The sequence below is a fragment of the Lethenteron reissneri genome, chromosome 37 (genome assembly GCF_015708825.2).
Source record: "Lethenteron reissneri isolate LAM-NWPU_2019-01 chromosome 37, ASM1570882v1, whole genome shotgun sequence".
NCBI lineage: Eukaryota > Metazoa > Chordata > Hyperoartia > Petromyzontiformes > Petromyzontidae > Lethenteron > Lethenteron reissneri.
In genome coordinates this window covers 13,006,820-13,069,008 of record NC_083815.1, presented here as the reverse complement: position 1 = coordinate 13,069,008, position 62,189 = coordinate 13,006,820, and the positions used below count along the sequence as shown (strand labels likewise).

Sequence of the window (62,189 nt, the reverse complement as noted above, 5' to 3'; positions counted from 1 at the left end):
GGGTAGTACAGCTAGTATTTTTTTATAACAGTGATTGTTAAAACGATCATGCAAAATAGTCATTAAAAACCTTTTTACCCTGGGCTGTTTTGTCATGTGGTCGTACGTCCTCTCATCAAAGTTAAATTTTAATACCATGATGTTTTCATATGCGGTAGTTTTCATTCTGATTGTTTTCATTCTGCAAATGCCAAGACTAATTTTTTATTTTAAAAAATATCTCAGATGCTCAGTGTTGCCGGTTTGCTGCAATGGGCACAGATAAAACAGCAGGGTCCCCATTTATGGGCTTCCCGGTTCGTGCCACTTCTTATCATCCCAAGCCATCAAGCCTGTTTTGTTTTCCAACTTTGTGCTCATCGTTTTGTTGCCCTTCTGGTTTTTCAACTCGCAGAACACAATGAACACACATATGTTGACAAGTAACTATGACATTCAAAATACACTTGCATTTAAAAATAAAATTAGAAAAGGCAAATACACAACAACCGATCCTGGGCCTCCCTAGGTCGACTCAGCCTCAAATGAGTACCTGGTGAAATGTGTAAACATCGATTTACTGTACAATATTTATGACGATATTACATGCAAATGTGCTATATTTCTTCTTATTTATTAGTTTAACAATGCTTCAATTATTTGTTGAACCGTAAAACAATGTATAACACTGACCTATGTGCATTTAAATACAGAATATTATTGTGTTCCGACTTACGAACGACCCCCAGGAACTGAACTTTTCCGTAAGTCAAGGACTACCGTGTAAGGCAGCGTTCATTAAAGTGTTTTGCTTTTTGCCCTGTCGGAATATATGTCACATAATATACACAAGCTGTATCATACACTTATATAAATACTACATATGCTGTTGAATGTGAAGGATTTAATTAAGTGTGTTAACGTTGCAAATTTTTACATAGCCCCTTTTATTTGTGTTTGTTTTCAGTTCGCTCCCAATTACAATGACAAATTTAAATTAATGCTATGTAGTCGTAAATCAAGGCTTTAATTTTAAAAAAATGACCACATCTGTTTGCTGTGTTGACATTGTACGTATATCGGGTGGACTGCGCGTGAAGCATTTATCTCGAGCTTTCACCCGCACGACCTTTTTCAGGAATTGAAATACGCAAAAATACGCAATCTCGCCTTGGATTCATACTTCCTGTTTGGTCTCGCGATCTTTATCACCATTCAAATGAACACATTTCTACTCTATTGATCTCCGATTGGAGATCCTGAGATGCCGACAACTTGGCCTTCATCCAGCAGTGGATGTTTATGTTTAGATTGTTGCACCTTCGCCCGTACCTCCGATTGGCACGGTTGGCTATGTGCGGTGCAAAAGAAGTTCACCGTACATACAACATGGATAATGGTTTTAACAATTGTCTGTACGTCCATAATTATGGATTTGTAGATGCTATTGCCGCAGCCACATCTATGTATTACCGTATGTTGTACTTCTTTCGCACCGTACGTAGCCAAACGTGCTCATCGGAGTTCTCTGGTTTTGGCCGAGTGCGCGTTCAACCTTAATTCCACAGGCCCCTATTTGGGCAAGGGCATCACCAAAGTAAATATGTACGTGTTGTAACAAACGTCCCACGTTGGTTTCTGCATACAGCAGCCCGACTACGACGTTCTACCCCGATAGCGCGTCAAACCAGTTTTTACTGTTTCCTCTACGAGGAATTTCACAATCTCTCCCTCCCCACCCCCACGAGAGTGTCTCTTTACACTTTAAACATTCCGAACCCGCGAATAAGCATTGCTCAACTTGCACCCGGGCAACAACTTCCGTCTCGAGAGGAAACACAATGTCACTATGAAGCGATTTGCGTAAAGAAAACGCACGTATCACTGATGAATGAACGATGCTTATGTAATTTGTTTAAATATTCATAACCGTAACACTAGCCCAAGGTGCACGAGGCGGAGACGCAACGTATCGCGGCACGCAGGGGTCCAGGTAACGCACCTGAACACCCCTTGCTCTGGGCAGCAACGGCACGGCTCACACACGCCTCTGCCTGCTGCTGCTGCTGCTCCGCGCGAGTCTACACGCGGATCGAGTGTCGCGCCAGGACTTGTGAGTCTAAAAGTCGAGTCCTTTGTCTCTCTGCTGTGGGTCCGGTCGTGAGTTTAGAGACGAGTCGGCGCTGTGAGTCTAGAGCTGAGTTCCTGTCTCTGCTGTGAGCATATAACCTCCGGCAGATTCCCTATGCTGTGTGGGTATAGTCCAGGGGTCGGCAACCTACGGCTCCGGAGCCGCATGCGGCTCTTTACGGGCTGCTTCTTGACGATATGTACAGTATGTACTCAGATGCATTGCGGCTCTTGAAATACTGAATTTTGTACCGAATTGGAAAGAAATGGCTCTTCTTGTTATTTTGGTTGCCGACCCCTGGTATAGTCGATAGCTCTGTCACTGATGTGTGATCCTACAGCCGTGTCGTCTAATTTGTTCATTTATAGTCGAGAGCCGAGTTCATTGTCTAGCTGTGCTTTGTGCGTCTAGGAGTCTCGAGTCTGCAGTCGACAGCTGAGTCTCTGTCTCTCTGTAGCTCTCGCCACTACTCGAAGGATCACGGCGAATCTCGGCTGGCATGGCTCGCCTTCACGTGCGCCTATTGCTCAGCGTGGGACTGACCCTGCTGGTGCTCGTGCTCATGAAAGAGATCATCCGACTGGAGCTCACCCCCTCCAGGTGACTGGGCACACACCCGTGTGTGGTCACACAGGAGTACCACTCAAGTGACGCATGCACATGAGAGTCATTTCAAACAAGGCCGTAACCACGGAGTCAACATTGGGGGGGGACCAAATCTTCCAGGGTGTCTGGGGGTCCCAACCCAGAAAAAATCTAAATTTGAAAACTAATTTCCTGCCTAAAATATTTAAAAAATCATTAACACATGGGATGGACTTTTTCTTTATTTTTTACAATAATATCTAATAGTGTATTGTATTACATTGCTCTGTTTTTACTTTTTTTTACCATTTTTTGTTTCATTGTATGTAATGGCAGAGATTATGGATTAATAAAGTATAACCATAACCACAATCATATAAACAGAAATCTATGCATTGATTTATATGAAGACAAGTCCAGATATTGTGGCCAAGGTTTAGCAAATTGTTGTTTTTATTTACATAGCATAGCAAATTTTTTATAGCAATATATTGGGGAGGGGGGACATTTTGAGTCCCCCCCCCCCAATATATATTATAATTACGGCATTGATTTCAAAGATCCATTTATAGTTAGCGCTGCGTGTCGGTAGCAGGTGGTCACTTTATCTCTCGTAGAGATAATCCAAGATAAATATACAACTTGAGTACAAAGTTGCGTTCCGTTAGAGACTTGCCCTATAGATACCGGCAAAGTGTTTCAAAAGATTGGCTAACACGCAGTGATAAATGTCAACTTCAGCGATAATTCATACCACATCTCTCTTACTTATTCCGTCTTGTTCATTTGAGGACATCTCTCTTCTACCACCTCTCCCTTATATCTCATCTGAATGTATCTTCTGTCACCTGTCTACGTCTTAACACATTTCCATGATATCTCTGTTAGCTCATGTGAATGCATCTCCTACCTGATATTGTATCCGAATATTTCTATCATCACGTTATCTTACTATATTTTATCACTAAAATTATATCGTATTCATCTCTCTTCTATAATCGCCCTTGTCGACATCTCTCTCATTTCACGACATTGCTGTCTCATCTGTATCTTTTTATACCTCGCTAACATTTATATTCTTTGTTTATACCTTTAATCTCACTATATCAATATGTCAGTGTACATTTCCCCTTCCATTATTACAGTGCTATCCCTTGTCTATAACTCTTCTGCCAACTGATTACGAGGTCATTCAATGAACATGGGGCTGACAGCAGCACTGGACATATGAGTCTGATGTGGACTCGGCACAGCTGACTCGTCTTCGCTGAAGTCTAAAACTAATTGTATTTTTCTTACAAAAGAGTGATCGTATTCAAGGTGGATCTAAAAAAGTTACAAGTCTTTGTAGAAGCGATTTCATTCACAGCAGTAGACAAGATGGCATTGTCGTACCTACCAGAATTATTTTGTTGATTCATTAAGGAAATACAGCGACCAGCCCAAATGAAACCGTGAAACTGATGCTTAGCTTCGAGTAACGACTTCAATGACTGCCGAATAAGGATCAATCCTTCGACGTCCTTTACAATTGAGAGGGATGCATGGAGTTCAGAAAGTGACACAGAGGTGGTAGAGATAGAATTAGATGGATCGTCACCATGCATGTGGAAAGCAGTAGAGGCCTAAGCTTGTGTTAACATCATAAAAGTCAGGCACACACTTTTGAGTTTGGTTTTGGTGGGGAGCGTAGGCAACAGCGTTGAGAGAGCAGTGGGGGGTTAATGGAGAGCTGCTCAGAAGAGGTCACATTTTTGTGGAGTTTATGGTAGAAAATGTAAAGTCAGGTTAAAGAGATGACGGAAATTCCTGCAGCCTGCCTGCAGAGCGAGCTCCATGCTTGTAGAGGTGGTTGCCAGCGGGGACAGCCACAGCTCAGGGTGCATGCCAAGTCTTAGAAAGCATGTTGAAATCGTGTTTCTCATGATAAACATGCAAGGATAAAAAAATACATATTTATTTACTATTGATTTTAATCTATTAAGTAGTTTAACACATAGGCTTTCGCGACCAATGGCATCCATAATGTTTTTTTGGGTTAGATTGTGTAAATATAAATGTGTTGTTAAACCCGCCGCTGCCCGACACAGCCAATTAGTAAGGTTTGTCACGTAAACAGAACATGTCAATTCGTTACTAGTACAGTACACCGCTGTGTTGAAGAGTAAATCCACAAATGTAAATTGTAAATGTTGTGGATTTGCTCACCAACACACCAGTGTGTTGTACTAGTAACGAATTGGCATGTTATGTTTACGTGACAAACCTTACTAATTAGCTGTGTCAGGTGGTTGCGGGTTTAATGACACATTCACGAAAGAAGAATGATACTTAATACGTGATTTAAACCACTGCGAATTTTTGCCTAAAGTAGCTATGAGAGATATTATCCATTGCACAATTATAGGCAGTGGATGGGGGTAAGTCAAAGGAAGTAGTCCATGGGCTAGAGCAAATAATCAGCACCACCTGAGGTTGCAAAACCTTAGTTACAACGATGTGTTTAATCGGCGAATACGAGTGAATTGTGTGATGACCCCATTCACTTTACCAGGTTATCACGTGATTTACTGTTGTGGGCCACATAGAGAAGTTGTAACCCCTCATGTAATTCCACCTCAGGTGGTACTGACATGTCTGGACCCATGGAATTAAAAGCGGATAATGAAATATGGCGGGTAAAAGAGAATCGTCAGAGTGAGGAGGGGGATTCCGATAATGGGATGCTACTGTGTTTGTCAAGTTGACTGGAGACACATTTTCAGGGAAGGCTGATTTCTCAACTAAATTCAGCTTAGTGTCCTTGCTGGCCAGGGCACAAGTAGTGCATGTGTTTGTCAAGTTGACTGGAGACACATTTTCAGGGAAGGCTGATTTCTCAACTAAATTCAGCTTAGTGTCCTTGCTGGCCAGGGCACAAGTAGTGCATGGTAGTGAGCGATAAAAGTGGTGAGGCTCCGTTCATACCGCAGGCTGCCATGTAGCTATCCGAGATGGAGAAGATGGGCACTCTACATCAGCAACACAAACCGAGAGAGGTCTCTTTTTGTTTTTTTGCTCTATTTCCCCCCGTTTTACTCTGATTGTACTTCATCATGTCATGCAATGAAATGTCCATTCACATTTCTTACAGAGCAGTGAAACCCTTTGTATTACAATAGCAGCCCAAGGTAGCACAAAATACAGAACTAACTACCTTTTTGAGACCTCTTCAAGGTGACCTGGTCCACACAGTATGGGACAGCATTTTACGACACACTCCGCCACTGAGGTTAAAGTTATTCGATTAACAACCTTACATAATTTAACTCTCACACCTGGAATTTGGCCAAACTAAGTGCAGAAATAAATTTAATATTGATTTTGTTTTTCGTATGCGGTCATTGGTTACTGGGCTGAGATCATCAACTCACTACATTTTAAAACACAGTTCATAGTAGTCATGTAGAGTTTATGACACGCATAGCAAGAGTTCATTCTCAGGGAAGAGAATGATTTCGAGGTGCAGGAAACTTCAAACAATGCGGGAAGGCAGTCCTAACCAGCACCAACAATTACTCAAGCTGCGTGGCCTTAAATCTGGATGTTTAACATAACTCAGAAGTCACAGGTGGCTTCCTGCATTCAAACTCAGGGGACATCAGTCAGCAGTGCCAGGTCACCGCTCCGACAACCAAACCACTCGGCCACCTCACCGAGACAACTTGTGCTGTCACGCTTTGGATTTTTAGCAGGAAAGGGTGGAGCTTTCCTATTATTTTCATAGCTATCGGCTGTGATAGCCATGTCTCTTGTGCAGAGCAGTGTTTTTTGTTATTAATGCCCAAACCCACGTGTTAACATTTTGGTGATTGGCAGCTTTTAAGGATTTCTGAGGATACCAGCACGGGAAAGCTCACGCCACTCTGGCTGACTGGTGTTTGCGAACATCATCCTATTTTAGTTGTACGTATGGACTTTTAACTTCTTTCACACCGAACGTGGCCAACCGTGCTAATCGGAGGTGACTGCGTTGAAACATGGGAGAATCCGGAGGCCCTATTAACCGTGCTGAGGTGGCAGATACCCTTCACGAATGAGCAGATCCATTGAAAAGAGGAGTTCTCTCGTCCTATTATCGTCGAGAAGTATTATTCTTACTCACTCTTATCCACAACATGGTAGTATTAAGTTAACATGCAACGCCACCCATTTGTGAACATTCACAGATAATGGGATTGATTCTATGCACAAAGGCAGCCATGTCTGCGTGTCTTTTCCACAAAATCTTGCACATGAAAGGATTAGGCAAAAGAGCTTCATTGTGGTGGTTGTGTAGTGTGGTGTGTCATGTAGTGCGATGGCATAGTGGGGTGGTGGTGTGTGGTGTGCCATGTAGTGTGGTGGAAAAGTGTGGTGGGGTAGTGTGATATTTTTCTTTCGCATGGCTGATGTAGATGCACAGCAACAACTACAATTTCACATCCAGGTGGTCAAGTCAGATAACCGCGTCAGGAGCAGCGGAGTGTATCGCTGTGATAGTCTTCTTCGTATTTATGGATCGGGCATTGCATCATTATATGTTGTATAGTCTGTTCTGGATGACCAAAGTTGCACACCACAGAGTTTTCCATTTGTGCATCAAGTATCCGCATCTGCCATGGTTTGTGCGGATGCGGTTAAGGGGGGACCATGCGCTTTGTGGAAGATCAAACCCTTCTGCGTGGGGTCTTTCACAAGATGTTTGTTTGTGAGTTATTTTGAACTCCATTCAACTCTCCAGGCTTCATTGCAGTTGAACTCGCATTGTTGAAGGTTAAGCGCATGGGTCCTAAAGGTTTTGAGTGACTTCAAACGATGACGAGGGACGTTATTGAGGTCTTGATGAACGGGAACGCAACTGTTTTCCTCGATTCGCAGGACTTCCTGGATGGTTGCAGCATTGCGGCGGATGGTTAGGGAAGAGATTTGTAGTGTGGTGGCATAGTGGGTTGGTGTATGGTGGACTGGTGATGTAGTGTGATGGCATAGTGCGGTGGTGTAGTGTTGTGTGCCATGTAATGCATTTATGTAGTGTGGTTGTGTCGTAGGATTGTGTATTATGGTGTGCCGTGCAGTGTCCTTGTGTAGTATGGTGGTGTAGTATGGTCGTGTAGTGAAGTGGTGTAGTGTGGTGTGCCATGTCGCGTGCCGTGTCGTGCCATGGCACAGCGTGGTGGGGTAGTACAGGACACCCTTGAATCTCGCGGGTTTATCGTTCGTTCATTTAAGGCTGAGGCGACCTAGGGGAGGCCCAGGACCTATTCAGATAATCGCCACTGATGTTGGGCATGAGTAGGAATCTAACTCGGGTCACCGAGTTCGTAGCGCAGCGTGCTAATCTTAGCACTACCGCCCCCACTCGCAGACAAACACACACACACCCCTGCTTTGAATAATCATCATCATTGATAGGTACAGTATTTATTCAGTCTTTATATTTCTATTTATTGTCTAGGAATGTTTTCGTATCCGGTTTTTACATGTTTATTTCAAAAAATGTTGTGTTTTTTTGCATACAGTACAGTACTTATATGCTGTCTGTTTTGGTTGTCGTGTACCCAACCCCATTAGTTAGGTAAGACGTACGTAATGAATATTGCGCGTTTGGCTTTCACGGCATTTTCAAGAACCACGTAACCCCCACGATATTCATGGGTCTCCTGTATTCTATGCCATGATTGCAGCAGTTATGCCATGATTGCAGCAGCAGAAAAAATTACACCATCATCTACATGACCATCTTATGATCATCAATCTTCATTTAAAAAATATTTTCATGATTCGCCAATATTTATCGACTGCTGGAAAATGACCTCCCCACGCTGTCAACATCCCACATAACTCTGCAATGCCAAAATCAATAGTCAGGGCCGTCCATAGCTGTGGTTGCGCGGCCCGGGACAAATACCACCATGCCCCCCGAAGCCTTAAAACTAAACCGGTAGTATTACATCTGACACCGTAACATCAAAATGAGCCCCCCCCCAAACGTGGGGCCCGGGGCAATCACCCTGATTCACCGTACCCTTGGGACGGCTCCGTCAGTGTCTTTCACGTGTGAAATGAGACAATTGGTCCCTCTCCAGTGGCCATCCCCTCGGGTGTATTCTCTTCTTTGGCTGCCATCCATCACTGTAGTCTGATCCGCACGTACACTGCAGCGCCAGCGAGCGTTGGCGGATGACATCCCCCTGCCAAACCCAATGGGAGGGAGATGGTAGTGTTCAGCAAGTGTGTACGTGAACTTATCTGTGTGGACCTTTTAGTGTCACGGCCTCGTATGCATGAGTTTGTTCCAAGTATTCCCATGTACAACATTTTCCTCAAGCATTCACTTGTCAAGCATTCCAAATTAGTACTTTCCTGACAAAGTGTCTTGAGACTCTGGATAAATCACATCATCAGCAGCATCAGCCACAGCAGCATACTAATAATGATGATCTCAATACTTGTTGGCATCATACGCATATTTTATTCATGGCAATTGCAGTTAGCTGAATGAAGTTAGAGAAGTGGTTCTTAACCTTTACTGCAGCCTGCACCCCTTTGGTTCTCATAAAGGGCGTCTCATACCCCCAGGAGGTGCATGCACGCCAGGTTAATAACCACTGATTTAGAGGATACTACGTACAACCACTGCTAGGTGGAAATTCTTATCTACGGAAATGTTGTGACTAATTGTACAACTCTAGCCACATATCACAGGAGTTTTGGAGTTTCAATTCGTCCTGCAGATAAAATAATTTGTGGATGGGAAGTCACAGGTAACAGCTCCTCCGAAAACCAACAAATGTGTGACTCTTGGTGGAATGTAAATGGGAAGAGAATTGAATGTGATTGTGGTGCTGTCAGAAGCAAAATACAATCTAGATGGGTAAATTATGACTGTTCTTCATGTGAATCTCATGCTGTACAGTAATTATAAACACATCAGTATAGTCCTGTGCAATGCATTTATTGTAAATAGTTCATTTCATGACTACTTTCCCACTCACTCCACCGACACACACTGACCAGCGCAGTAAAGTGCAGTCGAACAAGCCCCATGACCGATACAGCATGGAAATAATTTGGATTGAAGCAGTGGATTGAAGCAGTGGATAAAGTATTACTGTGGTTGCTAATGGCCTGAAACAGCTGTTCTGTAATTCGCAAATGTATGCTGCCCTCTTCTTTTTTAATAGGCACATGAAATCGCACGATATGAATATTTCAACACTCAAATTATTCTCCAACCATACATCGGAAACCCAAAACGTGGCAACGGAGAACCGACCACCAAGGAGGCACATGAGACCGAGACACAGGTGAGCTGAGCATGTTCGTACTGCGAGCACAGAAGGAAAGGTTAAACCTCATCTGTTCATTTCCATCCTAGCAACGTTGACTGAGCTTATGCCACACAACCGGAGCCCACACCCATGATCTTTTTATGAATATTATCGACATCACAACAATGCTTTACAAGTGCTGTTTTGTAGCATTTTATATTTTATGGACATTGAGAATGTTGCTCTCCATGTTAAACCCGTGTCACTGGGAAGAAGTTTTCGATTTGTTTTACAGATGTCATCCAAGCACATACACACAGAGCCATGGGAATGTCTAGCTCGGTACAGAATTTAAGGCCAGATAATCCATCTGCTAGAGAACAATTACGATGTGAATCAGGCTCCAGTGCATTTCGAAGAAATTAGTGGCAGACCTCTCCACTGTCAATGATGTCCACCCACCACTGCTAACAACATACAAGCCTAAGGCACATCATGAACATTGTTAAGCAATTGCTTTATCTTTCCCGGATTTTTTTTTTAAACCTCGGTCTTTAAAAATGTAAAGAATTGTATTCTTACTTAACTGGATAAATCTCAATAAAAGTTAATTTATGTATTCCCAGCTCTTTTCTATGAGTTGCCCGATGGTAATAATGTCACCGTTGCAACACCTGCCCTATACTGGTGTTCCCTCAAGATACATTCTGAAAAGCTACAATTGCATGGAATGTTCAGCAAAAGCAGCCCTCCAAATGTAGACGTTTAATTTCTATTCCAATTCCACAGCCGTGGCTGCTGTTCTCTACCAAATGCAGTCCTCTCCTTCATATTTCTATTGGCCATATTTAACGTCTCTTTTGCTGCTTTTGTATATTTGTACTTTGGTTCTTTTTTTCTTTCTCTGGTATTCTGCAACTCAAGAAAATTACTTTTCGCCCTATGGGTTGATGTTTTCTCAATGACTCCACCGAGTCTCGTGGTTAAACCAGTTGTGTCAGATGTCATGCACTGAACGTATGTGCCACTGCAATTCTTAACTGGTTATAAACCAGTTTTCTTAGAATTCCTCTTGCCACTATCTCTCACAAATAAGAGGACAATGCTATGCTCTAGCTCCCTATTTCTATCAGCAACTTATTTTAATCTGTTTGTGTTTGACACTGTCTCTAACACCTTTTAATGTGATTAATTTCAGCTTAGCCTGCATCCTCTTCTAATTTTTATTCTCAGCTATTGTTTGATTCAATTTCTGACCTTAACTATGGCTTTCTTTTTTTTTAACACTGACCGATGTGTCTCTTTGGCTCCTTTCACAGGGAAATGAAGGCCATCATCCGCTTGTAAAATGTCATGATGTTAAATGACTAGAGTCGTCCATCTATTTGCCTTTTAACTATCCCAAGGGCAATAATAGGTGACAAAGCCTTTGCCGTTGCAGCAGCAACGTTTTGGAAAGACTTTGTTTCCTCCCTTAACCATCGTACATTTTCAAAAAAATATCCTGAAGCAGAAAATTAATGCTGGATACAACTGCATTTGCCAATGTCATTTGTAACTTTCATCCTTACCCATGTATCGATCGTTCAATTTTTATTTGCAATTTTATTGAGGGACTGTGTGTTGTCTTGGTGTGATTTGGATCTGTTTTTTCGGTTGTTTTGCTGCCTGGCCCAAGCTTCGGAATTGGTTTCCTTATACAATTTGTACTTATATACTTTATTTAATGTATTTATTTTTAGTGATGTTTACCCTTCCTATACTTTGACCTCCTGTCGTTTTTTATTGATTGCTGTTGTAACATTCTAATCCGCCCCTACTGGACATCTGTGAAAATAGCTCATTGGATTTCTCCAGAGTCGGCTTGGTTTTGTACATTGACAGCTTCGAATGAAAACTCATAGGTGTGGGACTTTTTTACGAGCTATGAAACTTTAAAATAGCTAACATTTATTTATTATTTAAATAAACAATATTTATTTTAATATTCATTAATTTTGATATTCATGAGCCAAGAACAACAGTCCTAATGAGCGTTTGACCGTAACGCCTCCTCAGGTCGGACTTCAACACTTTGCAAGCTAACAGGAAGATAAGCCTTCGGAATTATAGTAGATTTGATAAAGCACATGCATGTAATATGGTTCAAGACAGTTTTTATAAAACATACCACTACATATTATTTTCTTTGTTATGTGTATACCTGCAATACACAATAATAATCTACATGTTTATTTTGCCTTAAAATTAAAGCATGTAATCAAGTAGCTTGCGTTTTTATCAATGGCTCTCTTCACAGCACATAGTGAGGTCAGAGGAATACAGCTGTGAAGAGGGGCCATTGCCAGAAACGTTGCCTATTAGAAACATTGAGGCAGTGTTATTAAGGAATGTGTTGAGTGTTTTGTCTTATTTGTGCTTGTGCACTGCTGCCAATGCAGCATTACCAAGACATGTTTTATCTTGGCTTGCTGTTTGAAAAATGGTGCTTTTGTTTCTTTCAGTGCGAGACGAGTCAAAAAGATCGTCCACGTGCAATCTGTGACTTCGTGTACAAGACCCGAGTTCATTCTAAAACCCATAGCGCTCCCTATAAGGTGCCACGCATAAGCACATCACATGACCCTCACTTCCTGCTGCACCTCCAAAGCAGGCCCTCAGAATCAACCTCCGCAACAGTGGATGTGATTACACACAGGCAGAGATGTTTCTTCACAGTTTATATTAAGGCAAAGGCCTTCTTGAAGTAGGTGACCTGCAATGCTGGGATACATGTGTGTTCACACGAAAATAGCATCCTCACATGTTTAGATAAAGTAGCTTTTGGCTAGCCATCGAACAAAGATGGTCACTGCATCACTTGCTTTCGGATGCGCTTCTTTGAAACTGCTTTTTGTGTTTAGTTTGTTGTCCTTCCCCCGCACCTCTGATTGGCACGTTGGCTATTTACGGTGTAAAAAAAGTTCACCATACATACAACATGGATAATGGATTTTAACAATTGTTTGTACGTCCAGAATTATGGATTTGTAGTTGCAACATACGTTCGGCTACGTATGGTGCAAAATAAGTTCAACGTACATACATATAAGAAGTGAAAAAGTTTCTGAGGACTTGAATCCAAGTGATAGGCAAAATCCTCCTCAAGACTGATGTTTGCACATGTTTAGCCAACTATAACAGGGATAGGGTACTGTAATGTGCAAACCATTCATGACACAGTTCTACATGAACCTAATTTAGTGGTAATATATAAGATCATGATTTGCAGGGAGACACGTCTAAGTTTGATGTAGTGGATTGAATCCTTTTTTTTTCTGACAAAAATTATTCAACTATCCTGCTGAAGTGTTTCAGTATAAAGAGGCAAGTTATACACAGTACACATTTCCAACAGAATATGCCACATAGGCTTACAAAGATATGAAATGACCAGAACCACAAGTATATCACCACAGTCTATACACCTGACAAAGCACTGACAATTCAGCAATAGAGACAATTGCATGAGCCGGTTGCCTTTTTTGACTTTGTACAGAAATATGTTAGAATTGAATTAAATGTATTACTATTAACTGGGTCACCCTATTACATGCAATACACTGGTGATTGAGCTTAAAATGTGAAAAATGTTACTGACAAAATGTGAACATAGTCACCTGAGCGTTTCACTTTGCATGAAGTTGATAGGATGAAATAATAAAATCCCTATTTTAAATTACGATAATAGCATTCTTCAGGTGGCACGCTGGTATAGTGGTTCATGGGGAGGAATTCATCCCATGGGTTGACAAAAGGTTGTACACACGATTAATATTAATATGTTTTATACCGGAATATCATTTAGTACATCAAATGGAATTTGGCACGCGTGAAAATGTGTAGACTAACTTGTAAACTTGTGAAACAACTTGTGAACCTCCTTTGTAACCTTTCTGAAATGATGTGTGAACTTGTGGTCTATCTTGTAAAATGTGTGAACTAATTTGTCAAGGTTCTATTCGTGCACGTGGCAATATGTTCAGGAGCTAAATGCCAATGTCAAGGTTTTCTAGCCACGAGAGGGCTTCAGGGGATAGTCTGTGTAGTTTTGCCATTCCTTTGTTGAAGGAATGCAGCCTATAGTTATTTCGACATGGTCCACAGCTTTGGTTGCATGGCCGGAGTTACACTGAGGCCTGTCTTTAATTTGGCACGTATGAAGATGCGTGCAGTCGCCTGTTGATGCCCGTTTATGTTGTGATGATGGTGCTCTGATGCAGTGCATTGTGGACAGTGCCTCGTGAATTAACTTGTGAACATGTGAACCAACCTGCACCCACGCCCCGTTGGATGTGTGTTAGTTCTCGGGATAACTCCCTACTTAAGGAAGCGATCAGTGTGAACAAAAACAAGTGGAAGGCCAATGCGTCTAAAAAAGAAGCCTACAGGTCAGTGTGTGTGTTGAATTACATTACACGCACGATTGTAGTTGCTAAAATGTATGGTATTCATTTTTTATTTATTCTCCATGCCAAATTTGGTAGATATCACATGTTCCCAAACATATTGCATATCCAGTACCTGTACTGTATGTAGTTATATAATAACAACGTTGAATGCTTCATCCTTAACATTTTAATGTAATAGAACTGAATATGATTCATATTTTTGGGGGGGGTTGAATCCCTTCCACTCCATCAGTGTTGCCAACTCTGACAATTTCTCACGAGGTCTGGCGACTTTTTGGAATTCCACAATGAAAATATATTTTTTGTTAAAGCGGCGAAGAACAAATCTAACGAGGACATTATGCAGATGTAGGAGCAATTTCAGGTGTGTATTAGGGATATTCCATGAGTTTGCTAATGTGCAATACCTGGTAAATTGTCTCGAGACATATTTGATGACTGTACAACGACTATCTAGCAACATGTCGTGACTTTTTGAGATCCGTTTGGCGACATTACTCCACGTAATAACCTCTGACCTCAAGCCCTATTACCACGTGTGGCCTCTGGCACTGCTGTGTGCAGGATCTACATGAAGTGCTTCACGGATGGATCGTCAAACATTGTGGTGACGCAGAATAACTCTCCGCTCGGCTCCAACATATCCTACCTCATTGGAAACGCACAGCTCACAGTTGGAACTGAATTAACCAACATCATTCCAATGGTAACTGTTCAAGAAGACAAATATCCATAGTGCAGTAAATCCAATGTGCACGTGAAAATTAAGCCCACCATCATGCAATTGGAATACAACACCAGCAACATTTTATGTGTGTGGCATCTCAATGCAACCGCATCTCACAACGCATTATATAAGTGAGGGGCAACATTCGCGACGAAGGTGAAATGGGAAGTGGGATGAGCACAGGGATGCATTGGGAGGGGTGGTCCAATAAGTTCAATGGGAAGCTCGGGCAGCATCAACGAGTCCCAAGGGCAGTCTGCCCCAGGGGGGTATGGGGGGGGGTGATCTACAGGGACAGTCCTTTCCCCTCACCACCCTTGTGAATCGCAGTTCAGTGGTATATCAGCAAATATTATTATAATTGTCGATGGGCAGACAAGAGCCCCGAGGCATATCTTGTGGTGTAGTGTCATAATGATGACAGTGATTTTGAGTTGATATTTTGTAAATGTCTGAACTAAGTTATCAGGTGAATCACAGTATATATTGTATTGAGATGCAAAACAATTATATAATTTGAAAGAACCCCTTTTATCCGTGATGCCTAATGTCCACGAGGGTTGGGCCGATCATTCTTCATGTTTTCTGCAGGTTGCAACACTTTGCCAATCTGACGGTGGCACAAGCCCGTAATCTAGCACAGTGGTTAGCGAGGTTTGGCGGATCATACAAATGTTGTTAACCTCCCTGTCAGTGTCAAGGTTCCCACACCCTGACTTGCCAGGTGGTTCAGCTAATGCGGACTCCATCTATTCCATCTGTATGGGAATAGAGTGTTGCCCACTCTGAAATGTAAACACTCATTAATTGGCTTAATCCATCTGAATATATAGAAGGCCAGAGAGCTTGGGCAATTGTTGGTGCCGGCACATCGCTCGGCTACTGCCTTTCCGCTTGCCTGTGGTTCCTCGTGCTTCTGAGTCGTAATAATGTGTGCATTACAAGGTGACATTTTTGTGATTATAATCCACTGTTGGATGAAGACCTTCTTTCACCGTGCTGGATGTGGGGTTGTCTTGTTCACCACACTGGTGTGTGTGTGTGTGTGGGTTTGTGAAGGGGAAGACCCAGGACCAGTTCAGATACCACATGCTGTTTAGCACGTGCAAATGATGTGAGCCGTGACCAGGTATAAAATTTGAGTAGCTCAGATTTAGTGCAGCTTGATAACCACTGCAACACCAATTGTTCCACAGATTGGCACTTCCTGTTATTCACAATCTTGGATAAACTCACCTTTTTATCCACAGCACCTGTGGTGATGAGGCCATCACACAAGGGGTGGTGATAATGATGATGGCAATGGTTGAGGTGTGCGTCAAATGCACTACGATATGGCACTGCATGGAGGAGTGGTGACAGAGGTCATTCCATTGTGTTTTGGGAATAATAACAGTACCTCTATGAAACACATTGCAAATCTTTGTTTCTCATAATTGCGTGTTTTGATGTGTGAAACCCTAAGCTGAATATTTTTGTCATTGTAATTATTATTGTTTCCAGACATTTCCTGGACCTGAAATGAAAATGAAAACATGTGCTGTAGTGGGAAATTCTGGGTTTCTGCTAAACAGCAAATGTGGAAAGGAGATTGATAAGTCAGACTTCATAATGAGGTTTGTGATTAAAATCCACTCATTGAACCCACAATGCACAGCACTGCCGGTAGAGGTGCTTCCCACGTCACAGGGGTCGTTGGATTGTTTTGTGTCACTTCCCGCTGGTCAGTGCGGTTTGGTGAAGGCAGGGAGAATAGCCATAGGGGTATATAAATTACATTACAACAGAACATTTATATGCACTCCCCTTTGCTGCGCACCACAACCCTAAAACCTACAGCAACTTTGCGTGCATGGTCATTCACCCAATTGGGCACCATCAAGACTCAATTTTGCTTGGCTTCTGAGATTCAATGACGATATTTGTCTTAGTGCAACCTCCCAGTTGATGACGACTCCTTGAATAACGTGAGACGTTGCCAACCGCTCTTATGTAATGTAACACCATACTGTATGAGAAACGTATTTCCCCAATGCTCTATTCTGAAGGTCCATTGTCTTACATAACAATGTTTATTTCTGGATAAAAAAGAGAAAATAATGTTAAGCTGTCAACGTACAAATCCTATGATAGCTGTATGGGTCACCTCTTCACCAACCCGCATGGTTGTGATTAAAGCTACCTCTGCTGCATGAGGCACAGACATGCATGGTGCACATTTTTTTAAAATCACACGTCAGATGCATGAATTCTCCATACTGTAAATATTTGCTGCAACTTATTTTACTGCTACAGTTATGCTGATTGACGCGTAACTGTTATGTGTAACTCAAAGTTTAGTTTTTATCACTGTATGGTATTTTCCAAGTTATGCAATCGCGTAAAGTGATGCCAATTCATGCTACTCTTGAGCAACACGCCACCCATATGGCTTGAGTGAAGAGGCCTTTATTTATTTCATTATATCACTTTTCTTGTCACTTCACACGTGTGTGTGTCCAAGTCCCAAACGTGAAGGAAATGTCCCTTTTTAGATTCATAGTACGTCTTTGGTTTTTTTGTTGTTTTGTAACCAGGTGTAACTTGCCAAACATCAGCAAAAAATACAGCATGGACGTGGGTGAGAAGACGAACTTGGTTTTTGTGAAGCCATCTCTCATTGTCAACAAGTATGTGTACAAGGGAAATGCAAATTCCCTTAAGCAAGATTGTCATTCTTAAAAAAAGTGGCTGAAACCCCATTCTTATGTTTTATGTCATCACACTTACTGAGCAGCACCTTTTTTAATCTACGAAGACCCAGTAGGTTTAAAACTACTCCAGAGTTTGCTTGCTTAAACAAATTCTGATACAAATGGCAGCGTCTTCATGCACACATTAGCACTAGGTGGTTTCTCCTTTCTATTGGTGGACTCGAGTCAGTAATTGGAATTCTACATTTCTATGAGAAGGACCATAGTAAGTCCACTCTTAACGTCCCACAAAGTGGTACTGATTTAATTGACCTTGGAGGATAAATGTGTTGAGTTAACTGCCGGAATTGTAACCTTCAGACTGCGAGTCAAACGCTGATACCACAGCGCCCCTTGGCCAATCGATGTGCATGGACAGTCCCGCAGCATCTGAGTGAAGACAAACGTCATATTCTTTGGGTCTTTCGGTCAAGTCACGCAGATAGGTTCAAAGAAAATAACAAAACAAAAAACTACGACGCTTCGATCGCAACACAAGCGGTCGTCATCAGGAAAAGATGGGTTAGCTTCTAAAGAAAACTTTTTATAAAGGTTTGAAATTGGCGTAGCCCAAATGTCAGCAGCCAATGTTAATGTAGGTGGTGGGCAGCGACTGCCGCGGTGGTGGGTTTTCCACCAATCAAAGGGCTGCCAGGTAAAAAGTTGCTTGTTAATGTAAGATCGCCGAGCATCCTCTACGGCGAGCGCGCCAAGGGGGCGATATTAATGTGAGAGATTAGCATGTTAATGGGAGATCGCCGAGCAGCAGTATTAGTGTGAGAAATTTAATCTGTTAATGTAAAAAATCAGAGCCGACAATAACAACTAACATCGGAAGGTGGTAGGATGGGAACATCACAGCCAGTTATGACTTAAACTGGTTAATAACGTCCTTCCAATGATTGCTCAGTTTGTACCCATTTTCGGTTGAAATTGTGTCTGTGTCTATATATATGGATGGCATGAGTGTAGCTGATCATTGTTTTAATGCGGTGGTCTCACGAAATTGATTTCTCTAAGACGAAGGAACTTTGCAAACCCACTGGCTATCAACAAAGATTCGTTCATGTAGCCATGAACGAATCCTTGTTTAGTTTGAAAGCGACGGGGGGCCCACATGGCGTGATTGGCCCTGGGCCTCACATCCCCCTATGGACGGCCCTGGGTACAATGATTGACGTAACTGCATTGCCATCTGCTGACCACCACGTAGCACAACTCTACGGCCGCCGATGACCTAACGTATGTGGCGGTCACTCATCCAAGCATCCAGCCTCAAGCCTGCTCAGCTGCTGAGATCTGAAGAGATCGGGCGAATTCTGGGTGATTCAGTCATACACAGTGTCCGTGTGGCTGTATAATTACTCTTTGGCACCACGTCCGTGGAAGGAGTGCGCACTATTTTACTGATTAAAGCTTGCTGTGCGAGCTGTTCTGTCTCAGCACTATGGTTCTCAGTCACCCCACATGTCGTTCTCCTGTATGACTGGCTTCATTAGGCTTGACTCTGCGAATATTGCTGTTGCAGGTACTCGGGCCTGAGGGACAGCAGGATTAAATTCGTGGAAGACATGCAGAAGTACGGCAGTGACTTCCTCTTCACTGCTTTCAATCACTTGACTCACACCAACCTCGCTTACAAGGTATTGGTTGAATAAGGAAATTGTAGACTACTGCAATGATTCAGACATATTTCATAGTCCTAGTTTCCATGATTGTTTTCACAACAGGCCAATCAGCATGAACAACATTCGTCAGTGTCGCTGCTGCTCAAATAAGGTGCTTAAATTGTTTAATATCTATTGAGATATACCATATGTATTAAAACATTCTCAGCTTACTCAATACATCCCAAATCCGTACTATGATGAACAAACATCCATCCCCAATATCTACCCAACCTTCCTTTTAATTTCTATTGGTTTTTGTATCTGGACCCATCGTGTAACCGATAAACTCACGATACCACATCCACGTAAGACACACCAGAATACGGTGCATTATATTACATGTGGTTATGAAAGCTATTGATCGACAAATAACAATTTTCAACAACAACAAAAAGAACATTGGAAGCATCCAGGAATTTAATTCATATGCCAGACCTCTCTGTATGCAGCCCCAGATGTGACTTCCGTGACTCTAATTTCCCCACATCTCTCTCAGGCTTTTTACACCATGGATGACTTTGCCACAGGGCAGTCCATCCTCTTCCTAAACCCCAATTACTCACGTGGGCTCAGAGCACTGTGGAACCACCAAGGCCTTGCTTCCAAGTACCTCTCCGCGGGCCTCCACATGACGAGCGCTGCCCTGGAAGCCTGCGAGGAGGTGCACCTCTTTGGCTTCTGGCCCATGGAAATCGCGTCGGTGAATCGCCGTGGTCGCCGGGGCAGAAGGTCCAGGACCTCCATCGTGACCGTCCGGCACAGCTACTTTGAACAAAGCGACCAGGAATCAAAGGTCAAGGAAGTCTTTGATCTCAAGATGGAATTTGCACACCTGCTGAGGCTGCACACCAATGGCATCATCCGTCTCCAGCTGGGCGCCTGTGCGGTGTAATGTAAAGTTTGAGGTAGCAACAACCGCTGAAATTGTGTTGAATGATTTTAACGTAACTCGCGTAACAATGGGGCATATTGCTCATACTTGCCACAGTGAGCTTGGAATCATTGTATTTAAATGTTTTTTAAATATATTTTTGGAAGATGTTATTTTCTCCCAGTGTCTCTTCAAAAGATGAAGAATCCATTTGGAATTCTGACAACAGTGCGCCCCCTTGTCAGAGAATGGCTATGGAACAGATTTTTCGCAATACTTCTGAAAAAAATATTATTTTTGTATCCCGAACACAGGAGTTAACTCTTTCCAATATACTGTTGAGATTGCTTTTTCTACGACAAAGTCAATGCATTTTTTTTACATTACAGATATATTTAATTATAGCCGAAATTAAGTACCAAATGTAATTTTGGTGGAGTCATTGGTGACCTGGTTGAGACCATTAACTCGGTACACTTGAGAACCCAGAGGCAGGCTGAACCGGATTCAAGCTGAAGATCTCAGTGGAACCTGACCTCTGAACCACCCAGCCGCCATGGTATTGTGGGATTTTAAGTGACTTCCACACATGATTCAGCATGAATGCGATGTCTCATGAATAGAGTACAATATTTGCAGGAAACATCAGTTATTTTCTCATGATGCATTCGATAAAGTCGTATTTTATTAATTATACATCTCTGCCCGCTAGTAATTGAATGAGACTGCTTCTGTTCTGATTTAATTGACAGAGCTAAATGATTAAAAAATTCATGATTTTGTGCAACCATTCCACAGTACTGTCTGTACACAGTATTTAAATATTGTCACCATATGAAAATGCTCGTAGTATTGAATTTTAGGTGGAGGGTTTTGTTTAATGTTTTTGTCAAATGCCTTAAGTTATTTTACATGACGCTGTCTTACAAAATGTGATATATAAGTAGATTTCTGTGAAGGAAGGGACATATCTCGATCTCTCGCAGCGACTTGGAGACGGCAATAAGTGGGGGAAAGACTCACTCATTTCTGCTCTGCCTAACCCAAGATTGATGCACAGCAAGTTTATTTAAAAATGAAGTGCATTTTTTCATCACTGAGAGGTAATAAAGACTAAAATTTCGCCAGCTGGCCTTATTCGGGAAATAATACATAATCTTGATTTGAGGCTTGAACACGTATACCAGGCTCTCAGGAGGAATGGATATTCTGACCGCACAATCCGCAAAGCTGTATCCCCAACCATGGGTAGAGAACCATCTGAGGACCTAATCAAAACCATCCCCTTACCATACATAGCAGGGGTCACCAAAAGGATTGCCAAAATCTTAAACAAACTCAAGATCCAAGTTCGGTTCAATACAGTACACAATCCGTGATTTGATCCCATCGGTGAAGGATGCGATTCCGGACATGCAATGTCCTGGTGTCTATAAGCTGAGTTGTGTCTGCGGCAGCAGTTTAATTGGTGAAACGAAGCGACGTGTCTCAGACCGGGTTCGCGAACACAAAGCGGATTTCAAACACGGCAGAACCAACTCCTCGGCGGTGGCGAATCATTGTTTCAACGCTGTGGGCACACGTGACATTGTTTTTTCCGAGACCAAGGTGCTCTGCAAACCCTCGGGCCACCTTCAGAGATTTGTTCATGAAGCCATCCAGATATACAAACAGACAAAACTTTAATCGAGAAGATGGATTCAGATTGAGCAATCATTGGAAAGATGTGATAAACCACGTCAAGTCTGAACTGCTATGATTTTCACTCACCCACCCGATTGTCGTCCGATTACGACTTGAACTACAAGTCCATTTACTTGCTAATTTCTCTAGCCCCACCCATCCATGCACGACACAAACCTTCCCCCCCTCCCCTGTGAACTCCTAGAGCCAAACTCCCCCCTCTCCCATCCCGTGCCTATATAATGCCACGAGCAGATCATTTTCCTGCGCTCTGGTCGGATGAAAGCCCAGCCCTTGAGTGAAAGCATCGGCCGCACTGTGGGCAACAGTTACTCGTTTGCTGGATTGTATTTGTGTTATACAAGTTCACCAGTTCGGAACATGGTGTCAGGTAAGGGTCAGACTGCACATGGCTCGGGAGTGGTGGATTCAGGAGTGATACAAGTCCTCTTTAACATGAATTCTTACACTTGCAGATGCGTGTTTAAAATTCTGTAGCCTACTGCAAGATAACTGAAAAAACAATTGGTGGTACTTGTTTGGTTTGGAATGTATCAGCTCCAATACTGCGTTTAAGCGAGACATTGAAAATGTACTGCACTGCATCGATATACACGTTGTGCATCTCATTTAAATAATGTACCCAGCATATGAGAACTAGAAGCATCTCCAGATGCTGTACATAGCAACATGCATAACCCAAACCTTTTGTTTTTTAATAAACAAAACCATTTAAATGCAATGCATGATACGCATGGAGGTTGAGTTTGCAATAGATCTTCAGTGATAAGGGGCATTGTCATGTGGACTGATGAACGTGTTCAGTATTGGCGTCTTTTGGAATAAAAATGTGTTTTCAACGATTCTCATTGAGAAACTTGTAGTGTTCTATTTTCTATCAGAGTTAATACTGTTAAGCTGGTGAGTGAATCTAGGCTTAATGTGTAAGGTAGAGTCTGGGACAAGTCTTGTGCAACACGTTTAATAATTTCTTTGGTTCGTGGCGTCATTGATTATCATTTAAGATTGTAAATCATTCTTTGAAATTACGCGCGAGTTAAGTCACGTTGCATTTACGCAGTTAAAATATATTTTACTCGGTTACAGTTAGAGGTTAAATTACTCAGACATCTGGTGCTAAGCAGCATGTAATGATAGATTAATGCAACATTCCCACACCTCATTGCTGTGTAAAGTGGAGTGTATTGAATTCAGGGGAACAGTAATACTGACAAACGATAGACTGAGTACCGTACCTGGAACAATGTTATCACTAGCCGTCGGAAGCCAAAGGCGTGGTGCATTGGCAAACATCACCCCCCCTTGTGCAAGGTTCTGGGCCGAATCGGTGCTAACAACATGTGCCCAATATAAAAGATGAGTTGAACAAGACGACAAAGTAAAAATGCTGCAAGAGGAATTACATGTGATGAAATAGATTGGGGAAAACATTTGGCACTCATTCACCATCCATTGTCAAATAATGCATCCACGTTGGAAATTACCATCAAGCAGTGATTACATATGCAGTGTCCACTGTAATAGAAACTTTAAAATATATATATACACTTACATAGATTAAAATACACGTGACAACACTTCAAAACATCTGGTTCACATGCTTTATTTTACATATGAAAACTTACCACAAATGAAATCTAGAACATAAATTCACTCCCAACAACATTGGTAACATTTTAATTATGCAACATGGCAACCAATTCTACCCATACTTCACGTTCAAAACAAGCGCCAGATGCTTAATACCTGTAGGTAAGTTCACACAAGCAAACAAAAGCTTAAACATGAAATAAAACATATGCATAACATGCACTAAGGATTGTCGTTCTATAATTATTACTTGAGAATATGGATGTTTTCCTTAAGCCATCTTTGCTATTGTTGTTTCTGTACCAGACTTACAATTGCATGTTTCCCAAAACATTTTCCCACCATCCCCTGCAAAAAACCTCAACATCTTAAAAACAAAACTGCAAGCTACTTTTATTATTTCAATAAGTCAAAAAGTTTTTTACTGAATTCTAAATTCCCAACTTAGCTTCCAAACTTCAAAACCAAAACACACACCACACTACGTAATAAAGCTTACGTTTCTGCATGTGCAAGTGTTGGCCAGTGCAGCCTGCTTGCAAAGTGCATTGTTTACACTAATCATAAACTATCTCATCTATGCAACAAGTTAAAACGAAGGACTTCTTACCAGACTACACACTTACTGTGTCCTCTAATATTAAAGAGCTTTTTGTAATATTTCCGTGCTTTTTCATAGCACAAAGAAAACCCATCCCACAATAACTGCCCAATGAGCCAGACTCCTCGAAATACAGTTACAGCATGTGGCGTTTACACCTCCAATGGTTATCACATGGTTACTGTGAGCTCTGTAATGGTCCTGCTTCTGGAAAAAAAAAGTGCAGTATGCTCTACAGAAAAAAATATTATTTTAACATTCGTTTAGTTTAATAAATGTAATGGCTTGTGATGTCTACCTATGAGAATATCCCTTTTAATGCCTTGGAACTTGTAAATTAATTGTGTGGCTTTGGTTTAGGATCAGGCACTGCTAACATGGGGCTCCTAGATTCACTCTTTACTTAAAGGTTGAGATACAAGCACAGCAGCAGCAGCAGCATGACAAGGAAATGCATATTAAGTTCAACCTGAAGAGAGTTGTCTTAGTGGCATGCAGCGAGAGACAGGTGTAAAAGGTATGAGGGGGTGCACTGAGTAAGCAGGACAGCGAGCCAGGCCACAGTGAGCCACAGAGGGGCGCTCACGAGTCCTTTTCGCCCTTGAGCACATGGGCTGCTATGTTGGTAGCAGCCTTGGTAGCTGAAAAACACACAAACATCCCTCTAACTCCACAACATCTACCACCTTTGTAACTAGAATAACTTTAGAGACTACTTCTTGTGTAGTTTTTTGAACAAAATAAAATATGCTAAACCGTTTAATTAAACACTTTCATTATATTTGGCTAATATTGCTTCACATCCAAATCACAATTTTAAAAAATGGATATTGGTGAAGTCTTGACATCCATGCCACAGCAGCAGTGACTTGGACAGGTGGAGTGACTTGTTAATTAACTGCACTGTAGGTTAATTTATTTGCTTTCCAATGTGGTCTTCACAGAATTAAATTCCAGTCATGGTCATTGGTTCTCCGAAACATCAAACGATGGAATACTTACTAACAAAATGGAGACAATGGAATTAGAGGCCTGGATGTGTCCATGCTAATGCTTCAATGCCTTCAAGATCCAGCCGGGTCTATGGGAATTTAAATACTGTTCCAGTCATTGTTCCATAAGGGATTTGTAAAATAATTATGGAAGAATTATACCGTCATTTTAATCCATTGCTTTAACCAGCTGCAAGAAAGATAGCTTATGCATTATGTAAACAAAATATTTGCATTGGTTGAAGTTGAAAATGGCACATTACAATACTAAGATGCATTTAAAATGGATTTAAGCAAGCTACGCTTCAATAAATATTGTACGACCAAAGGTGAACATACAATAGACTTTAATGTATGCTTGTTTTACTTTAAAATTGGACTGCAATTCTAGTGCATCTTCCTGAGTATCCATCAGCTGTGCCAATATTTCACGATAAACATGTATTTGTTTTGCACATAGTTACTAACACAAAACAAATTCACGGTTCCAGCAAAGTCAAGGGCACAGAATACAAAAAGTAAACAATGTAAATAAATTCTGAGCTGGGCCAATTCTTTATGTTTAAAATAAATGCAATAAACAAACGACTTCAGTATTAGCCTATCAAAAAAATGAATGTGATGACAGAATGACTTAAGATTTTAAAACATGCTATCTTCAACTTGATTTTAAAAAGATATGAATATAAATATAGTGGAAGTGTTATACAGAATGAAGGGAAAGTAAAAATATTAGTGGTGACAAAGTCAAGCGTTGCGAACATCTGCATTACTTCTAAGCCTTCACATCAACCGGGGGAAACATTCTGAGAACAGACACACTTTGGAAAGAGTACTCGTACATTTACTGTGTCTTTAGTGTACCAGCGCAAATGTGACATTAAAAAAATAGTTTTTTAAATCAAATTCACACAAGTGACTTTTTAGCGTGTGTCATAGGGGTTCGCAACTCCCAAAGTTAAACCACGGAGAAGAAATGTGGATTGTTGGAAGGTTACACCAGGCAGTTATAAATATCAAAAAGCCTGCAAGTGGTCTAGTAATTAGATGTAGTGTGCACAGTCTGCACTCTGCAAAGGCATTTAAATACAGACTTCAGCTAATGCAAGAACTTCACTTTGACCAAGTTTGCTATACTTATTAGGGGACAGGTCTAAAGTAGATTTACAGGATTTAAATACGTACAATTTTGCAATGTGTTCCTCAGTATTCTTATCAGGAATGTCTGGAAAATTCTCACTCTCTCAAAATTGTAAGTGCACTGGAGGTTGCTGTCATACGATCAACTAAGATTTAATCAGGGTTTGAGACTCTCATGAGACAGCTGAGAGGCATTACAAGGATGACCCATAGGTGTTACCACACAGCTGTTTATCAAAATTTAGGTCACCACGAATGATGGGCATTTGAAATTCTCATAATATAATGCCAAAACAATGATGACTCATACTGATCACCTTCCTCAACCACCACTCAACCTCTTCACAACACTCATAACCCACTGTGTAAACCCTAAGAGGCAGAACACAACCTATATCAGAAGTCCTTTGGGATGCAGATGTGCATTTGGATTTATCAAAAGTTAAACAATGAGGACCTGGCTTGTGCACAATACTCATTTCCAGGTAGTGAAAACGGTCAGAGAAATTTTCACAGCCAAGAAGCACCAAGATTTTTAAGTTAACTTCTGTCTGGCAATATAGCCCCGTAAAGCCCTCACTGCTCAAGCCACGTGCACCCGCTGTAGGGGGAAGAGGTTACCATCCTTCGTGATGGCGTCGGCCGCCTCCTTGGCCTTCTTGCCCAGGTTGTTGGCTATGTCGTCCAGCTTGCCCTCATGCTTCAGAAACCATGGGCGGATGAGGAGCGTGTAGATTTTCTGCGCGCCATTATACTTGACGGGTGCCATGCACCACACAAGGAACACGCACTGAGGGGGAAGGAGGCGAGCTCATTCAGACCACTTATCACAGCTCTAACACAGGATGACAAGGATGTCACTGCCTCACTACAATTACATGTGTAATGACGACTAGACACACTTATCTTGAGATGGCACTTTATTGAAGGCGGAGATCCCACTGCAACAGTCCCGAGTCTCCCACGCATCTCCCTTATATATCAACACGAGGCCATGCCCCCCTTCTCGATCATTCTCGCTGACTCTGGATGCTTCCTTTACTGGCAGACTCTACCGTCCTCTTCCGTCACCTGACCATGCTCCCTTTTCGAACATTCCCATAGCCACCAGTCCCTTCGCACTCACAACTGATACCCCCCCTGTCATTACCTCCCGTGGCCAATAGTGCATCCGTACTGTAAGCCGATTTCCCTGTCATTACCTCCTGTGGCCACTAGTGCATTCATACTGTCGGCTGACCTCGCTGTCATTAACTCCTGCGGCCATTATTCCCTCACACTGCATGCAAGCTCTATTGTCATTACACACGTAGCCCGGCAAATGTGTGAAACATTTGTAAGAATTATACCTTTGATCATAAAAGCATTAATTTCTGTCCAGATAGGGCAGGCCCTAATAAGGACGTTTGGCTGTTGGGAAAATCGCATATTTTTCCTACGACAACTTTGAAAAAGTGGTGAAAACTGCCACAGGACATACCTTTATGAAGTAGTAGAAGGGAACCCAGTAGAGGAAGATGTCAGAGAAGAATTCGACCACACAGAAGAAGCCGTACACCACCCAGTAGATGAGCCACTGTGTGTCGTCATCCTTGTTCAGACTCTCAATGGCTTTGATTCTGGCATCACATCAACGTCACAAAAATGGCACCAAATATTCGTTAATGCTAATAAAGCGTTTGAAACAGCTGTTATGCACTGTTTTTTTATGTTTGACTTGAGCGGCCCAAGTAATGAACATGGCAGTTTTACACATGTGAAAAGTTTTGCTGGTGGTATCTTTCCTCAAAAGCCACTATTCATTATTAAAACAAGGTGCACTTCCACACCACATAATCGGTAGCATGCACATCCGTTCTACCATGGCTTCATGACGTCATGGTGTGATTCCCCACGGGGGCAATGAATCACAAAGATCTCCCATATAGCCTTAACTGACTGTTGGGACCAGTACTATGAAGCGGGCACCTATGAAGGCCGGAACGGCATATGAGAGGGCGAGAGGCCAGCACCACGCCTGACTGTCTTTGTCTCCCCAGTGGCGATGTTTTTACACACCGCACCAAGTTCTCATTTGAGGCTGAGTCGACCTTGGGGAGGCTCAGGACTGGGTGAAATAATCGAACTTGGGACGCTGGGTGTGTAGCGCAGTGCGCTAACTGCTACACTACCACCCTGACATAATCAGTCAAGTGTATTCATGAGTAGCTCTGCCCCTGAGGAGTCACTCTACTTAAAAATAGAACCATGTTTCAATATTTCCAGTTTATAATGCCAATTTGATATATCAATTCATGCCAACATAATTAATAGTGGCCATATGTAACTGAATGTCCACTTCCTTATGACTCTGACACTGTGAGCCACAAACATGTCAATATAAATGGAAAAAATGTATTTGCCCAAACTCTTTGGATAAACTGTTTGACAAAAAATCATAAATATGGTTAGACAAACCATTCAAGTATTTGAGAAAAGTGATATACTAGTCATTTGCCCATGACATCAGATCCAGATTATTCTTTGTGATGTGTGGTTCTGCTTTTAAAGAGGGCACCAGAGAGGCGTAAACAGCACGTGATGGTGGTGGAAGGATGGTCAGGATGGACAAAAATATTGTCAGCTTTTCTGTGCACAGTTTGTGACTGGATTGAAAAATCCCATGCAATTATGAATGCCCACGCATGATTGGCGACATAACTGTGCAATATACACAATCCATACATTTGGCCAAAGTGATATTAGTTTAGATTTACATTTTTTTTTATGCACGTTATGTCATAATCATAACAAACCATTTGCTCATTATACACATTCAACAGTTCATGTCAGGTATGCATAAACAATAAGGTAGGGAGATATAGCAAAAGGGCTTACCCTTTCTGGTAATTAAACAGGTTTCAAAATGTTAAAACACCAAACAGAATCCTTTTTCAAGGAATCCTGTCTGCATTAACCACCCGTACTTGTGGTGAACATGCAAACAAAAAACATGCTCTGATAATAATATATGCATTGTCTTTGAAACGGATTGGTCCACATCTTGACACCTGTTTCATTGCCAGAAAGGCTAAAACCTATTGTTATATTTTAATACTTGGAAAGAAAGGTCCCATAAGGTAGGGAGAGGGACTATGCAATCCCCCCAACCCCAAGATTTGATGTATTGTCACAATTAATTGCTATATGATTCAATAATCAATTGTTTTAAGCACTGCGATGAATGATCGCATAGTCTGAGCTTAATAATCGATAAATAAATACATCTGTCATTCTATCACCAATAAAAAGCGATACTTGAAGAGTTCATAGATGTACTCACGAATAATATGCAGGGTAGAGGAAGCCAATGAAGTTGCAAAGCAGGGAAGCTCCATAGCCAACGATCAGGTAAATGCCGATAAATACTGACAGCCCTGCCAAAACCACACAGCACACACAGCGGTGAATATGAAGGTCGTATTTGAGGTGTTCCTCAACAATGTATCTCACTGCAAAATTAAGGGCCGATTCCCATTCTGGGATCACAATGTCACCCTCCTAAAATCTCACTCAGATCCAGAATAACGCTGGCGAATGGAACAATGCAGACGTCCAGAATATACACCTCATTTGAGACCCAAACATCAGACTGGTCAGGGGCGGTTTCTTCATTAGGGCGATTGGGCGACGCACCACCAATGTCATTCAACCACAGAGTCACGCTAGCCGTCATTGCAGCCTCTGGATATAGTCCAATCAGCGTCATGCTACGTTCTGTGGAGTACCGCCTCTTTTTGGGCGATTTCACTCCGGCTGAGAATCGCCCCGATTGGCCCCATAGACTTACATTCAAAGATGTTTTTTTTCGAACGGGGGCGCTGCAATGCATTCTCTATGGCTTCCGGGAGGGCTCGCCCTAACGTGCTTACGTCATCAAACGTGCTTACGTCATCATACGTAAGCACGTTTCATCCAACAATATAATTTGTCGCCACCTAGTGGAATCTTTAATAAAATAAACTTGAGTGGTTTGTTTTAATAGTGAGTATAGAAACAAACAAGATGTATTGTAAGAGTCACTTTATTTTTCATTAATATTAAAGAAGTGAAGTTGCCTTTACATGCTTAAGCTGTTAATTTATCCATTGCATGGGTGGACCTTATCCTTATCAATCATCCAGACATTTGCCCCCCCCTGAGAGATTTTGCAGGAGCCGCCACTGAGACTGGTGTATCATTAACTGCATCAGAACATGAACATCAACAGGCCATTGCACACACCTCCTTCATAAATAGAAAATAAAGACAGGCCACAGTGCGACTATGGTCACGCAATAAAACTATGGACATATAATAACCACTGTGATCTGTGCTCATTCAATGAAGGAATAGCAAAACTACAAATCTCCTTAAGATCTCTTGTGGCTAGCAGACTTCCGACATTTGTATTTGGTTCATTAACATATTGCCATACGCACGAATAGCGTTTATAGTGCGAGTTAATCACACTAACACTACCATGCGATTTCTTTATTTAAAATGTGTCAAGTTGAGGTCGTGTTTCCATGTTGTGTTACAAATTGCGGTCATTTATACACTTTCCACTTTTTGTGATCTCCCCCAACTGCTTCCCTTCCATTTTCCCTTGCAGAATCATGTCCATCATATCTCCAGGTGACACGTGGACATGGATATGTCCCACATATGCCACCGTGCTTCTCATCAGTCTGATCGGTGAGATTAAGCGAGTACAGTATTGTAGAGATTTCCTGTTGTCCACAATTTGGTGGACCATGCTAATCTTGAATTTCTGGTTAAAACAAAACTTCCTTTAGGGCTCCTCGTACTAAAATAACGATATAAAATAATTAAATGCACAAATGGAGTCGTACAATAACAGCTGCACTCACTGTACAGCACACGCTGTGGTTACAGTCCAGCCCCGAAGGTCTCGGCTTCAATGCCCTTGAATAGAATTGTAACGCTGATGAATGTTTCACAAGTTACGTACACCCGAACATTACAATTCCATTCACCCAACGATTTCCAACACAAAAGCCCCACTGTCATACATACATGCTCCAACCCACAAAGTAGCATATGTCAATGGTGTTCGTTTGCCCAAGGCAGCCTTTGGCGAAACAGAAATTCAAACCACACAGTGAATATCTCTGGGCAGTCTTTGAAACCTCACATGGCCGACTCAAACCAAGACCACCCATCCTGGGCATTTATTCTCGTTATCTAAATACAGCCGGATCTAAATGCAGAGCGGTGCGTCTTATTTTAAACTGGTCACTCGCATCTTCCACTCGGGTTTATGAATCACCACCACCTGCCACCCATCCAGTGAGTGTGCATTCACACGGTGCGCGCACATTTTTGCCAGTTAACATATGGACGAGATTTATGAATGTCTCTTTATATGACCAAGTCGAATTGAGCGATTGAAAACCAAAGTGCTCGTGTGGCCAATGTATAGAAACTTACATTCATAATTCCGTTGGAGCTTAACTCTCACTATCCGCAGCCCAACTGCAATGCGATCCATCTAATACAGTACAGCAGGATGTTAATGGATTATAATTTTTGTTTTAAGTTGTCGCGTACACAGGATCAGCGCTCATGCACCCACGTGTTGGTGTCTGAGTGGTGTTTGTTAGCGACCACACGTGTTCATGTATTTTCGTGCGTGTTTATGTGTATGTTGAGTACTGTACACTACACTAGTGCTGTGGGTACAGTGGTGGTGTGCAGTAGTGTGCGGTGAAAATTGTAGTATGTGTAATGAAGTGTATATAGTATAGTACTGATACGAGTGTGTGGTGTAGTATAGTGCGAGGGTGAACACGGTGAGGTTGACCTGTGTGAGTAGGGCTGAGTAGGGGGTGAGCGTGGTGAGGCTGGAGTGTGAATAGGGGTGAGTGTGGTGAGGGTGAAGTGAATAGGAAGTTTCGAGGTATGTCTGTCTTTCTGTGTACATGAATGGACTAATGTGTGCGAGGGGCTGTCAACTCCTCCACCATGCAATTACCAAATGCCACGATGGAACCAGCCAACAAGGCTTGTAGGCGTTACTGACATCTTCTGGTCAAACCCCATTGTATTTCCATTTTTAAAAGTACTTATTACCATCCTTAAGGGAAAAAATGGTCTGATCTCTGACCCCCAGGAACAGTTTTGCAGGTTTACTGAGCGATTCTGAGGTCTTGGAGGTGAAACCCCTCGGCTCAAACAACATCACAGGGCATGGTGGGGTTGACCTTGCTGGGACCTCAGTGCCTCCTATATTAGACGTCGTTTTCGCTCGCCGAGTGCTTCACTGATGTGCTAAGTGCGACCCAGAGCCGAAGACCAAGGAAGCGCCAGACAAAGACGAGACCTCAAACGAACTGCTGAGGATGGCGTTTGTGTGAAGACTGCGCTACGCGATGTGATTACAACTGTCTGTTCCACAGGATGGGTTCAACACGATCAAAAGGATGCTCTGGTGGTCCCCATTTGTTTACACCCTTTTACAGTATTTAACTCACTGTCTGTTGTTGTTGTTGTCGTATCCTCAAATCTTGTAACTAATTTTTAACCCACTTCCCAATGTGGTATCGACTGCAAACTTGGTATACTTATGTCATACTGATGACAATACTATATTCTACCTCTAAAAAATGTCTAAATATTTTAAAACCATTTTTATGTTATGTTTCGCCATGGCTCTAATTGTCCACACTCAACTCACGTTTGGCTGTAAATCACCACGGTCCCTTAAGTTATGGCAAGCCTCGGGGCCACTTCCTGGAATCGTGGAGTTCTGCCCTTACCAATACGGTACAATTCATTAAAGCGTGTTTTAAAAAAAGTATTTTAAAATATTACTTATTAAAAAGGGGGACGACACTGATTGCAACATTAGCGGGGCATCTCCCTCCTCAGTGTGCTGGGAAAGGTCCTGGCATGGATTATTCAATATCACCTTGCAAGTCATATCCGGATGAGAAGCTTAAGGAGCCACAACCTGGTCATTTCTGTGTTCATCTGCTACAACAAATGGACCTGCATCTCTGCTTTATTGAACTATTGGAGGGCAGTGGTCCTCCAACAATAGTGGAGGGAAAAGGAGTGACGTTCATAACAATGACCAGCGCGCCAGGTGGCTAAAATGCAGGTTGGCAAAGTGGGGTAAGTAGATGGTGCATCTGCCAGTCATCTTGGTCGACTAATCCATGGTATATCTCGGTCTGTCCCGTGATCGTCTGCCGGCGAGCCTTAGAAACTTCACGTAGCCTCAATGTACATCTAGCCTGGTATAAGCACCGTGATGACATCACTGCTGATTAGTGGCGAACACCGGTTGCTGTTATTGTGGTGGCACTGTGGATCATTGTGCACTACACTACAAAAGCAGCATCAAAAGTAAAATTCCTGGCCACAGCCAACATCAATGGTAACTGATATTGAAACTGTTCTTTGGCCTCCATTGGGTTGACTTAATTGAATACCTGGCACTGTGTGTACATATCATTGCCCTGGAGCAGTGGTTCTTAACCTGGGTTCGATCGAACCCCAGGGGTTCCGTGAGTCAGTCTCAGGGGTTCGGCGGAGGTTAAGACACACACCCGACTCATATGATTCGTGATGACACGTCCGGCTTGGCCATCATTGGCTGCAAGTGATCACACTACATCGCTTGGCCTATCTGTGCTACAGGGAATTTGGTGCGCTCGGTAGTCGACTTGTGACTGTCATGATGGTACGTCGTGTGATTTCTTTCTTAATATTTGAATCCCTTCATACTATGTCGAGCAAAAAAAGAAAGTGGTCGGACGAATATGTACAATATGAATTCACAAGTATAACGGAACGTGATGGGAGTCAGCGTCCTAACTGCATGATTTGCAATGCCAAGTTGAGCAATTCTAGTCTAGCACCGGCAAAACTAAGGGAACACTTCCTTATGCTGCATGGAGATGGGGAATACAAGAACACAATGCTCGCTGAATTCAAGGTGAAGAGAGCCAGATTCGATGAAAAGGCTACTCTGCCTGTTCTCGGCTTTGTACCCATCAACAAACCGATCCTCACAGCATCGTACGAAGTTGCTTACCTGATCGCAAAGCAGGGCAAACCACACACCATTGGTGAAACACTCATAAAACCAGCTGTGTTGAAGATGGCGAATATCATGCTAGGAAAAGCAGCTGAAGTTAAGTTATCCCAAATTCCTCTTTCAAATGACACCATCAGCGACAGAATAGAGGACATGAGCAAAGACATCTTGGCTCAAGTAGTTGCAGATCTGATTTCAAGCCCGGCAAAATTCAGCCTGCAACTCGACGAGACCACAGACGTTTCCAATCTAAGCCAGCTTGCTGTATTCGTGCACTGTGTGAAAGACGACGTGATAAAGGAAGATTTTTTTTATTTTGTAAGCCTCTTACAACACCTAAGGCAGCCGATGTGAAGAAACTTGTGGATGACTTCTTCAAAGACAACAATCTTTCGTGGGATATGGTTTCTGCAGTTTGTTTGGACGGAGCTCCAGTCATGCTGGAAGAAAGTCTGGTTTTGGTGTGCTAGTGAAAGCCGATGCACCACACATCATTGTTACGCATTGTATTCTGCACAGGCATGCGTTGGCAACAAAAACCTTGCCTCCAAAACTGACAGAAATATTAAAAATTGTAGTGGAATGCGTGAACACTGTGCGAAATAGTGCTCTGAGGCACCGCATCTTCAGTGAGCTGTGTAAAGAAATTGGCTCTGAATTCGAGGTACTTCTGTACCATTCTAACGTTCGGTGGTTATCCCGGGGAGAGGTGCTGAATCATGTTTTTGCCATGCATGTGGAATTAGCCCTATTTTTACAAGAGCACCAACATTGTCATGCAGATTGCTTCAAAAATTCTGAGTTCATTCTCATTTTAGCGTACATGGCTGATATCTTCGCAGCTCTCAATCATCTCAATCAGCAGATGCAGGGCGGTGGAGTCAACATCATTGAAGCGGAATAAAACCTGAAGGCTTTTCAAAAAAAGCTACCGTTATGGAAACGACGAACAGAGAACGATAACTTCGCAAACTTTCCCCTGCTGGGTGACTATGTAAGTAAGATCGAAGATGTATCTGGAATCAGAGACATTTCTGTACCCGCGGAACTGAAGCAAGCAATTGCCACGCACTTAGATGAGCTTGCAAAGTCTCTCGACGGATACTTCCCTACAAGAGAGTCATATCCAGCATGGGTGAGACAGCCGTTCACGTTTAGTGTTGAGACAGCAGATGTCAATGATGAATACCTCGACGAAATCATTGAAATTCAGCAGAGCCAGGTTCAACAGCAACTCTTCAGAACAACAACGCTCTCAACGTTTTGGTGTCAACAAATGGTAACGTACCCTGTTATTGCTAAGAAAGCCCTGGAGATTTTCATACCGTTTGTTACAACATATCTTTGCGAGCAATCCTTTGAGGATGCTGGACATAAAAACGAAGAAAAGGAACAGACTTTGTTGCGAAAATGACATGAGAGTGGCACTTGCCAAGGTGAAGCCGCGCATTTCTGAACTGGTCTCTCAAAGGCAACAGCAGAAGTCACACTGATTTGCGGTAAGTATTCATTATTTAGTTTTTGTGTGAAAATCATGTTTTGCTGGTTTTGTTCTTTGAACACAGAAATGTTGATGCACGGTTCATTTTGTGCACCAGTAAAACATATACCTCTGTTTTGAATTTGAAAAAAATCATATTTTATTTTTCAAATTAAGATGGGTTCGGTGAATGCACATATGAAACTGGTGGGGTTCAGTACCTCCAACAAGGTTAAAAACCACTGCCCTGGAGACAAACGTCGAGAGGCGTTGTGCTGCTGAACCACTTTCTTGTGGAATGCGCTGGCCTTAATCGGTGCTTGTTAACAACACTTTCCCTAACAGTTTGTAACAAGGCTAGCCACAGGGACTGTTGTCATATTGTATTTGCATGAAGCAAATCTGTGTTTATTTTTGAGAAGATGTGTTCGTGAGCATATGCAAGCCTGCATCTGCGTTGAGTAAATTATTGTCCTTGATGAGTCCACACATCTTAACGTAATTTATATAGCGCCTTAACCAAGGTGCTTTACATAGTATTAAGAATGGTACGTACACATGTAATGGCAGAGATGAGGTGAATGAAATAAATGAGAGGAAGCAATGGGCGAATCTGTAATGCGTTAATTCGGTGAAAGCGAAATTGATTAAAGTAAATGATGAATGGATTGAATGAATAGGAAATGAGTGATAGCCATATAATGCGAATATGAAGAGGAAACAACTGTGGTGGTTTTGAGGGGGAGATTAAGGGGTCGTGGGGTGAGCGATGGAACAATAAGTGATCTTTTAGTGAGGAGAAAAAAATTAGTGAGTGAAGGTGACTGCTTAATGTGGAGGGGAAGTGTGTTCCAGTGAAGGGGGGCGATAATACAGAAAGAGTGAAAGCGTGGATTGAGCACAAGGAGAACAGAGAGAGAGAGAGCAAAGATTGAGAACGTAGAGGGCCAGAAGGCGACACATATACAAGAATGGCGAGATATGGTGGGGTAAGACAACTAAGGGATTTGTAGACGTGTATGACACCCTGCACTTGAGCCGCCCTCCATTCTCCCACCATCTCTGCCCGTGCTGCTCACCCCACCCACGCATGAGACAGGCTGGCCCGTACGGCCATGGTACTGTTGTTATAGGTAGGCACGTTGTTGCGGTCTGGAGCATTGCAGCACACTCGGTGTGTATGTTCTGTTAATGACAGCACAAACCCCCTTATGCATTTCAAAAACGCACTTATGAAATACAGTATTGTATTTGAAAATAAGTTACAAAACAGCAATACCACCAAACTGTAAATAATCATCAGTTAACGCAGTCATCATACATATGAGTTCGGTTGGTAAGATACAAAAATGAGCCAAGGGGTTTGCTGTATCACGGAAACTTTGGGCAACAACACAGGCAAGAAGTAAGATTGACACAAGGACCCTTTGTTTATCTTATCCATCCAAAGCGACAAAGCATTCAAACAGATTAAAGTAGCAAACAGCAACACAAAGGCGAATGTCCAAATGCATTTGTTTTTGCTTCACAAAAGTGAGGCGATTTGCAAAACAGATAGATGTGTTTATAGTCACCTCGGCAAAAAATGGGCTCAGACTAAATTTACAAAACTTAAAGAAACCACTGTATGGGAAGGTGACGCTAACATACCCACTCAAATAAAAACAGTTTGACGGGGCATTACTGTATATGTAACATTATTCATCAGCAATCTAACAGGAGATGTAATAAAGAATGAATCCTGAATATTCATTGGCTTTGGCCTATTTCTGAATAATTTATTAAGGTCGTAAAAATTATGTGTTTGCACAGAATTCATTTTTATATATTTTATTCTAAAATGTGTTTGTGGAAATAGTGATGCAACTTTCCTCGCTATTTAAACACGTGAGCTACGCCACGCAAAATGCGGTTTTTCACCCAAGTTCCTGTCACACGGCGGAAGGGAAGATAAACTAAAACACACTTTATCGCTAAAGGTTGTACATTCCCGCAAGAACACGATTCACACTTGCAGCAGGGTGTGGTGAGGTGGGTGCTGCGGAGGTATGGAGGGACGTGCCTCTCCAGCCACCACTGTGCCAACTTTTGTTGAAAATGTTGTCTGAAACATTCCTTGCTCAATCACCTGGAATCTACCCTTAAAATGCACTGCTTGATTGCACACGCCTAAATGTGCCCCGTCGCAATACTCGCGTACTAGCTCAAGTGGGTGTTCGTGTCACGGATCAGAGCCTGCTTGGTGCCTCCCTTTTTGAGAGTGGGTTTGCCACATCCATGGGTTGTGTCTTTCTTTAACCCAACGCATACCACCGAACCCGACGTTACCTCAGGAAACAGACTGCCCATTTTGCCCCACAAAAGATACAACAAATTGTCAAGCAAATCAAGTGCATATTACTTACCAAAGTTATTGTCATATATATGTACAGCCCCGATAACTTTATGAAAACACATAAGTACATTTGTAGTGGGTTCCCACGGAGACCGGAAACGTAGCTTTTGGAGGCAACACGTTAATTTCAATAACGTTACAATAACGTTATCGGCCTCTAACACAAGGGGTGACGGCCCCTTTACCCGCTACCTGGGGCTTACAGTGCCCTATCACTGGGACCACGGGCTCAGTCCTCCGGCTAAGGGTGACCTAGGGGAGGCTACGCTGACCCGACCCCGCCAGGGTACGGGTCTCAACCACTGCCTGCGCTCGGGCCCGGCCCTTAAAAGGACGTCGGTTCCCGGGGGTCACCAGGGTCCTAGCCTAGCTGGTCTTCAGTCTTCGTCTTCAGAGCACTGCCTCGAGCCGTCCTGAGGTCCATCTTTTATATCCACCTCGGGGACTCCCCGCCCCCAGTACCGCCCCCTTTCTGGAACCTTCCAGGGGGCTCTGGAATAACCCCCCAACCCCTCACCTGGGGTTGGGGAACTCGGAATCTCAAAGGTCAGGCCCTCTCTCTCTCTGTCTAGCTCAGGGTGGCACCCCCTACAGACCCGTGCCCGCAACTACAGGTAAGTGTACATAGGGTGGCGTGTGCTATGTATTTCCGACGCTACACATTTATAAACGAGCAACTCTTATAACCAAGGTTATCCCGAGTAAGCTATATGAAATTACGTATGCATTTTTTGCATTGTTACATAAGGGATTATAATGAAGTGGGCAAAAGTAAAATGACTAACGCCGTAATCATTGACACAAAAGTTGGAAAAACGATACTTTAATTAAAATAAATATTGCACAAGAGCCACAGCTTCTGCTGCCTGTTGGGTGGTATCACCAGGGGTACTTTAACACGAATACAATCTGAAATGAGCACGATAAATAACTTTCGTTTAAAAACATAAGCAGCACACCTAGTGCTGCAAGCTGTATCTTCCCAAGTACATAACCTTCGAATATTACATATCAGCGGCAATCACACTGTTTGCTCAGAAATTATTCTAATCTTCCATTTAGGTGAATATAAATTATTTTGTTGGGTCTTTCGGTAAAGCCACGTAAATAGAAAAAATATAATAAAAATAATAACAAAATTTTTTTTTCCTACCTCAGCAGCTCTCACCTGATGACGATTGCTTGTGTTGCGATCGAATCGTCGTCATATAGTTATTATTTTTTATATCTATGTGGCTTTACCAAAAGACCCAAAGAATATGAATTCCTGCAGTCACGAAAGCTTTAAGTCAATATTTATAAATTAGTTGTCTATGACTTTATAAAATATAGCACTTAAATATAAACCACGTATAGATTTGATGTTCTATTCCATAAAACACGTTCCTTAAGAATTCACTGCATCCATTTCGTGGCCTCCAGAGGGAATTGCTAATGCTGGCAACGGTGACCAACAACACGCATCATCCATGAGGCCCTCCCCCTCCTCCCTCGAGCAATTGAGGATTGAGAATGAATAATTTAAATTGCAGGGAACGTTGAAGCTTCTAGTAAATGCAGGACCATGTAAACCCATGACATATAGCATATGCTAATTGTAAAACATCGCATTTCCCATCATCCCTTAAATTAAACGTATTTCACAGCAGGAAATGTGGTTTGTACACCGTACAAAACTAGGTTATGATCTAGCACAGATGTCTTTCAGATGAAACATCGCTTCTGCCTGAAACCATGCGTCAATACATGCTCCACCCTTCACACGCACTCTCTATTCTCGAAATAGCCTCTATTAACTGCATTTGATAACGCAGCCCACAGCTGGAGAAACAGATTTAACTACGTGCCCACAATAGAACCAACAGCATTCAGATACTCTAACACAGTGCACCAGGTTCATCATATGTGCTGTGTTGCATGTATCTCTAAAAATACTAAACCAGAAAGCTGACTGGAAGACAGATTACAAAAATATATTTGACATTTACTTCATCATCCATGTTTTTAAGTTACTCAATTGGTACCTGTATAACTACAGTACAACACCTCGTGGTTAATGAAAGTAAATGCACAGCTTCGCATTCCCACTCAATGCAGTGTACAGACCACGAATGTAATTAATAAGAAATCAAATTTTGGGACCACAGTAATAACTGTGCTGGTGAAAAGACAGCTGCTTACAATATTTGACCACACCACTACTTTTTCTCCTGATATCACATTTTCTTTTGAAAATAAAAGAAAGATTTCTGCCATCATATTACTCAGTTTTGTTGAATATTAATACAAATAATAACAACACCCCATACTTACGAAGCAAACATTACAAGATTTAACACGATCAAAACAATACTGGGATCACAACATTGCTATCAACAATGTCTACTGTCACTAAACCACGACTCCACAAAGCTTTCCCACAATCGCCACACCACCACCAGGGTTTCAATCAACACACAGCACTAATGCCTCCACCGAATCACACACAAACAGTACCTGTCAAACGATGACCGCGGTTTACGCCTCTGCAAACGCAAACAGAACCACGTCATCGCTGCCTCCCTTTCTCAACACCCAACCTCCAACACTAGACCCCTCAACTCCCAACCCTCGACCACTGCATCACTCTCAACCATGACCAAACTTGACCCACCCATTGGACTATGCTTTGGAAGGCACTGTTGGTGGATGGTAATGGCATTCATGGGTGTGAGAGGGGAATGAGGTGGCCTGCATAGGTAGCATTTGTAATAAAGATTCATGCTGATGTTCAATTCGATCTGCTTTACATGAATTGGGTTTTTTTCCCATGCAATGCACCCTAGATGTTTTCCTATATGCAAATAAAGTTTATTTTTTTTTTTAAAATATCCCATGCTAAACTATTTAGAATAGATCTTGAGGCTAATTTGAAATGTTTGGTGGGAGATAGAATATATAAATAAGCAAAGTTTTTAATATGTTCTTTATTATATTAATATTGCAGGACTCAAGCCGTGTCACCATACTAACATTACGATCACATTTAATCACCATTATTAACAAAGAACCCTTACAAAAACTAGGAAATATCACCTTTTTGCCCGACTACCAACTACTTCCAGTCTGCAGAACCACCATACACTGCACTAACACACCATCTACTAAACTCCAGTGTGTGATTTCCTAAATAATCATGACTTTTTATTGAGCAATGAACCACACCCGACTGTGGTCACATCAGCATCCCTGCCGAAGCACGTTTGATTTGAGTCATTGCTTACGATTGGTCACAGATCAGCTTGATCCCATGCCGCAGTTATAAAAGTGATACGACCAACAAGTAAAGCTGGGTGATAAGGACTCATGTGCTGCATGGACGAGCAGGATATCAACAATGGTTACAGTACAAACACAGCTGTGTTTCTATGGCAAGAACTGGACTGCATACAACCTCAACAATACACTGTAGCACATTTGTGAGCACTGTAATGGCACATCTACCACATTAATCTTGCACCTAAAAAACAAAAATTATTGTAAATGCCTAAATCTATCGGTCATATATTTTTAATAACCTGAGGCAGTTAAACAAAAACGCAACTTCTCATAGGTTGTTGATAAACTGTGGTACACTGTACACATGCAGGCCAGCTGCCGTAATTTAATATTGGAAACTTGACCTATTCTAAGCTGGAAACGTTTTAGAGGCATGTTCCAACAACACCCTGTTGCCACGAACTTACTCTACAATATTCCACAAAAATATCAACCACCGACATCTACACCATCATCTTAGACATCACTGCCACCACATTAAGCATCCGCACCACCTTCACCACCACTTCTAACACCAGTGAAATAGATTCACAATTAGAATAAGTAAAACCGATGAAAAAAAACACCCATCAATACAATGTTTGCCTTTTGACGAAATTTTCCATGATCGTTTTATCAGAATGTCACGAGAAATAGCATCGAGTTTGAACTCTTGCACAGCGGTGTATCACTGTGTTAGAGCGCATCAATTTAATCTTTGAGAATGTTGCAAAAGAGACATCACATAACTGCTTCTGAAATGTTTTCAAGTGCCCTCCGCACGAGGGGCTGCACATTCCCACCCCACCCTGCTACTGAATGTTCGTCGCATGATCATGAAACTAACATTTTTTATTATACAGTACGTTGAGCCCTATGAAGTGCAAAATCAAATTTAATGTGGTGTGGTAGAATAGAAATGAGCACTGAACGGGTATCAGCGTCAATGTCACAATACAAATAATCCAGTTGGTAATCACACGGAGCAGAATGCCTCATGTGACAGAGAAACAGCTTTACCCTTTACACAGTAAATAAGTGACATTTGAGGCGACGTCCAATCTTCATAGCACAAAGAGAGTCCAGAGGTAGTTATTGACGAATGCGTTGAGTTGTATTATGGGGGGCGCTGCAGTGGCTAGGAGATGTAGACTCCCTCGCCTGCTATGCAGGAGGTCGTGGGTTCGATCCCGACCCTGACGCCTGCTGCTGTTGTATATTTGCAGTCTACGGTGTCTCTCTCCCCGTGGTCGTGTGGATTTTTCTCTGCGTCCTCCGTTTTTTCACCTCCAGCATTTGGAAACATGCATTTAAGATTATTTGACTGCAAGAAATTTCCACATAAGCCACTTTTTGTTGAGCTATCATTTGTGATAGCCAAGTCGCTTCTGACTCAAGAGCTATACTGTATGGCCCAGTGGGCCTTGGTAATATATAAAATTGTTAATCGTAAAATGTGTGCATGTGCACCACCACCAAATAATTTCTAGACACTCCAGGAGGCGCGCTATCCCACACACTGCTAAATTTGTCGCGTGGCAGTCGATTTTCCATTTTGAGAGCTGGAATTTAGCCACATTGCAACAACAACCCAACTTCCTACGATGCGTTTTGCTCCTCACTCGTGACAGGGATGAGAACATCAACTCGCTGCTGGGATTCGAACCCAGGACATACGTGTGATGGGGGCCAACTCATAGTGTTGATCTCTGCGCCACGTCACTAGCGCCGCCTTAAACACAGCACAGCAACATCATCATCACAGTCTCATCGGACAGTCACCTTAACACCCATCTACTGCTGGGGTTGCCACGATTTTCATTTTTACAACACAAAAATTAACGTTGAGAATTGTTGCGATATCTTGTTTCTTATGCGTAGTATTACAAATATAAGTTGTTGTGCTTTGTTATAATTTTAGTATGAATTGAGATGACGTTCTGAAACTGCAGTTCACGCAACGCACGAGCCTGCCGTGATGAGTCCTCAATCACCGACATCACAAGCTGCTGTCACCGAGTGGCACGATCAATAAACTGCACAGTGCTGTGTATAACAATGATGTCATCTCACCGCTGGATCGTTAGTGAGTGGAAAAACAAATAGTTTTACGAAATGGGTAAATGCTATTTTCGTACAACCTAGTTATTACATTAATTTAATAAATACCATTGTAAAAAATAACCACCCTTAATCAGATGACTACATTTAGCAAAACGGTCGATATGCAAATCGAGGAGCCTATGTGGTTAAGAGATATCGCAAACATACTCCCCCTGCTTCAACATTACAATGCACAGCAACATCACACATCGTCATCATCGCCGCCGCCGCCGCGGCTTCTCAAGCTCGTACCCAGCGCCAGAATGCTCTTGCTGACTCCCGTCTTCTTCTCCACGAGATCCAGCGCCTCCGTGAACACGTTCTTCTCTTTCACGAAGTTGTCAAACATCTCCTTCAGCTGCGCCATGATTCCTCCCTTTAGCGATGCGCAGTCGTCGCTCTCCGATCTCTCCGCGATCTCTCCGCCTCCCGTCGCTTCTCGCGAGCTCCGCCCCGTGCCCCTCAGCCCCGCCCCCTGGCCCCATTTCCCCCAAGCCCCTCCCCCTAACCCCACCCCTCCACCACCAGCCCCGCCCCCCGTGCACCCCGAACCCCTCCCCCTGCCTACGCCCCTCCACCACGAGCCCCCACCCTTTATGTCCTCAAGCCCCTCCCACCCTACCCCGGGCCCTCTTTGTCCGCGCTGCGACTGCGCGAGGTGGAATCGATCCCCCCACCCTCCCCACCCGGACTCGAGACGCGAATTGATCACATCATCGGATCGAAAGGGATCGCTAGGAATCGAGCACGTGGCGATGTTATGACATTGAGAAGAAATTATACATTTTTGAACCTACGGTAGGGAACCCAGGTTAGATCGAATAAACTGACGTTTGACTCTCGCTTCGCAATTGCAGTGACTGCGGGTGGCTACGGCGATAACTGATGCAGAATCGACCGCTGGCATCACAACCGCGGATCGCTTCTCCGGCGCCGCAAAACCTCGGAGGCGACTGTCGCAGTAAGGGAGCTCCGCCAATCGCGAGCCGTTGTTTAACGTCACGTGACGGACCGCGCCCGCGCACGTGGACGGCCACACCCAGCCACAAGGTCGGCCCAATCCCCGAGCAGTTCGTGATGCCAGGTTAGAGGGAAGGGTCCCCTCCAGATCGAGCTCATTCCATATTCATAAACCAATGCAATTGCCCGTCATGTGACGGGTTCATCAATATTAAATTGAATGAAAAAGACTTAACATTTTAAGATTGTGTTGAATTTACTTAATAAACAAAACAATCTCCATATATCACATATTATTCTTGTAACAAACTAATAATTAGTTATAATTTTAATAAGCCTTTCAGAGCGTACAGTGTCAGGCGTTTAGCACATCGCCAAAACAAAATAATAAAATGTGAAATGCCACAGTTGATAATAAGCTTACGAAGGGTGTTTGGGAATTCGATTTTTTTAAAGACAAGATACACGTTGCCATGAAGCTGGATATTTGACCATTGCATTACATTTAACACTGAAGTGAGCCCACGACAACACAGTCCCTCAATGAAATTGCACATTAACATTGAACCAATGCCATAATCTTCTATATATATCAAGGGTGGCACAGTCGGGTTTTTTACAATCGGGTTTAATTGTCTTTTTATATTAAACCCGATCATCTGAGATTGGGAGAAATCCGGTTTAATTGGTTTTAATCGCAGAACCGCACTTTGCCAGCGGCCCGCCGGACACCGCGCCTGCTTCCGCCCATTTGCGCAATTGATGCCATTTTCTTATTGAGTGATTTCCATATTCCAACAATGATGTCCAACAGCGGCGCCCGCACGGCTCTCAGCCCCGACGTTGATGATAGCAGCGCCGTCTTGTTCGTCTCCGGTGGCGACGAGATCATGTTGATCGACAACTATGATGAAGAAGACGCCGACGGCCCCGAGCAACGGCCCAAGAAGCGTGGCCGTAAGACAGCCGACGTTTGGGAGCTCTTCACCGAGGCCAGCCAGCCGCACAAGGCCAAGTCGAACATGTGCAAGCGCTACAAGACGCTCATCAATTATCACAAGAAGATTGAGTCAGTCAAGGTGCACCTGAACAAGTGCTAGCCCTTCCGCAAACTCATGAACGGCATGAAGGACGTGGAGCGGCCGGATTGGTACAAGCGTAAAGCCAAGCCGATGTCCTCGCAGCAGTCGTCGTCTACCACCCCGTCCAGGAGTCTCAGCATGAGCCGGCAGAGCTCGATGAGGGAGTTCGCGCTGCCCGCCGTGTCCAAGCAGGAGAAGGTCCAGTTCCAGCAGAATATCGCCATGCACTTCTATGCTACAGGGACATCATTTCAGCGCGTCGAGAATGTGCATCTCATGCATGCGGTCCGGACATTTCGGGCCCAACAGCGATTTGCTCCCGAACAGGAAGCAGCTGACGACGACACTGCTCGACAAATGCCACGCCAAGCTCATGGCAAAGGTTAATGAGCGCATATGCAGTTTGACGTCGTGCTTGATGACCGATGCCTGGACCAACATCAAGATCAACTACTTGGCCGTGCCGCCCGCCTGCTACCTGTTCCTGGAGTCGGTGTCGACGGGGCAGCAAGGGCATGACCACCGATTCATCGCTGACGACATCGCCCGCGTCATCCGCCGGCACGAGAAGACGGCGTTCGCTGGCGTCGTGACTGACAACACGTCCACCAACAAGAAGGTGTGACTCCTCCTACAGAAGATGTTCCCGTCATCCTACTTCCAGGGATGCACGTCGCACGGCCTGCATCTGCTCGTCAAGGACGTGTTCGGAGCGACCAAGACCAAGAAAGCCAGCCAAGACGAGCCGACGTACCCGGACGGCTATCCGTTCGAGCCCATGCAGGACTTTGTGCAGGACTGCAAGGCCGTCGTGAAGTTCTTCCACAACCACCACATCCCGAAATCCCAGCTGCGCGAGCTGCAGAAGACGACCAACTCGAGAACGCTCGTACATGCGGCGTCCACTCGCTGGGGAACAATTCAGGGCATGGCCCAGTCGCTGCTGGACTCAGAGCACCACCTGCACGCGCTCGTCACGGCGCGCGACTTCATCAAGGGGACGGCGGCCCAGAAGGCGGAGCGGCTCAAGGTCCGAGAGACCGTGACGGACGAGGACTTCATCAGCAACCTGAACAAGACGCTCGCGATACTGCGCCCGATCGACGTGCTCATCGTCAAGTACCAGTCGGACAAGATGCCCATCTCCCAGGTGCTGCCAGACTTCCACGCCCTGCCGACGCAGTTCAACACGATCTTCCAGGCCCTGGTCATCGACACCAACGAGCTGAACTACCTATGCAAGCTTGCGCATCAGCGCTTCCTGTTCATGTACGGCGAAAAGCACAGCCTGTTGTATTTGCTCGACCCATCCCTTCTCGGCGAGGGCCTGCCGGGCCCGAGCAAACGAGATCTCGAGGACAAGCTGATGAACACACCGGCCAACGACATCGAGCCCGTCGATGATGCCCGCAGGGAGGCCCTGTACCTGCAGTACACGGCGTTCATGATCGTGGCGTCGGCCGAACAGTCGGTGAACACGTTCCACTATCAGATGCTGGTCAATTGGAAGAAGACCGTGTTGCAGTGGTGGCAGACCGACGGCTCAGCATGGTCACGTCGAGCGCGGCATCTGAGCGGAACTTCTCAATGATGGGCTTCATCCATTCTAAGCTAAGGAACTCACTGGTGCCCACGATTGTGGAGAAGCTCGTGTTCATCAAGACCAACCTGCCCGCATTCTACATCCACCCCGTGCCCGACGGCCCCGAGTACGATAGCAGCACCGACGAGGAAGCAGCCTAAGCCTATCAGAGTTTCGTATTCATTAAACCAGGTTTTAATTCCCCGAAATCAGGTTTAATTGTATTAAAGAAAAAACCCGATGCCTGCCGCTGGAAAAATTGGGTTTTTTCCACCCATGATATATATAAAAGGGAAATTTGTGAATATGTGTGTCTGTTCAAAATGTTTAGCATACTTCCCGACATGCAACAAACTTGAAATTTGCCATGTGGGTAATTTCCAGACTATACACCATGCAACAAAAAAAATGACTTTTGTATTTTTGGGGGGGGGGGGCGGGGCGCAATAATGCCCTATATTTTGCACGGCAAAAGTGAGCTGTCACGTCACATCTGTCATGTCACCCGCGCATGCGCAGTGTGTCTGCTGACGTCACGCATCCCCCCCCAACCCTCCGCGGGTAAAGTGCCATACAAATATGTTGCAGGTCTAAGGCGTTTTTCGCGCAGCATTGCTTTATTATGTCAGTCGTTTACTGCCGTACGCACCCTGGAAGTTGTGTGTGTCTGCAGCAAGCGCGTGTATGTGTACCTATGGAAGCGCGTTGCAGGTGAGTGTTAGGTTAGCGGTAATGTAGCGGTTAGCGCACTGCGCTACCCCCACGCGACCACCACCGGTGACGATTATTTGAACCGGTCCTGGGCCTCCCCTAGGTCGACTCAGCCTCAAACGAGTAACTGGTGTGTTGTGTGAACATCGCCACTGGGGAGACAAATGCGGCCGGGCGTGGTGAATCCAAGTCCCGGGCGAAGCCGGGTAGTAAAGCTAGGTATAATATATATTGGGGGGGGACACATTCCCCCCCCCCCCCCCAATATTCAAATATGCTCAAAATGTCCCCCCCCAACATATTGCTATTAAATAGATTTCTCTTTATATGATTGTGGTTATGGTTGTACTTTATGAATCCCTAATCTCTGCCATTACATACGATGAAACAAGAAAGGTTTAAAAGAAAAAGCAGCAATGTAATACAATACACTATTCGACATTATTGTAAAACAAAAAGTCCATCCTATGTGTTAGTGATTTTTTTTTCATATTTTAGGCAGGAAATTCTTTTCAAATTTAGATTTTGTTCTGGGGGGAGACCCCCATATCCCCTGGAAGATTTGGTCCCCCCCAATATTGACTCCATGGCTATGGCCTTGCATTGAACTATACACGGGTCAGGTTCAAAGTTACAAATCACATTTGAAAATGTGGCTGTATCTTCTGCTTCAGAATATTTTTTAAGGAAGATTTACGATGTTAAGGGAGGAAACAAGGTTGTTCCAAAACCTCGTGCTGCAACAGCAAATGCTCTGTCGCCCATTCCAATTCTTGTTCTTGAGATAGTTAAAATGGCAATTTGATGGACGTCTTAGGTTTCTTAGTTTTGACACTGGCGTTAATGAATAATTACACTGGTCAACAAAAAAAAAATTCTGGCCTGGACTTTTGCAGCTGTTTTAGACTAATTTCAGGGTGCTGATTCAAAATCTGATCTCAGATTTGCTCGATTACATCTCATTTTTATGCTATGGGCATACCCCATTTTCATTGATTTTACCCGAAATTAACTCTGTCACTTATGATTGCAAGTTGTTGCGAGACAGTGACTGCTTTAGTGTTAAAATATGGTGCTGTATTTTTAGGATAGTGTGTTTATAATATTATTTTATGTAGATATCCACATTTATTTCATATTTTTCTTCTGCAGTTTTTATTGAAAATGCAATGTTTGATATCTCAAATACCTGATGAGGTAGACACAAACTAATGCCAGATTTGGAATCAGCACCCCAAAATTACCTTAAAGCCGTTGGAATACCTTATGCCAGAAAAAGTGTGTTGACCAGTGTTATCCAAGTACCGTACAGTGCAGATTTGCCAAGAAGGATTTTATGGATGAACAGGGCGAAATGTAGATTTCTTCTTGCATCAAGTGACGTGCGATTGAATCGTAAGTAGAGGCCAGACTTGTGCGTCCTTTGTAGCAAATCTAATAGCTGATCTGTAAGCAGCGTACAATAGTAAAAAAAGTGGTAGAATAATAGCTTTAAAAATTTGCAGGTGTAATCAAATGGGAAAACGGTGTTTCTGTATACAACCCAAAACATTTTTCAGATGTTATCAATATGGGGTTGTAATGTAAGCTTTCAATCAATCAGTAAACCCACGAATTGTATGATGCTGTTTATATCCGTAATAGGTTAAGGGAATTAAACTGGATTTTTGTTTTATCAAAAGAGCATGATCTTGGTTTTGGGGGTAATTAGGAACAATTTTAGTGATTGTGTAGTGACTGTGCTTATCACTGTATGGTACCGGGGCTTACGAAGCCACGGCGGGTAATGCGTTGTCATTATGGGCAGCCCGGGTTACGGGATGTAGTACCAGCCCGAGCGGGGCTTGGGTGAGCGCTGGTTAGCGCAGAGGCACCGCGAGCAGTGTGCGGTTCGGGCTATCGGTGAGGGAGCGAGAGGGAGTGTCAGCCAGCCAGGGTTACCTTGGGGCATGATACGCTGGTTGACCTACTGACACGTGACCGGATGATATTGGACGGGGGCCGCGGGGCGGTCACATGGTCCAAAAAAGATCTCAGCAGTGGCGGCTCCTGCAAAATCTCTCAGGGGGGGCAAATGTCTGGATGATTGATAAGGATAAGGTCCACCCATGCAATGGATAAATTAACAGCTTAAGCATGTAAAGGCAACTTCACTTCTTTAATATTAATGAAAAATAAAGTGACTCTTACAATACATCTTGTTTGTTTCTATACTCACTATTAAAACAAACCACTCAAGTTTATTTTATTAAAGATTCCACTCTGTGGCCACAAATTATATTGTTGGATGAAACGTGCTTACGTATGATGACGTAAGCACGTTAGGGCTTGCCCTCCCGGAAGCCATAGAGAATGCATTGGAGCGCCCCCCGGTCGAAAAAAAACATCTTTCAATGTAAGTCTATGGGGCCACTCGGGGCGATTCTCAGCCGGAGTGAAATCGCCCAAAAAGAGGCGGTACTCCACAGAACGTGACATGACGCTGATTGGACTATATCCAGAGGCTGACAATGACATTGGTGGTGCGTCGCCCAATCGCCCTAATGAAGAAACCGCCCCTGGATCTCAGGAACCTTTGAGAAGGAGCTCGAGAGACCTGTAAGGTGGGCGGGGTGAAGGGCAGAGCCAGCCCCAGCCCGGGGGCATATAACGAGGGCCCCGTGAGGAGCTCGGGGTTCTTCAAGTGTTGGTGTTACGAAAATCTACGTCGGGGAGAAGAAGCCTCTAGCCACGCGGTCCGGGACCCAGCTTGTGGTCCGGACCGGGATAGCGAACTGTGTCTAGTTCTGTCATAGCATGGTTAGATGGGCATTCGATACCCGAGTGTAGATTGTGTTATGTTACATACCGTTGTGTAAATAAATAGTGTTGTTCCTAAGATAACGTCTGCGACTCAGTTGGACTCACTACAATTGTATTGAATTAAGTCAAAATCATGTTGGAGATTATGTTTGACTTTGTTTGCAGATTCACCCGAGACCAGCATGACAGTGTCATCAGCAGAGAGATGTAATTCTAATTGATTTAAATTTGGTCCAAGATTGTTTAAATATAAGGAGAACAGAATTGGACCGAGCAGAGAACCTTGTGGACGAGATGTTATCACGATGCAGCTTTTGAGAACTGTCTGATGGGTAACTCTTAAACTAGTTTATTGTACTGTCTTCAAATTTTAGTTGCCTAAAATCTTGTAAGTTGAACGTAATGGTCAACATCATCAAAGGTTTTTTTTAAGTTGAGGAATAGTGCACAGGTTAATGAAGATAAAATGTAATACAGTATATCCATTGTTGCTGTGGTTGTGCAGTAATCCTCGAGAAAATCAGACCGTGTGACTTTTTAGGTAGCAGTTTGTGACTTTTTAGGTAGCCGTTTATTTGTGATTTAAATGTTTTTTTCGAAATATATTAATTATTCTTGAAAGACTAGAGGTTGGTTTATAATTATTAGGGTCTTCTTTAGAGCGATTTGTTTTTATATACTGGCCGAATAAGAACGAATTTTCACCCAAGTGGAAATGTACATTCGATTACTGAGCGATTGAATATGTGTGTGAGGAGTTTATATATGATATCTGCCACAACCACAAGTGCAAATGCATATAACTCGTCTTCTCCTGTGGATGATGTCTTAATTATTATTTTGAGTTATGTTTTATATAATTTTGCATCGAACTAGGACCTGGAGCAAAATTGCACATGCACGTGACGTGATCAAGCAGTGGAATTAAGTAGCACACGCTTTTGGCAAGTGGGACATAGAGACAGTTGTTATTGCTGAAAGGCTGTGTTTTTTGCTCACAATGTAAAAATAACCACTTAAATCTTGACTTAAAGCTTTCGTGACCGCAGGAATTAATATTCTTTGGGTCTTTCGGTAAAGTCACATAGATAGGTTCAAAGAAATTAACAAAAAACTACGAGGTTTCGATCGCAACACAAGCGGTCAACGTTAGAAAAAGGGGGTTAGCTTCTAACGGCAAACTTTTTAAAGGTTTTAAATGAGCCTAGCCCAAATGTCAGCAGCATGGGCGGGGCAGCTAATGTTAATGTAAGTGGTGGGCGGCGACCGCGATGGTGGTGGGTTTTCCACCAATTGAAGGGCTGCCAGGTAAAATTTGCATGTTAATTTAAAATTGGTGAGCGGCCTCCACGGCGAGCGTGCTGAAGTGGCTATGTTAATGGCAGAGATTAGCATGTTAATGGGAGATTGCAGAGCCGCAAGCTCTAGGTCGGCGCGCGAAGGTGGCTGTGTAAGTGTGAGAAATTTAATTTGTTAATGTAAAATCGGAGAGCCGAAAATAACAACTAACATCGGAAGGTGGTAGGAGGGGAATATCACAGCCAGTTATGACTTAAACTGGTTGATAATGTCCTTCCAATGATTCCTCAGTTTGTACCGATCTTCTTGGTTGAAATTGTGTCTGAGTCTGTATATATGGATGGCTTCATGAACGAATCTTTATTGATAGCCAGTGTGTTTGCAAAGTACCTTCATCTTAGAGAAATACATTTAGGGTGAGCCCACCGCATTAAAACAATGATCAGCCACGACCAAGGTATTGGTCCCACTGTGTTTCAAATCTGCCTTATGTCCACGAACACGGTCCAAGACATGTTGCTTAGTTTTCCCAATGTAACTACTGCCGAAGACAGCTTAGTTTGTAGATGCCGGGGTATTGCATGCCAGGGATCACATCCTTCACAGATGGGATCAGATCATGAATTTTATGTACTGTGTTAAATCGAACCTGGATCTTGTGTTTGCTCATGATTTTGAAAAAACAATTTGGTGACCCCTGCTATGTATGGAAAGGTTATGGTTTTATTGAGTCCTCAGATGGTTCTTTCCCAACGGTTCGGGTGATAACTTTACGGATAGTGTAGTCTGAATATGCATTCATCTTGAGAGCTTGGCATACGTGTTCCAGTTCACTGTCTAGGTGATGATGGTCGGAAATACATAGATCTCTATGGTGTAGAGTTTTGATGAGGGCATTGTTCTGGGATGGATGGTGTTGGGAGTCAGGTTTTAGATAGGCATCCGTATGGGTGGCTTTTCTGTAGACAGTATCCCATTGAGCCATCTGGTCTTTTTTCGATGAAAACATCCAAGAATGGAAGCTTGCTATCCTTTTCCACCTCCGTGGTGAATTTGATGACTGGGTGTATGGAATTTATGTGGTTGAGGAATTGGTTCAGAGCTGGTCGGCCATGTGGCCAGATGACGAACGTGTCATCTACATTCCTCTTCCAAAAGGATGGATGTAGAGTGGATGCCTGGATGGCATCTGTCTAAAATTTCTCCATGAAAACATTGGCTACAACTGTAGATAATGGAGAACCCACTGGGGTACCTTTAACTTGTTTTTAGAATGTTCCATCCCAAGTGAAGTAAGTGTTTGTGAGGCAGTGTCTTACCAGAGCAGGTACATCAGCCTTCAGTCTTTGTTGGACCAAATCTTCAATTATTGCAATGGCGTCAGGCACAGGAACTTTAGTAAATAAAGATACTACATCGAAACTAACGAGCAAATCACCAGCAGATAGTGAGATGTCCTTAATTAACGATACCAAGTGAGCTGAGTTAAGTACAGCTGAGGTGGTCTTACCAGTGAATGGTTGTAAGGTCTCAGACAGAAATCGGGCCAGTTTGTAGGTGGGTGAGTCAATGGTGGAGACGATAGGACGAAGGGGTGTACCTTCTTCATGGATTTTTGGTAAGCCATACAATCTGGGTGGTCTAGCAGCAGAGGGTGTTAAGGAAAACCGCTTGGTTGGTTCGATTAAAGATGTCGAATCAGTGGTGATATTTTTGGTTTTCGTAACCAGGCTGTTGGTGGGATCTCTTTAATTTTTTTATATAGCTACCATCATTAAGTAGGTCCTGAATTTTGTTATTGTATGTGGTTTTGTCAATGATGACTCGAGTATTGCCCTTGTCGGCTGAGAGGATGACGATGTCATCTCACCTTTTGTTAGCTTTCTCAATTAGTGGTATGTCTCAATGTAAATATAAAAATTAATCGGCAAGTGGTCTGAATCATGGGACCTCCACGTGGATGCATGTATCGGTGTATGTTTTGATGTGCGGAAGACTCTCAATGTTGGGCATCAAGTTCTGATATTCCAGCAATGTCATCCCAGACTGCACAAGATAATCAACATCTTCTTATTCTTATTTTTCTCATTTTTTTGAAATATAAAAGTCTCCGTGCGCGCACTTGCGAGGGATTTAGCTCTCAAACGGAGGGGTTCACATCAAAAAATATTTGCCAGCCAGCACGCCCTAAGCCCCGCGGTGAGAATAGGCTATTCCTTTTTCACGTCCGTCACCTTTTAATTAGTTAAATTAGCAATTTAGTGGGATTTTTCTATATTCATTGATTTATTGCGCGACATTGACCTACCAACTCACACCAATTGCGTGGGGGGGGGGGACCCTGCCAAGTAATGTGCGTTCGGTCGAGCTCATGGGGGACATTTTCTTTTTCGCGTTTAACATGCAATAAATATATACATAACGCTGCGGCTATTTCTTCACAGTGTGATGTCCTCTTCGCCCCCCCCCCCCCCCAACACGATGCGTGTAGTTACTGCTATAAAGTCTGTAGATATGAATATTATTACAGTGCTTAGATAGGATTATTGGAGTATTATTGTTTACTATTATTAAACAAGTACGTTGGCAGATATTACAATAATAATGTTTGTGTGCACAAAACTAATTTTTCATTATTAGGTTGCTAAATAATCCCTTTTTTAGCTGTGCTTTTATGTCGCTGCGACGGTCTGTGATGTGGCCTGTTGCCTACTGATTAATTAACGTCAGTGCACTGACACTCTATTATCTACACTGCTAATTTTCCTGAGACTGAACCTGACGCAGTGCCTGAGGGGTGCTCTTGCCAACGCACCACGGAACCGCAACTCCCGATGACAGCACATTAAGAAAACACGACTACCTTAGTTTATCCACTACGCAAAAGCCAGCTTAGATAAGTGTGCACATTTGTTCTTGCCAACGCACCATAACTATGGGTGGAACGATACCCCCCCCCCCCACACAGATGGGTCCACACCTTAGTGATCGGTTGCTTGCAACGACACACAAACTCTCTCATGAAGCCCTCTCGTGGCCAGCAAGTTCAAGTTCATTTATTAGGTACTAGCGGAAGTACCCGGCTTTGCCCGGGTGAAAAATATATTTCTTAAAAACCTTACATATATATACACAGATACTAAGGTATTGTCAAAGCCCGGTGGGCTGTTTGTACATTTCTCCACCAACAAATATAAGAGGCTTTCACAAGTCCAAAAAGTTGTAGAAAGTGTGGGGTAAATAGTTGATGTCAAAAGGTTTCCGAAAATTGTGGTCTCCCCCCCCCCCTCAAAAAATATCTTTACCCCTCGTACTAACAACACCTTACATACAACAGAGGAAGTGGTATCTATTGACTCTGTAGTAGTATTTACTGACTGTACCGTAGTATCTACTGAGCCAGTAGTAGCTACTGACTGTGTAGTAGTATTTAGTGACTGTAATAACTACTGACCATAGTAGTATTTACTGGGCCTACAGTAGTATCTACCGACTATATACTCGCAACGACTAACTGTATAGTATCTGCTGACTCTATAGTTGTATCCACTGACTATAGTAGTAACTACAAAATCTATAGCAGTATCTACTCACTCTATAATAGTATCTACTGACTCTAGTAGCTACTCACCGTAGCAGTATATACTGACTGTATAGTAGTATATACTGACTGTAGCAGTATTGACTGACTGTAGTGGTATATACTGACTGTTTTAGTATTTACTATAGCGGTATCTACCAACTCGATAGCAGTATCTACTATCACTACAGCAGTGTATACCGACTGAGGTCATACCTGCTATCACTACAGCAGTGCATACTGCTGTGTTGGTACCTGTTATGATGACAGCAGTGCATATTGTGGTGGAACCTGCTATGATTACAGCAGTGCATACTGCTGTGTTGGTACCTGCTATGATTACAGCAGTGCATACTGCTGTGGTGGTATCTGCTATGATGAGAGGAGTACATATTGTGGTGGTGGTACCTGGTATGATAACAGCAGTGCATATTGACTGTACTCATCATTCACCCTCACCATTCACCACTCACAACTCACCCTCACCACTCATCCTCACCACTCCCACTCACTATTCACCATTCACCCTCACAACTCACCACTCACCAACCTCCCTCACCAATCTCCCTCACCACTCACCCTCACCACTCACCCTCACCACTCACCCTCACCACTCACCCTCACCACTCACTCTCACCACTAACCCTCACCACTAACCCTCACCACTCTCACTCACCACTCTCCCTCACCACTCACCACTCACTCTCACCATTCACCCTCCCCATTCAGCCTCACCACTCACCCTCACCACTCACCCTCACCACTCACCGTCACAACCACCACTCACCCTGACCACTCATCCTCACCAATCACACCCTCACCAATCACCACTCACCGGCACTGCTCACCCTCACCACTCACGCTCACCCTCACCACTCACCCCTCGCTAATCACCACTCATAACCGCCACTCACCCTCACCACTCACCACTCACCCTCAACACTCACCACTCACCGTCACCACTCACCCTCACTACTCACCACTCATTCTCACCAATCACACCCTCAACAATCACCACTCACCCTCACCACTCACCCTCACCACTCACTCTCACTACTCACCCTCACAACAACCACTCACCCTCACCGCTCAGCACTCACCCTCACTACTCACCCTCACCACTAATCCTCACCAATCACACCATCACCAATCACCACCCACCCTCACCACTTGCCACTCACCCTCATCACTCACCCTCACCACTCACCCTCACATAAACCACTCACCCTCACTACTCATCCTCACCAATCGCACCCTCACCAATCACCACTCACCCTCACTGCTCACCCTCACCGCTCACCACTCAACCTCACCCTCACCACTCACGCTCACCCTCACCTCTCACTAATCACCACTCACAACTGCCACTCACCCTCCCCACTCACCCTCACCACTCACCCTCACCAATCACCACTCACCCTCACCACTCACCCTCACCATTCACCCTCACCACTCACCCTCACCACTTTCCCTCAGCACTCTCCCTCACCACTCATCCTCACCACTCACCCTCACTACTCACCACTCACCCTCAACACTCACCCTCACCGCTCACCACTCACCCTCAACACTCACCCTCACCGCTCACCACTCACCCTGACCACTCACCACTCATCCTCACCAATCACATCCTCACCAATCACCACTCACCCTCACCGCTCACCCTCACCGCTCACCCTCACCCCTCACCACTCACGCTCACCCTCACCACTCACCCCTCACTAATCACCACTTACAACCGCCACTCACCCTCACCACTAACCCTCACCACTCACCCTCACCACTCACTAATCACCTCTCACAACCGTCACTCACCCTCACCACTCACTCTTACCACTCACCCTCACCACGCACCCTCACAACAACCACTCACCCTCACAACAACCACTCACCCTCACTACTCACCCTCACCACTCATCCTCACCAATCACACCCTCACCAATCACCACTCACCCTCACTGCTCACCACTCAACCTCACCACTCACGCTCACCCTCACCACTCACCCCTCACTAATCACCACTAACAACCGCCACTCATCCTCCCCACTCACCCTCACCACTCACCCTCACCAATCACCACTCACCCTCACCACTTACCACTCACCCTCACCACTCACTACTCACCCTCACTACTCACCCTCACCACTCTCCCTCACCACTCTCCCTCACCACTCTCCCTCACCACTCTCCCTCACCAGTCACGCTCACCACTCACCACTCACGCTCACCACTCACCCTCACTACTCACCCTAACCACCCACCACTCACCCTCAACACTCACCCTCACCGCTCACCACTCATCCTCACCACTCACCCTGACCACTCACCACTCATCCTCACCAATCACACCCTCGCCAATCACCACTCACCCTCACTGCTCACCCTCACTGCTCACCCTCACCCTAACGACTCACGCTCACCCTCACCACTCACCCCTCACTAATCACCACTCACAACCGCCACTCACCCTCACCACTCACCCTCACCACTCACCCTCACTACTCACCACTCATCCTCACCAATCGCACCCTCAACAATCACCACTCACCCTCACCACTCACGCTCAACACTCACCCTCACCACTCATGCTCACCACTAACCCTCACCACTCACCCTCACCACTCACTAATCACCTCTCACAACCGTCACTCACCCTCACCACTCACTCTTACCACTCACCCTCACCACTCACCTTCACAACAACCACTCACCCTCACAACAACCACTCACCCTCACTACTCACCCTCACCACTCATCCTCACCAATCACACCCTCACCAATCACCACTCACCCTCACTGCTCACCACTCAACCTCATCCTCACCACTCACGCTCACCCTCACCACTCACCCCTCACTAATCAACACTAACAACCGCCACTCACCCTCCCCACTCACCCTCACCAATCACCACTCACCCTCACCACTCAACCTCACCCTCACCACTCACCCTCACCACTTACCACTCACCCTCACCACTCACACTCACTCTCACCACTCACTCTCTCCCTCACCACTCACTCTCTCCCTCACCACTCACTCTCTCCCTCACCACTCACTCTCTCCCTCACCACTCACTCTCTCCCTCACCACTCTCACCACTCTCACCACTCTCACCACCCTCACCACTCTCACCACTGTCTCCCTCACCACCACTCTCCCTCACCACATGTTAAGGGCGATCCTAAAGGAATCTACAACCTTCGATGATTCCTTTGCGCGATTCAAAGAATCGATTCCTGGCGCATATGAGGTTTCCATTTTTAATTACAGAGTTTTATTTTCATTGTTATGTTATTTTTTAAAGTTTTCAGGAGTTTTTAATTATATTTTAGCCCCAGTCAACGCCGGATATTTCCCATTCGTAGCAGTTTATATCAACTCTATAACCAACTTTATTAAACGGAAATAAGGCGATTCTAAATTAATCTACAACCTTCGATTCATTTTCGCGATTCAGAGAATCGATTCTTGGCGCGGTCGGGTTTATAATTTTAATTACACAGTTGTATTTTCATTGGTATGTTATGTTTTAAAGTTTTCAGAAGATTTTAAATGTATTTTTCCCCCGGGCAACGCTGGGTATATCGAGTTTATACCACAAAGTCGTCGCCTGACAGAGTTGCGTGTCGAGGCCTAGTACCGTGCAGAGCCTCCTGCCTCGCCTAGATTGCCCACCCGGCTGAGGGTGGGTACTGGGGCCATTACGCCCCCCCCCCCCGCGCTACAATAATACTGTCTAATCGCTATAATTGTATTATCTACCGACCCTATAATAGTAATTGCACACATTGGGGTGGAAGGGGAGTGAAGAGGACGTGAAACTTTGATGAATTTACCTCAGAGTCGCGTGTTAATGCGTGCGCATATTTGTAACGGGAATTAAAAATGGTGTCCATCCCGCAGCGAAGTTGTTGCTACCCGTTGCCAGGGGCAACCGCCGTGGTCCGCGCCGGCCGGCAATATTAAATAAATAAATATATAACTAAATAAAGAGCAATCGCACTAAATCGATAATCGGTCCGATTTAAAGTTTAGAGACGAAAAATCGGAAATGCCTAAGTTTACCGCGGGCCGGGGGCGTGCCCACCTGCAAAATTTAATCTCGGCGAACCCCACGGTCCGAGAGCTAAATCCCCCGGAAGGGAGCGTACGCAGACGGACAAACAGACAGACAGACAGATAGACAGACAGACAGACAAAAAATGAATTACATAGGTTAGATAGCCTTGTGAGCCATTCGGCTCTTGAATCGGGTGCAACCGCAACAAACAAAAAACACGAACAAAAAACATCTTAAAGTGAATATGTGACTAAGTGCAAACAGAAAATCCAAGAAAAGACAGCAAAATTTTGCAAAAAAAAACACCGTACACCAACGCTGTGTGCAAAAATCCCAGTGGGATGCAAGTCAAACAACAACAACAACCATAAGACAACTTAGATTAAGGCCATCAGTCTAACTGTACTACAACAAACAAACATGGCTAAACAAATACACTTTTCGAAATCACCAAAATAAAGCCATGAAAGCAATGAAAAAGCAATCATAGGAACTGTGACGGAATTTTCACAATAAATGGCATAAACATGTACTACCAAAACCCTGCAGCCATAGCTGGCTGCATGAGCCACTCCACAACAGCAGGAGCATCAATCGGATTATTATAATTTTTCAATGCACCTTTAAGATCAGCACACTAAATCAAAACACAGGTCATACTTTGTAGCGATCATCCGGAGCGAAACATTTTATTTTAGGTCACTGAATAGCACTGGCAGCTAGGGGTGTACAACTCCTCTAGAGCAGTTTTGAGTGAAGATCTCATAGGTAGTGACTCAAGTTTCAATTTATTGGCAACAGCATTCCAGACCCTGGGGGCATCAATAGCAAAGGCCCTTCCTCCAGTATATGTACGGCATCGTCAGTGTGTCTTGCAGGATCACCAACCCCTCAGCGGTAACACCTATTCAAGTTCAAAATGAAAAACAACATAATGCTCCATCACTAACGATACCAAATAGATACATTAATTTGGATGTAAAGTAAAAAGGTAAAGGAGCAGCCCTGCAATTGTTCATGCCACTGCTGGTGTAAGGGACCTCTATGAGATGGATCTGTAGTGGAAGGCCTTTATCCAGGAGTGGATTGAAAATGGCTGCAAATATAAATAAATTAGCGTATAGCATGCGTGAAATTATGGAAGTCATGTTACCTGCTTCCGTAAAGTTTTTAAACAGATAGACTGGGAGCCCGTGCGGGTGCCAGCTCAATACTCGTTGTTTGGTAAGTTGTTAGAAACCATATTGTTCCCCTTCTTGGTTCTTTCGGTAAAATCACGTAGAATGGAAATAATAAAATAAAACATAATAAGATAATTCTCACGACGTTTCGGCCACAATGCAAGCAGCCGTCCTCAGGTGAAGACCAGGTCTGTCGGGGAGACAGCGTCTGTTCCCTTTACTACAGGTTCGGTATTTCCTGTTTTGTCCTGCAAGAAATTACAATGCAACCTTTTTAGTCGACTATTAGGATGAGTTTAGAATTTAGACATTTTAGACTTCAAATTTTTTAAAGATAATTTTACGTCTATTTTCAGAAATTTGGATTTTCTGATTATTTACATTATACATCATCATTTGAGATGTCTTCATGCTACCAAAAGTGACGCCGCTCGATGCCACGTGACGCCACTTTTAGCAAGATATGTATGGATGGGACGCAAAGTAAGAGGCAACATTTGATGTGGTGTATAGCGTTTTCATCAATCTAGGCCCGATTTTTTTTTATTTTCACATCTAAAAATCAGGAATATGTTCCTGGTCTACGAGTATAAATTAAATCACTGCCATGATCTATTTTTTGTCAGTTCAATTCAAACTGTCAAGAAAAAACAGGGCTTAATCATCAGCCATGGCCAATCCACTGCTGGATGAAGGTCTTCCTAAGCCACTGCCTTCTCTCTCAATCCTTAAATGTAACAATCCACCTAGCACCTGGACCCGAACTGATCTCATCACACCATGTCCCGGATCTATGTGCTCCCGTATGCATTGCATTCCTTGTCTGTCACTAACATCATTATTATTGACCACTGGCCATCACTAGTTCTAGCAATGTGTCCTGTCCAAGCCTACTTTACTTTTGTAGTGGGTCCAACTGAGTCGCAGACGTTCTTCTTCAGAGGCAACACATTTATTACACAACACGTATATACAAAAGGGGTAGCTGCCCCTTTACCAGATACAGAATAGGGTGGTGACCACCTAGCTAACTACACTACCATACAGGAGTTATGGCTACGACAGACCGGATCCGTACTCAGGTCCCGGGCCACGTGTTGGTGC

At 43.6% G+C, this 62,189-nt stretch overlaps 2 protein-coding genes across 4 annotated transcripts; one reads left to right on the top strand and one right to left on the bottom strand.

Annotated features, from left to right (window-relative positions):
* Positions 1–1,765: 1,765 nt before the first annotated feature.
* LOC133351458 (alpha-N-acetylneuraminide alpha-2,8-sialyltransferase-like) lies at positions 1,766–22,990 on the top strand. 2 transcript variants are annotated; one of them, XM_061566685.1, is made up of 10 exons: positions 1,766–1,972; positions 2,568–2,710; positions 9,901–10,023; positions 12,492–12,584; positions 14,331–14,417; positions 15,003–15,144; positions 16,669–16,781; positions 17,742–17,834; positions 19,426–19,540; positions 20,064–22,990. In XM_061566685.1, the coding sequence occupies exons 1-10, from the start codon at positions 1,871–1,873 to the stop codon at positions 20,457–20,459; spliced, it is 1,407 nt and encodes a 468-aa protein (XP_061422669.1). In that variant the 5' UTR covers positions 1,766–1,870; the 3' UTR covers positions 20,460–22,990. The 2 variants fall into 2 exon arrangements, with proteins under 2 accessions (XP_061422669.1, XP_061422668.1); XM_061566684.1 differs by having other exon boundaries at positions 1,766–2,092.
* A 739-nt stretch (positions 22,991–23,729) lies between these two features.
* Positions 23,730–44,271, bottom strand: LOC133351459 (receptor expression-enhancing protein 5-like). Of its 2 annotated transcripts, none has more exons than XM_061566686.1 (5): positions 44,079–44,271; positions 29,788–29,881; positions 27,946–28,084; positions 27,087–27,255; positions 23,730–24,974 (listed from the first exon to the last, which is right to left on the bottom strand). In XM_061566686.1, the coding sequence occupies exons 1-5, from the start codon at positions 44,191–44,193 to the stop codon at positions 24,916–24,918; spliced, it is 576 nt and encodes a 191-aa protein (XP_061422670.1). In that variant the 5' UTR covers positions 44,194–44,271; the 3' UTR covers positions 23,730–24,915. The 2 variants fall into 2 exon arrangements, with proteins under 2 accessions (XP_061422670.1, XP_061422671.1); XM_061566687.1 differs by lacking the exon at positions 44,079–44,271 and adding an exon at positions 38,437–38,628.
* Positions 44,272–62,189: the final 17,918 nt, after the last annotated feature.

Coding starts and splice junctions, on each gene's coding strand:
- LOC133351458 (XM_061566684.1), top strand. CDS start 1,871: ATGAACGATGCTTATGTAATTTGTTTAAATATTCATAACCGTAACACT. Junction 2,711..9,900: donor CTGGAGCTCACCCCCTCCAG/GTGACTGGGCAC, acceptor CTTTTTTAATAG/GCACATGAAATCGCACGATA. Junction 15,145..16,668: donor TAACCAACATCATTCCAATG/GTAACTGTTCAA, acceptor TATTGTTTCCAG/ACATTTCCTGGACCTGAAAT.
- LOC133351459 (XM_061566686.1), bottom strand. CDS start 44,193: ATGGCGCAGCTGAAGGAGATGTTTGACAACTTCGTGAAAGAGAAGAAC. Junction 29,882..44,078: donor CAAGAGCATTCTGGCGCTGG/GTACGAGCTTGA, acceptor TGGTTTTGGCAG/GGCTGTCAGTATTTATCGGC. Junction 27,256..27,945: donor CCTTCTACTACTTCATAAAG/GTATGTCCTGTG, acceptor CTTCCCCCTCAG/TGCGTGTTCCTTGTGTGGTG.